Source organism: Lolium perenne, chromosome 2, assembly GCF_019359855.2.
Source record: "Lolium perenne isolate Kyuss_39 chromosome 2, Kyuss_2.0, whole genome shotgun sequence".
Classification (NCBI taxonomy): domain Eukaryota; kingdom Viridiplantae; phylum Streptophyta; class Magnoliopsida; order Poales; family Poaceae; genus Lolium; species Lolium perenne.
The window spans coordinates 329,616,159-329,688,247 of NC_067245.2; the positions used below are offsets into that span (position 1 = coordinate 329,616,159).

A 72,089-nucleotide genomic window follows, 5' to 3' on the forward strand; every position below is an offset into this window, starting at 1 on the left:
CAACAAAATCAACGGGGACAAGGTTATTGTTAACGGTAATGCGAACATTATCAACTTTCCCCAAAGGTTTCTTTGTAGAATGATCAGCAAGATTAACATCCAAATAACAATTTTTCAATGGTGGCAAGTCAAGCATATTATAAATTTTCTTAGGCATAACAGAAATACTTGCACCAAGATCACATAAAGCATTACAATCAAAGTCATTGACCTTCATCTTAATGATGGGCTCCCAACCATCTTCGAGCTTCCTAGGAATAGAAGCTTCGCGTTCTAATTTCTCTTCTCTAGCTTTTATGAGAGCATTTGTAATATGTTTCGTGAAAGCCAAATTTATAGCACTAGCATTAGGACTCTTAGCAAGTTTTTGTAAGAACTTTATAACTTCAGAGATATGGCAATCATCGAAATCTAAACCATTATAATCTAAAGCAATGGGATCATCATCCCCAATTTTGGAAAAAAATTCACCAGCTTTATCACAAGCAGTTTCAGCAGTTTTAGCAGTTTCAGGTAGTTTTTCGCGCTTTGCATTAGAAGTGGAAACATTGCCAACACCAATTATTTTACCATTAATAGTAGGAGGTGCAGCAACATGTGTAGCATTAGCATTACTAGTGGTGGTAATAGTCCAAACTTTAGCTATATTATCTTCTTTTTCATTTTCTTCTCTTTCCCACCTAGCACGCAATTCGGCCATCAATCTTATATTCTCATTAATTCTAACTTGGATGGCATTTGCTGTAGTAACAATTTTATTATCAATATCCTCAGGTTTAGCAGCCATTTTATTAATTAAAGAAGATTGTGACGCAGACATGTATGAGATTCGGTTTTCAGCATTTGCAAGTTTAGTTTGCAACCCAGAGATCTCCATTTTCAAATTTTCAAGTTGATTTCCTATATTCTTCAACAAGGTAGATTGTTCATTCATAGTTTTAGTAAACAATTTATTTTGCTCATATTGGGATTGCATAAAGCTCTTAGTGGATCTTTCAATTTCTAACATCTTTTCTTCACTAGGTGAAGCATATCTACCATAAGAGTTACCATTAGCAGGATATGGCATAGAGTTACTGTAATTGTTATTCTTAATGAAATTCACATCAACATATTCTTTTTGAGCAGCTAACGAAGCTAACGGAACATTATTAGGATCAACATTAGTCCTATCATTCACAAGCATAGACATAATAGCATCAATCTTATCACTCAAGGAAGAGGTTTCTTCGACAGAATTTACCTTCTTACCTTGTGGAGCTCTTTCCGTGTGCCATTCAGAGTAATTAATCATCATATTATCAAGAAGCTTTGTTGCTTCACCAAGAGTGATGGACATAAAGGTACCTCCAGCAGCTGAATCCAATAGGTTCCGCGAAGAAAAATTCAGTCCTGCATAAAAGGTTTGGATGATCATCCAAGTAGTCAGTCCATGGGTTGGGCAATTTTTAACCAAAGATTTCATTCTTTCCCATGCTTGTGCAACATGCTCATTATCCAATTGTTTAAAATTCATTATGCTACTCCTCAAAGATATAATTTTAGCAGGGGATAATATCTACCAATAAAAGCATCCTTGCATTTAGTCCATGAATCAATACTATTCTTAGGCAGAGATAGCAACCAATCTTTAGCTCTTCCTCTTAATGAGAAAGGAAACAATTTTAATTTTATAATGTCACCATCTACATCTTTATACTTTTGCATTTCACATAGTTCAACAAAATTATTAAGATGGGCAGCAGCATCATCAGAATTAACACCAGAAAATTGGTCTCGCATAACAAGATTCAGTAAAGCAGGTTTAATTTCAAAGAATTCTGCTGTAGTAGCAGGTGGAGCAATAGGTGTGCATAAGAAATCATTATTATTTGTGGTTGTGAAGTCACACAACTTAGTATTTTCAGGAGTACCCATTTTAGCAACAGTAAATAAAGCAAACTAGATAAAGTAAATGCAAGTAACTAATTTTTTTGTGTTTTTGATGTAGCAAACAAGATAACAAATAAAGTAAAACTAGCAACTAATTTTTTTGTATTTTGATTTAGTGCAGCAAACAAAGTAGTAAATAAAATAAAGCAAGACAAAAACAAAGTAAAGAGATTGGGATGTGGAGACTCCCCTTGCAGCGTGTCTTGATCTCCCCGGCAACGGCGCCAGAAAACAGTCTTGATACGCAGACAAAGACGCGTCCGTTGGGAACCCCAAGAGGAAGGTGTGATGCGTACAGCGGCAAGTTTTCCCTCAGTATGAAACCAAGGTTTAATCGAACCAGTAGGAGTCAAGAAGCACGTTGAAGGTTGATGGCGGCGAGATGTAGTGCGGTGCAACACTAGGGATTCCGGCGCCAACGTGGAACCTGCACAACACAAACCAAGTACTTTGCCCCAACGAAACAGTGAGGTTGTCAATCTCACCGGCTTGCTGTAACAAAGGATTAGATGTATAGTGTGGATGATGATTGTTTGCAGAGAACAGTAGAACAATTGCAGTAGATTGTATTTCAGATGTAAAGAATGGACCGGGGTCCACAGTTCACTAGTGGTGTCTCTCCCATAAGATAAATAGCATGTTGGGTGAACAAATTACAGTTGGGCAATTGACAAATAGAGAGGGCATGACCATGCACATACATGATATGATGAGTATTGTGAGATTTAATTGGGCATTACGACAAAGTACATAGACCGCTATCCAGCATGCATCTATGCCTAAAAAGTCCACCTTCAGGTTATCATCCGAACCCCTTCCAGTATTAAGTTGCAAACAACAGACAATTGCATTAAGTATGGTGCGTAATGTAATCAATAACTACATCCTCGGACATAGCATCAATGTTTTATCCCTAGTGGCAACAGCACATCCATAATCTTAGAGGTTTCTCTCACTCCCCCAGATTCACGGAGACAAGAACCCACTATCGAGCATAAATACTCCCTCTTGGAGTTACTAGCATCAACTTGGCCAGAGCCTCTACTAATAACGGAGAGCATGCAAGATCATAAACAACACATAGATATAAATTGATAATCAACATAACATAGTATTCTCTATTCATCGGATCCCAACATATAGCATTACAGATAGATGATCTTGATCATGTTCGGCAGCTCACAAGATCCAACAATGAAGCACATAAGGAGAAGACAACCATCTAGCTACTGCTATGGACCCATAGTCCAGGGGTGAACTACTCACTCATCACTCCGGAGGCGACCATGGCGGTGTAGAGTCCTCCGGGAGATGAATCCCCTCTCCGGCAGGGTGCCGGAGGCGATCTCCTGAATCCCCCGAGATGGGATTGGCGGCGGTGGCGTCTCTGGAAGGTTTTCCGTATCGTGGCTCTCGGTACTGGGGGTTTCGCGACGAAGGCTATTTGTAGGCGGAAGGGCAGGTCAGGGGGCCACACGAGGGGCCCAGGAGACAGGTCAGCGCGGCCAAGACCTGGGCCGCGCCGCCCTATCATCTGGCCGCCTCGTGGCCCCACTTCGTTGACTCTTCGGTCTTCTGGAAGCTTCGTGTGAAAATAGGCCCCTGGGCGTTGATTTCGTCCAATTCCGAGAATATTTCCTTACTAGGATTTCCGAAACCAAAAACTGCAGAAAACAACAACTGGCTCTTCGGCATCTCGTTAATAGGTTAGTTCCAGAAAATGCATAAATATGATGTAAAGTATGCATAAAACATGTAGATATCATCAATAATGTGGCATGGAACATAAGAAATTATCGATACGTCGGAGACGTATCAGACCACCAGGTTCGAGTCTCCGTAGATTTCTAGGCGCGTAGCGTCACACGCCTTCGCCATTTTCATTCCGTGTAGCAGCGCTTCGTATTCTGCTTCGTTGTTTGTCGGCAGGGAGAAATTCATGCGTAGTATATACTTCATCTTATCTCCCTGTGGTGATATCAGCACCACTCCTGCCCGTGCACCTGTACTCCGTTTTGACCCATCAAAGTACATTACCCATGACCCTGACATATCGGGTGTTGCTGGTGTCTGTGACTGGATCCAATCTGCCACAAAATCTGGGAGGATTTGGGATTTTACCGCCGTTCGGTTGACGTAAGTTATGTCGTGTGGTGCTAACTCGATGGCCCATTGAGACACTCGACCTGTGGCTTCCGGATTGGTCATTATGCTCTTCAGGGGTGCTTCGCTCACAACTTTGATCGGGTGCTCCGTGAAGTAGTGCCTCAGCTTGCGAGCCGACCTCCACACTGCATATGCCAACTTCTGGTGATGAGGATACCTCTGCCTTGCGGGGGTAAGTACTTCACTGAGGTAGTAAACGGGTCTCTGCACACCATGAACTCTCCCTGCTTCTTCTCGTTCGACAACCAAAACGCTGCTGAAGACTTGAGCTGTAGCGGCTATGTACATCAGCAGTGTCTCCTTTTCACGCGTAGTCACAAGCACCGAGGAGGTCGATAAGATTTTCTTCAAGTTGTCGAAAGAGTCTTGTGCTTCCTTTGTCCACTCGAACTTTTCTGACTTTTTCATCAGGTTGTAAAAGGGCAAAGCTTTCTCCCCCAGCTTTGCGATGAACCTGCTAAGCGCTGCTAATCGGCCTGCCAACTACTGCACTTGGTGCAGATTCTTTGGCGGCTCCATGTCGAGAATAGCTTTGATCTTCAAGGGGTTAGCCTCGATTCCTCTGGCTGATATGAAGTACCCGAGTACTTGTCCCCCTGGCACTCCGAAAAAAAAATTCTTCGGATTTAGCTTGATTTTGTATCTGTCCAGATTGTCGAAGGTTTCCCGCAAGTCATCGATGAGTGTGGCTGCGTGCTTTGTTTTCACCACGATATCGTCGATGTAGACTTCAATGTTCCTTCCAATCTGCTCCGCAAGGCAGGCTTGCATGCAACGTTGGTAGGTAGCTCCTGCATTTTTCAACCCGAAGGTCATGACGTTGTAACAGAAAACGCCGTGTGGAGTGATGAACGCGGTTAGCTCCTGGTCTTCCTTCTTCAGTTTGATCTGGTTGTACCCAGAGTACGCATCGAGGAAAGAGAGACGATCGCACCCGGCTGTAGAATTGACTATCTGATCTATTCAAGGCAGTGGGAAATGATCTTTTGGGCAGTGCTTGTTAAGGCTAGTGTAATCGATGCACATGCGGAGGGCGGTTGTGTCCTTCTTCGGCACCATGACTGGATTAGCCACCCATTCAGATGCCTTAAGCTCTCGGATAAATCCCGCCTTGTGGAGTCGATTGACTTCTTCACAGATTGCTCTTCTTTTAGGTTCGGAGAATCGCCGCATCGACTGCTGTACTGGTTTGGCCGTCGGGTCAACATTTAGGGCGTGCTCAGCGAGTTCCCTGGGGATACCTGGCATGTCGGATGGCTCCCATGCAAATATCTCCCAGCGCTCACGGAGGAACTCGATGAGCGCGCTTTCCTATGCGACAGCTAGGTCAGCCAAGGTGTTTACCGTTTTCTTCGGATCAGTAGGGTGCACCTGCAGCTTCTTGGTTTCCTTTGCAGTATCGAACTCATCGGATCTTGCGTTTCGATTGTCGGCTGGTGGCTGTGTGTGATCTGTAATGGCGTCGATCGCGTTGAGTTCTTCTTTGGCTCCAAACTTCGAGGCGATCTTCTGAAATTCCCTGTCGCAGTTGTCTGACCGAGCGAAGCTGCCGTGAACGGTTATTGGGGTCCCGTTGTTGCCTGGCATCTTTAGTTTCAGGTATGCATAATGAGGCACGGCCATGAATTTGGCAAATGCAGGTCTGCCGAGGATGGCGTGGTACTGAGATTCCCAGTCGACTACCTTGAACTCGACCCTTTCTTTCCTGAAATTACTGGGCGTGCCGAAGACTACATCCAATGATGTTTTGCCCAGCGAGTAGGCGGGTCGAGTCGGTATAATGCCGTGGAACCCTGTGTCGGATTATTTTAGCATGTCGATTGTTAAACCCATTGCCCTCATTGTGCTGGTGAATAACAGGTTCAAGCCGCTTCCACCGTCCATAAATACTTTGCACATATTGTATCCTCCAATATGTGCTTCCAAGACAAGGGCCGCGTGACCGGGCCTTGGGACGGCCTTCGGGTGGTCCGCCCTGCTGAAGGTGATGCTCTGATCTGACCAATCGATAAAATCCGGCGTATCAACCATGGCAACTTTCGCGTATTTTACTTCTCGGGAGAACTTTTTGATTTCTCTTTTCAAAAAGCTGGTTTTGTGGATCATGTTGATTTGTCCACGCAGTGCTGGGAATGCCTCGACTGGTACATATTCATCTTTTTCCATTGGCTCGTATGGTTTTGGTACATATGGTTCTGGCTGATGATCATAGGACCTTGCTTTCTCTTCCATCATGCGAACTCTTGATGTGGCTTCAGCTCTAAGGTCGTCGCAGAACTGCCGAATCTCTAGGAAGTGTCGGCAGTTCCTTAACAGATGGCCAGACTTTTCCCGACCATCCTTAGGATCGAAGTAAGAGTGGACGTAACATGGCGCCTCGAGTTGCTCTGTAGCTGAGAGGTGTGGAGAACGGGTGCGGCCTCTGATTGACGACATGTCATAGCATCGAGAGTGGACTGCTGTTCTGCCTTCCTCTTCGCGGTGTGAGCTCCTTCGTCTCTTTCTTTGTCCAGCTGCGGCATCGAGATTTTCTCGGTTGCTCTCTCGTATGCTTCTGGGAGAAATTTTTAGGGCTGTTGCCGAAGGGATACCCTCCTGAGGCACGGCCTTTGAGTCGGACACGCTGGCCCCGGGGAGGCGAAGAAAACCTCCAGAGTCGATGACGAAGTGGACGCCACTGAAAACAGCTTCCGTGTTGTGAGACGATGCCATAGAATTCCGGTGAAGTTCTTCGCGGCGCGGCACGAACTCGAAGGATCCGCAGCGGATCGGATCTCTTGGCTTTGCTGGTGTCGGCGACTCGAGTAAGAACGCCGCGGACGTAACTGGTGCTGCCGATGACCTGCCTTGTGCCGACAGATTTCCCACAGACGGCGCCAATTGTCGAGGGTACTCCTCGCCAATGCCCTCCGATAGGGGCTTAGGGTTGATGGAATCCTGTAGGCTGACACGAGACATCGGTTCACAGACAAGCGGGGAGAGCGATTTACCCAGGTTCGGGGCCCTCGATGAGGTAAAACCCTTACGTCCTGCCTGTCTGTTCTTTGATTATGAAGACAATGGGTTACAATGGGGTGCCGAATAGTTCGGTTGAGATCTAGTCGAGATTCCTATTGCTAGGGTTACCTAGCTCTAAACTTTTCCTGGCTAAGATTTCTAAGATTGATTGTGTCCCTCGGCAGCCCCTCTCCTGGCCTTTATATAGGAGGCCAGGTCTCAAGGGTCCTAACCGAGTACGACTAGGTTTACAGTACTTTTAGATCTAATCTTTCCTTGTTGACCGCTTCCTTGTCTTGCCCGCCAAGGTTTCTTCCGGTGCACTGTCCAGGTGGCCCATCTAGCCTTCGGGTGTCTTCATGGGCCTCCAATTAGTCAATACAGGATAGGGCAACGTGGAGGGTAGTGCCCACGTCATCATCATTCCAAGGTTTTCACCATTATTTCACCAACACATGTTCCCATCTAGAGTAGTCATTTTTAATTTAGCACTAGCATCTAAATATGAGGGGTCCTAAGTAATTTGCTTTGCTTCTAGGCTAACTTTGATACTCTTGTACTAATCCAAAGCTAACCAAGTGAATCAAAAATCAAAAAGTACTTTGATAAAACAAAAGTAATAAAGCTTGTAAAGTAAAAACTTGGAATAGGATCATTAAGCATAAAGTTAAAGGGGTGATGCCTTGCTCATGGTGAGCTTTGCACTTTGCAAGAGTATTATCTTGCCTTGGTTGGGGAATTGGTCAAAGTGATCTTCTTCTCCTTGGAAGTAGACCTCCTCCTCCTCTTGATACTCCTCGGTACTAGCGTCTAAAATACGAATACGAGGTATACAATCATCATACCAAACTTAGGTACTAGACTAAGCACACACATGAGTCACACAACTTAGGCTAGCATCACACACTACTTATTAAGTTGGTGGACTTGTTTTCTTATTTAAGAAAAATAATTTCCTCTCATACTAATTAAGGTGTTTCTTTTCCTTCTTTAGAGAAATAATTTCCTCTCATTATATTATTACAATTTAATTTCCTTCATGAAGAATATATGACCTAGGTTGACCAAAGTCAACCTCTTCATACTCATCATTTAAGAAAATGATTTAAATGAGGTGAAGCACCTCATACAATTTAATCCTAACATAGAAATGATTTAATATCATCAAACAATTCCATATGAGAACCTATAGACCAGGGTCTCTATCTCATTTTGAAATGTTTGTGACAAGATTTAAATGAGAGAAAAGCTCCCATATGATTTATAAATAGTTTTGGACAATATCATTGACTAGAAATAGCCATATAGTCCTGTAATTAAACTAGATCATGATCACACAAAGTAACCCTGCCATATTTTTGCATAAAAAATTAGTCTAAGTAAAAAGTGAGCTATAGGAGTTGGAATCAACTAAATAGCATTTTTTGTTGATTTTTAATATTTATTTGAAGTCACAAAAGTCCCTGCCTTGTTATTTTTGTCACTTTAATTCTACAAACAATCTAAGGCTCAGACCAGTGGGGTTGGATGGAGCTTTTCATAAGCTTTCCAAATATATAAAAATTGTCAAATTTGGCCAAGTAGATTTGTCCCTATTTAATTTTGAAGTTGACCTCACATTGCAAATTGAATTAAAACGAGAATTCGAAATTTAAATGACTTGGGCTGGCGGGAAACTAAACGGGCTGCGCAGAGGGGAAAAATATCTGGGACGGCCCAGCAGCACGTCTCGCGTGAGTGGGCCGCCTGACGGCGTGGGGTCCACGCGTCAGTGCCACTTAACGGCGAAGCGGTACGCGCTGGCGTGGGACGCACGATCAGAAGCTGATCCAACGGCTGTGGTTCATCCTCATCGGCGACGAGCTCCGGTGAGATGCGGACTTACTGGCGGTGAGGGTGGGGGGTCGGTGAGCTCTCTGGCGGTCCGGCGAGGGTTGGCGAGGTGCAGGAGGAGGTTGTCGAGGATGAGGAAGCATCTGGTGCAGGCGGCGGCTCCGATGGTGGCCGAAATCGGCGGCGCTCTTCTCAGCACTGCCACGGGCTCCGGCGAACGATTGGCGAGCTACGGTGAGCAATCGGAGAGGGGAAATGATCGAGGAGGACTAGAAGTGAGAGGGAAGTCGATTGGTGTGAGAATTTCTTCCAGGGGCGGCCTGCTTTTATAGGGGCCAGGGGTGCTGCGGGGAGCGGGGAAGGTCGACGGTGGAGTCGTCGTTCCAGGGCAATGAAGGGGAAAGTGATGGGCACATCGTGTAGGCGACGTCGAGGCGGTGCTGACGCGCGTCGTGGCGCTGCCAGAGGAGGGACGGGAGCTTCTTCATCGTCCTCGCGTCCTTGCAGTACGGTGGCGGACAGTCGTCGATGGCGTCGTCGTCTACAGGGCACCTGCGGACCAATGATGGTGTCTGGGAGGTAGGTGGTGTCGTGGTGGTGGTGTAGGAGAGAGGAGAGGGTTGGGGGTGGTCGGAGTCAACGGCGCGCACGCGTGTACTGGCGTGCCTATGGCGTCGCCGTGCGCGCTCTGGCGCGTCACTGGGCGTCACTGGGCGCGTATGGGGCGGCCAGTGTGGTGCTTGTCTCGTGCGTGGGCGTGTACCAGTTGGTTCAGGAGAGTGAGGAGAAGAGAGATGACACGGTGGTGCAGGGTGGAGGTGACCAGAGAGGGAGATGGCAAGGTGTGGTCATGGTGAGCACGGGCATGGTAGGTTTTGGTCAAGGTGAGCGATGTCCAGTGCTTGCAGGTGATGGAGTTGATGCTGAGGGGTGAGGTGATGCTCCAGGGCAGCAGAGGTGGTCAGGTTGGACTTGGTCCACCTCCAAAATCCAGCATGGGCATATATCTAGGGTGTGCATACAAGGTGTTTGATGATATGGCCGAAAGAAATCAACTTTCAAAATTTTCAAAGAATTTTGGTGGAGTGTTATCATATAATAATTGAAGTAGATTGGTGGTGGTGGTGGTCAAATTTGAAGTGTTTTGCAGAAATCCAAAAATGAGGTGATCTTCTCTTTGATTCAATGTCTCCACTTGGCATGTTTATTCTGGTCAACCTAGGCAGAGTCAACGCTGGTGGTCAACATCAAACTTGTTCATCTTGACATGGTCTTGGATGAGGTGGCAAGAATTGACCAAGTTTAGTTTAGGAATAATCCAAACCAGGGGTGCAAAGTGGGTAAGATATTATAAAGTGGCCAAATGACCATGATCACATGTATGTTGGATTTGAATTTTTCTTTGATTTGAATTGGGTTTCTTTGATTCAAAAGGGTGTGTTATTGATATATAAGTGTTTTACAAACAATGGCACAAGCAAAGATGGCCTTGGTTAAAGATTTGAAAAGTGGGCCAAAGTGTATGTGAGTGAAAATGGAATTTTCTCACTATTTCATTTCTCTCCATTTGAATTGATTTTTCTTGACTTAAAAGTGATTCTTATTTATTTAGGAACATTTCCAAACCATTGAAACCATTCCAAAAGGTCTGGCTCAAAGATTTGTAAAAAATGGCCATAACACATAAGAGGTGATATTCCAATTTTTCATATTTTCCCCTTTTGTTCATCTTGCTTTACTTGGGCAAGGTCTAGGGTCAATTTAGGGTAAGATTAAGTTTAGAGATGGTTTCACACCATTTGGGTAAGGTATAATGGCATAGGTCAAGGTTTGGGTAAAGTGGCTATGTGCCACATATGCCTCTATGCCTATGTTGCATTTGATTTTTAATTTGACCTTTCTTGACCCAATTGATGTTGTTGAGTGTTGAAATGGTATAGAGGAGTGATCCAACCATTCACAACAAGTCTTAGGGTCAAGATTCTCAAATTCACAAATTTGCTATTTGCTCTCATATGCCTCTACGACATTTTTAGTTTCTTTTTATTTTCTTTGGTTTCACTTCGGATTTGATTTGATAAGTACTAGGTAAGGTTTATGAACGTTTTCCAATCCTCTAAACAAAGTAGAAAGGCTTAGGGTAAAGTTTTACAATGATAGCCATAGGCACATATGCCTCTTTCTTATTTAAATTCTTTTTATTTTATTTTAACTTGGATGGTAAAAAGGGGTGTGAGGTTTAGGGTTTAAGAGTATTTCACATACTAATTAAACAATCATGGCAAAAGCACAAGAATTAAGCAAGATCACTATGTATAAAACTTAATTTAATAAAAGTTTTTGTTGGTTCCAAAATTTGGAAAAAGGGAAATTCATTTTGTTTGTTTTGAAATTTTTGGGATGTTACAATACATATAATAAGTTCATGTTTGCAACAAGCAAACAAGTGCATGCGCCAAGCATCAATAACATCTAAGAGCATCTCCAGTCGCATCCCTCAAAAAACGCCCGGCACAATGATTTAGTACGCGTTTGGAGACCGCGCTGGACAGAAAGAGACTAAAAATCTCTAAAAAAGACCCTTCCCAACCGCGTCCCTCAAACAGCATCCGGATACATGCATTTTAATAGAGGGGATCACTCCATATGGGAAAGTAGTGAGAGAAAGTGTGGGAAAAGAGAATGGCATGTGGGGACTAGGGGCTGCATGCATGCATCCAGACGTTGTTTTTCTGTCCGGCGTCCCCGAGTCTCTACCGGGGACGCCGGGCACAAAATGAGATGCTATTTAGCTTTGAGGGACGCAACTAGAAAGCGATTTTCTCCACTTCTTATCCGCGGTCCCGGATGCGACTGGAGATGCTCTAAGATCCCCTTTTGAAAATCACCAACTGAATTAAGATGAACTCCTATTTAAGAAATGTGCACTTGATCTTCTACTGCATTTTTTAATGTCTGAAGGCAATGCAGTTCTGCCCTCGATAACAATTATTTCAATGCATTTTTATCCTCATTCAGATTCACCATTTTCTCCACCTTAGCTATCCCATCAATAATTCCATCCTTGCAATTTCTCTACACATCTCCTTCACATAATTCATCCCATTATTCCACAACCCCCTCTCTCAATTAGAGCTAGCAGATTCAGGTAGGTGATGTCATACAACCCTAATGGCCTTTGTAAATTGTTAGGGCCTTGGAAATGAAATCTAACATCCCATACTTCATCGTCCAAGATACATATCAACACCAACACCAACACATTTCAATTTGGTATTTCTACTATATTCCCAAACCCTGAAACCTAAACGTATGCTACAAATGCAATAGATAATGGTGGGAAGGAAATTTTACTCGCTAACACCGAGAGAAGATGTCTAGAGGGGGGTACTCGTTGCCGGCTTGCGCTTCACAATGCCAGCCAAGGCAGCCACAACCGCCGAGAACAGGACAAAGCTTTGTTGCCACGTCAGCCATGCAGTTGGGTCCCAGCATCAGAACAACAGTTAAGACGGCTAACCAAACAAATCAATGTTATTTGCAATGGGCTACCCGGTGGCGATTTGCAAAATATCCGTATAGTAGTGGTCTTTTGTAGTAGTTGCCCCAGATGTGGTGGCTTTGCAATTTTCTCCTAGGGAATACTTATTGGCGTGTTATAAATTGGTGTTTGGACCTTAAACATTGAAGCGAGCCCAATAATTTTTCGCAGCACTCAGGCAGGCCTGTTCAGAGGTGGTGACCACAATGTTACATGGAGCTTAATCGCACGGCATTGCAACAAAAATATGACTTCTACCACTTCTCAACGGGGTTTGTGAAAATTCAGTTGAATACAACCCTCGTGAGATGAATTGTGTAGCTCGTGAATTAGATAGGTTACCAAAAGGTTCAATCCAAAATGTTTGGATAGCTGAACCTCCTGATGTGATTATACCTCTTTTGATTTCAGATGTAAGTTAAGTTATAAAAAGATGGCACTTCGAGAGCAGAAAGAAAATTGAAGAGTCAATTCGGTGCATGTATAGTCGTCACGGTTCTTGCCGCACTCACTTGGGCAGGCTTCCAAGGCTGTACGGCACGCGGTTTCACCTCACGGACTGCACAATTCTAGGCCAACTTATGGACTAGCTGAAGTTTGCTCGTACTTGTACTAGTCAAAGAGTTGTACACGGTTGGTTATTTTTCCACCTCTGCATATGGTCGTAACTGGTTACTTTTCCAAGTCGACGAATAGTATGTACACGCAAAACATTCGATCTTTGTATGCCGATCATTTTGCTCCGCTCGCCTATATATACCGAGTAGTCACACAATAACCAAACACCAACAACTAGTACGTGCAGGCAAGATACAAGAACACAACATTTTGTGCAAAGTTTCAGCTGATCGACACCAGGGATGGGCGGCGCAGGAGGAGGAGGAGACGATGTGAAGCTGCTGGGGACGTGGGCGAGCCCGCACACCCTGCGAGTGCGACTCGCGCTCCGCCTCAAGGGCGTCAGCTACCACTACGTGGAGCAAGACCCTAACAAGGAGAACACCACCGGCGAGCTGCTCCTCCCTGGTAAGCAGCCGGTGATGATGATCCACGGCGACAAGCCTGTTTGTGAGTCCTCCAACATATTGCAGTACATCGACGACGTCTTCACTGGGGTCGGCCCTGACCTCCTCCCCACCGACAGCTACGAGCGTGCGGCCGCTCAATATTGGGCGGACTTCATCGACGACACGGTATATACTCCCTCTCTCACAGTTTATAAGACGTGCACGTACATCTGGGTCACAAATTTGACCAAGTTAGCATTAGTTATATGTTATAAAAATTATATCATTACAAAGTTTAGATGTTCTATTTTCTAATGATATAATTTTTACATTATATAATTTAAATTATATAGATCAAATTGACGACCTAGAAATACGGGGAGGACTAGTAAACTGAGAAGGAGAGAGTATTGTGTTTCCTTTCTTTCCGGGTGTCCTTCGTACTGCGGAATTCGATTAAACTTAGTTTAGCAGAAGGCACACGAGAAAATTTATCCCTTCAAGTTTTTGTTGGGGGGAGGGGAAATTGAAGCAAGCCTCAAGTTACATGGTTATCGGACCACTAAGTTATAGAAATTTCAGGAGGGGGGAGTTTTCTTTAGACTATTCATCCGGAACTTGTGATTTTTACCTAGACTACATACTTTCGAATTTGGGTATAAAACTTGACACGCATATACATACGTGCATCCTTTACATGCGAAATTTTCTTTTTGATTTTTTAGAGGTCCGAAAATACGTATTTTGGGGCGCTACAGTATTCAGACTAGGTGCCACGAGGTAATTCTATCATATTGGAGGCATTTTTCCATGGTTCTACTTTCTAATCTGTGGCGTCTGTGTGTCTGTGCACACAGCTTATCGAGGCGATGCACAAGGCGGCATGGGGCAAAACGGAGATTGAGAAGGCAGAGGGGAAGAATCAAGGGGCCGCCGCGGTGAGGGCCCTAGAGGGAGCCCTGAGAGAGTATTCCACGCCATTCTTTGGGGGCAAAGCTGCCGGATATGTGGACGTCGTGCTCGCCAGCCTTCTTCCGTGGGTGCAAGTCACGGACGCCATGCAGGGTATCAAGACACTCGACCCCGCCAGGACACCGCTCCTGGCCGCATGGACCGACCGCTTCTGCGAGCTGAAGGCGGCCCAATCGGTTATGCCGGACGTGACCAAGGTGGTTGACTTTGCCATGGCCATGTCCCTTCGCCGCTCTGGCCAACAGAAAATGGTTGATGGTACCATTCTTTGGTTCATAACGATCCTTTCTATAACTATGATATTCTACATGAGTTGGATGGTACTATAGAGCCAAGGTTTGAAACCAAATGGAGGAAACAGCCTCTCTAAAAATAGATACAGAAATAATCCGCAAAACAAGAATATATAGAGAAATAGTACTCATAAATTGTAAGCCGATGTGCATGTGTGCAGTCGTGCACTCGTATACTGATATATGTATGTATATTTTTTGTTTGTTTGTCTATGTATCTAAAATGAAAAAGGTATCTCTATTAGTTAAAAGCGAGTGCTTCCATAGGCCCACAAGCCAACAATTGCATAACTGTACCATTATGCACGTGCTCCTTCCGCCGACGATAGCGGGTCGGGTTAGGTTAGCCCCAGAAGATCCATATGGATTGTACCCTTGTACTCATTGAAAGGGTATACGGTGTATGTATGTATTGGTTTTGTTTGGGCTCACGTCGGATGGATCGATTTGGGGTTGTCGTAGGTTGTCAATTTCCATTCTCACGTATCGTGATCAGCTCGTTGCAGCCACCAGCCCGGCCATCTCCGATCTTGTTGAAGCCAATCCACCCCTCAGCACCGCCATTTCCACGTACCACGGTCGATCGTAGCAGGTGTGGCCGGTTACCTCGGCGATCTCCTATCCTTCCCGCATACGGTGGATCGTTGGCCTTCCCCTCACGACAGCGATACGACGACAATCGTCTGAGTCATCCACCCTCCGTCTGCCCACGGTCGACATACAGGTCGGTCCATTGCAAGGCAGAGCAAGAGGTCATGCGCCACCGATCCCAATTTCCCATGGCTGCCCAGATTGCCACCGACACCCATAAGGTTAGCCCTCCGTGACACACTGTTATTCCATTCTTATTCCATGTACTTTCTAGGATGTACTGTTGCATGTGTGCTTAGGGTTTAATTTTTGTTCAAATTTTTATCAATTTTTGGGACATTTTTTGTTGATCTGCATTACACAATGAATTTCAAGCCAAGTTTTTATGTTGGTGCATGTACACATGGTTCTATTACACAGCTCCGTTAATTAGGCCAGTGATATTAGTTTTATTTGGACAGATGGATGGTTCTATGGTTTCTGAAATTGACAATTAAAAAGTAACTATGGACGTTGATGACTCCATATCGGAGGATTTTGATACGTCATCTTCAGAAGATGAAGTATCATCTGATGGTGATAGTAGCATTTTTGGTGATCCTGTAGCTAAGTCTTATAATGTGAGTCACTCACATTTTCATATTTTATTCCTACATTATGTGAATATCTTGTGCCTGAATTTTGGCTCCTTGTTGTAAATTTTTTAGATGGACATCGATGTTGATGATGAACCCACCTCGGAAAGTACGAGTGATGCATGTTTTATTTTTTCTTACCTGCCTTGTTCCAGTTGATGTTGAATATACATGTAATTTACTGAAAGTGGGGGCGACAACACAGGTAAAGTGCAGAGTCCTACCTTTCAGGGTGAAAACCCAAGGTCTGGCCTTAATTGGTTGTGCCTGGCAATGACCTTGGTGGAGGCATTGTTTTGAGAGCGGGGACTATCTTCAGGGTGAAAACCTAAGATCTTTGATCGGGCGACGACGGTGTTTGAGCACTGTTCCCTTCTTGGAGGCGTCGTTTTTGGAGAGTCTGTAATTCAGGTGTTGTCTTGGCGGTGGATGTATTGCTGTTGTTAGGCCCGAGATACTGTAGCGGGACTTTTGTTTCTTAGTTTTCATTTCTTGTTTTTGGTTGTGTGCATTAGTGCCATTAGGGTGGTGCGTTGTTGCAGAGGCTGGGTGTAATTGGTATCTTCTCGATATTAATATATTCCCTTTATCGAAAAACATGTAATTTACTACGACGCGCCGCTATGGATGCACTCATCCTCGCCTTTCTCTCACCGCCACGATTGCCATGTTTTGGGTGAACTGGAAAAGAAGGCATATACAACAGCTCTGATACGCCGTGAGCATGATAAGCTGTTTTGGCACGCGGCAAATGATTTCTCTGGCTTGAAATGCCACAGGCAAAACTATATATACGTGCTGATGTCCAGTTCATTAGATCTACAGAGGTGTAGGTTAGCCCACAAAAACTTGTGCGTGGCAAACTGGCAATGGACAGATCGACGAAGCGTCAAGCGTCTGCGAGGAAACCGACACCGACCCACACACGTACCGCTCGCCACAGTCCATATTATAAAACCAAGTCGTTACGGCCTTGCCTCGATACCGCGTGCTCCACATGATGCGGTCATCGTCATCACCGCCTCCGCCGGCGAGTCGACGGGGGCGAGCCAGGAAAGCCCCGGCGTTTCACGTCTCCGTGTTCAAGCACATGGAGCTGCCGTGTGGGAGGGACTGGGCCGAGCTGCCCGCGGACGCGATCTCGTGCATCCTCCACAGGCTGGACCAGACGGAGCTCCTCATCGGCGGCGTGGCCGCGGTGTGCCGCTCCTGGCGCCGCGCCGCGCGAGAGGAGCCAGAGCTGTGGCGACGCATTGACCTGCGTGATTTTCATCATATTCCACCCTTCAACTGGCCAGTCGGCCTCAGGAGTATCATGCGGGCTGCCCTGCGGCTCAGCGCGGGGCAGTGCCATACCTTCTTCGGCGAGCACCTCCACGATGACCACTTCGTCCTCCTCGCTGAGCAGTACGGTTTTCTACTTCTTCTTCTTCACCCCTAAACCCACCTCTGGTTTGATGCCACGTATCCAAATGTTTGGTTGTTCATGCTAAATTGCAACAAATATTTAGTTGCCGAATAAAATATTTGTTCCAGCTCCCCAGTAAAAACTAAATTTGTTTGGATACTACTGCCACAGTTCGTTATAGTATGATATATTTTGGCAGTTTATATTTTGGAACGGGGAGAGTACTAGAAAAATGTATTTCCTCTGCTTCATCTGAATTACAAAGTGAAATCAGCCTTATGCATATGACGTTTTGGAGCTGCTTCACACTGAACTACTCTTTTACATTCGACCGTTGTTAATTTCATGTCTTCATTTCTGCTCAACAAAGAGAAAGAGTTTTTTACTAAAGAGCTAATTATATCATGCAGGGCCCCCTTACTGAAGAGCCTTCATCTCATTAACTGCTACTGTATCTCCGACGAAGGGTTTGCAAACACAATCAAAAAGCTTTCTCTGCTTGAGGAGCTTGAGCTTTCATGGTGCTTAAATCGCACACAAGTTCTCGAACTTGTGGCGGGAGCGTGCCCAGGCCTGAAGCACTTTAGACTTGTCAACCACTGGAATTTTGAACCTAAGGATGACCGGAAAGCTCGTGCAATTGCTAGAATGTGTGGGTTGCGTTCCTTGCATATTGTCAATGATAAACTCGACAACGAAGGCTTGGCAACCATCCTCGACAGCTGCCATCATCTAGAGTATCTTAACATGCGCGATTACTGGAATATCAAGATGGATGAAAACCTAGGTGCGAAGTTAGCCAGGATCAACGTGGATGACTATGAGTACCTTCTGCCATCCGATCCTGATAGCTGTTGCAGTTCTCCGTTTTCTTCGTACGATGATTATGGCGATCTATCTCTTTCTTACTACCTTGGTGATGATATCGATGACATGGATGAAGAGCACGGAAGAACTATTGACATCAAGAGCATGTGTAGGTACTTGAGCTAATGTGATGGGGTAGATTGGGATGTTTTTATGGGAGTGTGTCTGATTGAGTGATGCCTTCTATTCTCAAACGCATGCACATGTTTTGTCGCTTCATTCGGCCGCGATTTCCCCCAAGAGGATATAGCTTTCTTCATGGTGTTTAATGTCTCGCTTGGGTTCCTGTGTTGTGTGCAAGATACAATCCTCCGGAGAAATATGATTAATTAAAGGACGTCGGGGTGACATTCTCCTTCATTTTGCAAGAACAAGCAGAGCAAACAAAGCGAGCTGCCCTAGGGATGGTCTTTTGCTTGCAGAGAAGGGGATCCAGAGGCTGGTCTTGGAGATGGATTGTCAAGCTATAGTAAAGCAATAACATTCAGGACAAGGGAAGAAGTTGGCCTGTGGCAAGTGTTTAAAGAGATGGGAGAAATCAGTTCAACTCTTCAGATAATTTGCTTTTGTTCATATAGAGGCTAATAAGGCAACACGTGTGTCTGTGCAAAACATTCTTTATCTTTAGTTTCGGAAGTAGCTTCCTTTGAACTAATCCCTGATTGGGCTTGTCCAATCGGATATGTTATCATCTTTTGAGTAAAGGTGACGACGTTTAACTAAAAAAAAGAATAGATCAGAAACTAGAAACAGGACATCAACTGTTTCTGATAGATATGAAAGCAAGGGACCACTTTCATCCATACATTTCCGAAAATCTAACTCTACATATACGTGGGTGTCCCGGTCTTATCTGGGGCCGTCCACCGTGCTTCCAGATTCGTGCATGTTTTACACAAAACACCTCAGAGTTATAATCATCTATCATTTGTACATCCTTCCCCATTTCTAACAAAGCTCTTCTATTTTCATGAATTCACGGATTTGTCCACGATTCGTTTAGGAAGCCATACACACGAAGAAAAGATGGAAGCAAATAAAACTCCGACCAGAAATTTGGGCAAATGATAACCACAGGGAAAATTCGGCCAGAACTTTTCGGAGAAACTGTATGTAACAGATTTCGGATCTGTGGTATTTTTCATGCTTAGATTCCTTGAACCAAATTCGTACAGTATTAATGCAGAATTTTTTTCCAGTACCTTAGCTGGATCTGGACCTATTCTAACACACATACGAGCTGGACCATGAAATAGAAAAGAATGGAAGAGCAAATGACCAGATTGTGTTACGAGGAAAATAGGAAAGAATGGAAGGGACATTTAATTCTACTAGTACAAATGCCCGTGCGTTGCCACGGACCCTAAAATTTCATTTCTCAATGCACATATATAATTCACAACTCATTAAGAAAATTCAAAAAAAAAATAGGAATATTATAATATACTACAGCATGATAATATCGAACACAATATCAATATTAGCATTGTTGTGCATCTGTGTAGCTCCAATTTTACGTCTTCTTATTACTCTTCCGTCTTCTTATTACTCTTCCGCGTTATAAGTTCCACACCTGTGTTCTGGGTGTGTTAAATGTGCATGCGCAGAACTTTTTCTCAACCGACGTATGTAAAATAATGCACAGAAAGTTTTTAGTGGTATATGAAGGAACATACTACTAATCAGCGTTTCAATCGTCAACATAACTTCTTTCAAAGGTTACTTCTGATATGTTTCATAATTTTTCATGTTAATTATATTTTATACCTATTCATAAATGGAGTTACAAATCCATATGGGTATCATGACATCGAGAGTTGTGGCAAACCCTCCATGTTTAATTGTCGATCAACCAGATTACACTCTGTGTATTACACTTTTTCCTAACACAAAGAGACTTTTCACAACTCTCCCTCCATCACTCACTCTCTCACATAAAACACAGTGCTCCAAAGTACCAAGGCATGGAAAGGTTGCATCTGTCACCCTTCTCCTTTCCCGCCAGCAGCTTAGCTTCACCTCTGTCACTGTTTTGCTACCACACCACTGTGCAACATTGTCGCCCTCTCTGCAAGTATAGAAAATCATCAGCACTTATTGCGCGTGGAGAATAAGTGTGATGTGCATTCATTTCAATAAACTACATCACAACATAGCCACAATGTAGCATCAAAATCAAAAGTTACTCATGTTCATGTGTAGATCTGTACCAGCCTAGCATTTTCTCTCTGTTGGTATTATCTTGTCAAGATCTAACGCAACAATGTGCTGTAACACAAATATTTAACTACTTGTAGAAAGGAACAAAGCAACTAATCTAGAGATACAAATGGTACCCACCTCTTTATTACAATCAGAGCAAAACAAATATATTTTAGCAACTAAGGCGAGATAAAATATTGGGAACTTAGACTGTAGGCAGTCAATTTTTTCAGTAGTGCAGTAAGAAATTAAATGGACATACCGCACCTTCTAACCACTATTTGTAGGAGTACCTCACTATAGCCTGTTGTGGAGTGCAAAGTTAGATTGTAATTGTCAAATGAGTGACCTATATCAAGTCATACAATAGGTAAATATAAGGTAAGACACAGATTGTGCAGCAGAATTGAAATAATATTTTTTTATCAATTTTACAAATAATACATGATTTCAAAAACTTCTAAATGTAGAGGTTGCCTGAATGTTAACCGACCAGATATGAGTCTCGGGCAGCCAACACAAAAGGCACGGGCATGTGCACGGATGTGACCACATGGCCTGCCTAGTCGGCAGCCAATGAGCCGATCGACAGCTATCCGACCAACCGAGTAACGTATTCGTAAATTTTTGAAATCGCATATTAGTTATATAGTTAAAATGCCCGTGCGTTGCCATGGGAAAAAATATAGAGAAGGAAGATATCATGATATTTTTTAACTTAGTTTTTGAATAACCCATCCTATACACGGCATTTTTATCTTTTTCATCCCTTCGAGGACCAACATGTATTTTTTGAGGAAATTGCACATTCCACCAGGTCCCGCTCATAGCATTGCACATACCACCAGGTTCATGGAAATTTTGCACATTCCAGGTCTTGCTCTAATGAGTTGCAAGCAAGTCTAATTCCCTATTAATAGCTAGCCTAACAACAAAAATACAACGCGACGTTGTTTTAGCCAAGTGCATGCAAATAGTTTTTACATGGTGCCGCCATATAAGAAGACAATAAACATTACACTTCAATAAACATTACACTTCAATATATTAACATCATGATCTTAGCCAGTAGCCCCGACCTAACCCTCCCTCCCCTGGGTGGCGGCACCGCGCCACGCGGGGGAGCCCCCCCCCCCCCCCCCCCCTCACCGGCCTCCTGCCCCTCTCTCCCCTCGCCGCCGCCGGAGGTGTCGCCGGGCAAAGCCCGCGCCTCCTCCTCCGCGTGAAGGGATGCTTCGCCCGCATCACATGGAAGCCGGGGCGGTGGCCCCGGGCATGGTGGCGGCGACCTCCTCCCTGGAGGTGGACGGCCTCGTTTGGGATCTGGGGTGGGGGATCTTGGGATCCCACACAGATCTCCGGCAGTGAAGATCCAGTCGACGACGAGTTTAGGGTGACGAGGCAGCCAGTGAAAACCGTGCTCTGCTGCTAATGGAGGTGGATGCGGTGGTGTGCGTCGAGTGGTGGTGGAAGTGCAGGCATGCGGGCAGTCTAGGTGGTCGTGGCGTGCAACGGTGGCCAGATTTGCTGGCTTGTGCGGCGATCGGTGAAGCCTTCATTTAAAGAAGTTTTGATTTCAAAGTATTAAAAATTTCCAGAAAAAATATCCAGACGTTAGAAAATATTGAATTCTATCATTGCGTAAACTTTCAGAACGAAATATAGTGTATTTGACCCTCAGAAAAAATGACAAAATTCCCACAAAATAACAAACTCGAGATATCTGTGTATTGCTCAATATTGTTCACGAGTGACAAAATCTAGATTTGTTATTTTTGTGAGCCTAAAATATAGTATATTTCATTCTGAAAATTTACACAAGGGTAAATTATTATATTGCCTATACATTGGTATTCTTCGATTCTTGTGAAATGTTTTAACTTAAATTTTGCAAGGTTCAAATAAATAGCCTCCATATAGCCTGAGCTAAAAAAAATTTAATTCTCAAACAAACATAACAATTTGTTTGAAGGCTAAAGTTGGGAGTTTGCTGGACTTGATGATAGTTAGTTAAATGTGTCCACTTTGATCTTATTGCCAATGAAGTTAAACTCAAGAATTAGTCTTTCTGCAACTCATTATAGCAAGACTTGGTGGAATATGCAAAAATTCCGTGGATGTGGTGGTTTGCGCAACACAGTGTACAGGATGTGGTGGAATGTGCAATTTCCTCTGTATTTTTTCTATCCTTTTTACCTATTTCAACCCATTATGTCTCTTATCTAATCCTATCTAGCGATCTTCCACCATATGTTAGCCATCTTTGCATAACACAATTAGTGACACTTTTATTGTGTAAGTGTGTCAATAACAAGAACAACTTTCCTAATCCCAACGAATGCAAATAGAAGAATAAAATATAGTGCCTCAGTTTTTTTATACAACGACATCTAACTGTAAATGGAGAGACCTAATGTTGATCTAATTACTATCAGGAAATGCAAGTATAAAGTAGTATCAGGAAATGCAAGGAAAATCATGAGTAGTTTGTCCAGTAGCAGTAAGCAAACACCTAAATGACAGTAGCACAGGGCACCTGAACTTGACAACTTGCTGCACATGAAATCCACTGATATTTTCCTTTGCCGTACCTTTTTCTTTTCCAATAATACAATTCGAGTGAAAATTCATTTAAAAGCATGTCTCCATTCTCTAGTTTTACATTTTTTATTTTCATGAGATTGCTACAGCCAATTAAATAATGTTGAGGAATTTCATTTCTAGGAACGTTTGTGAAAATTAAATAATCTAGGAACGTTTGTGACAATTTCATTTCTCAATCCTGCAATTTGGAATTCAGACAATGTATGCATGTAATGGAGAGAAACTAAGTTGTGAACAGAATTCTATACCAGTAATGGAGAGGCAAAATCGTTGAACTGGCATGCAACTTCTAAAGGCTTCAGTTTTTCAATGTACAGTATTTTCAAGCTACAGAGGGGTCTGCATCTGCAGAGCACCAAACAAAGATACTCCATCATTTGTTTTGAATGCATGCTCTAATTGGGACACACAAAATAGCAATTAAGATGCAACGTAATGACAAAATTACTAACCTACTTGAGGTAGCAACAGAGCGGTTCACTCACCTGCTTCAGGTCAGCGCGCGAGAGAACGAATATGGCAAAGAACTTGGTGGCGTCCACGCTTTGGACGCGGTCGTCTCCATCAGCAGCAGGAAAACAGAGGGAATCAACCATCGGAGAAGCAGTGAAGGGCCTCCTGCCGCACTCATCCAGAGCCGGGATCCAAATAGCAAGTCATGCCGATATGTGACCTGAAAATAAAAAAGAACGTTATCAATATTTAAGTTGTGAAAAGATTGTGCGAAAAGTATGGCGAATTCTACTAAGTAACTTCTGAAACATTTTCGGGTATACTCATTTACTCACCTTGGTGGCATGCCAAAGAATAGTCAGCACGCATGATTTAACATAGGTCATCAAACCAACAGCTCACTGATTACCATACAGATGGAAATACAAAAAAAAAAAAAACAAGATAAGAAGGACCTAAACAAATCCCTGAAACAGAAGATGACAAACTTGAAATTCAATAGATAGTCCATATAACAACAAAGCAAAGTTCCTAACTAACTAATCGATTGAATGATCAATAACTGGATCATAATCCGACGGCCGTATGAACAAGTTCACGGTGTATTTAATGGCTACAGTTTGCAATGAGAGAAACATGTACACAATTTGATTTATGGAAAGGAGTACTTATCCTATTGTTGGTGTGACCGATGCACTAAGAATATTGAGAGCAAAAATGTCATATGAGAGGTAGTGCTTAGAAATTACCGTGTGACAGCACTGCCTGATATACTTGATAATTTATGAATCTTCAATGAGGCCAATATTGTTGATGGGGCCACTCCTGTACAGCAATGAAGCGATGTCACTTTTGCTGATTCTTTTGCACCCTCCCAAGCACAGGAACCTTCCATTATCCAGTGCTGATAAACCTGCATCGGTAACTTCACCTCATAAAACTACAATCAAGGAGGCAAACCTGATGGTACTGATGGCTCAAATAAAAGGAGAGACTATGGAGATATGTACATAGTCTAGAGGAAACAGGGACTAAATGCAGCTTTCGCTCATCATTACCAATGCAGCTGATCCATTCCAATGGAACCATTTCAGGAAATGATAGCATCAGCCTTATTGAAGTTTTAACCTTGCAAGGGCACAAAACTCAGCATTAGAAATCTTAAGTTCCCTGAAGAATCTAAACAGTGCCTTTGATATGTTTGTAACTGCAGCCGAAAACTAAATAGCCACATGATTGTGTGAGCAGAGCAAGAGCAACAGAAAAGAAATAATAGCCTATAATATCCCAAAATTTGGAATTAATGCACTCTAGTGAGTATGTTAACACAAAGAAGTAGTATCAATGATCAGCCAAACTTATACCGGACTGGGACGAATCTAGATTTTAATAAATTGCCAACAAACAAGGATTCTGAAAACAAGTGAGTTAACAACTTGGAGACATGTTGAGTGACCAATCCATGCAGAACTGAACTTGAAAAGGTCACTTAACCAAGAGTATATAGTAAGTGTCCGACTGACTCAATAGAGCACATCTGATTAGCTGCTATGCAATTAGCATGGCCACAAACATGGGCAACCTGCAAAAATGCTTAGATTTAGGGTTCTGAATGTTAGATTGGAAAATTTCAGTTTTTCCAATTGTGTCTTGGTGGTGAGGGGGGTCCGTATCTAGAGAAGAATTAGCAAATCAACCGATATCTGATTTCAACATATGAACAACAAATTTTTTTAGTACACATAGCCTCACTCAAGTCGGTACATTTGCCAGAACTTAAAGCAGATTTAAGACAATCGCGTGGCTAAAAGAAGACGGTCGAAGCCCTAGACACATGGATAGTCAAGTTCACGTGGTCATCAGCCTGGTGCTCATCAGCCTGGGGCCATGGCAGTAGCAGAAGGAGCCAATGTCCTTTATTCAGCTAGAGCACTGGTAAAAAGCATATGACCAAAATTTACATACGCACAACCACTGCAATGCACCAACCTTATTCCATTTCCTAACCTTTCTGTACCAATCTATAATACTACAGCAATAGAATTAAAGGCAGGAATAAGCACCTAGTGACCAAAAAGTCTAATGAACTTAGAATTAGTTATGTACGTTCCTCATAAGAATTACTTCTGTAAGCCAAAAATGTGATGATTGGGCATGCACCAACCGGTGAGATCGGGCATGAAACAGAATGCCAGTGTGTTCTGGGATGTTGTTGGCGGACCGGCTGTCTTCTGTAGTCCTGCATTCATCAATTCTACAAGAAAAACACGAAAACGTTCAGAATTCCATATTGAACCAAGAGAATTACAGTTTGATGCATATAACTGCACAACGTACCTACCACATCCAAGATTTTGAAAGAAGAGAGCCTAGCGCCACGAACTGCCGCCAGCGTCTTGTCCATCAGATTCAGACCTGTCATCAGCAAGTCGTTCTGCTTAACCCCATCTCCAATATACTTAGGATAACAACTTTTAGGATTGGATCGGCGAGGCGATCCGCGAGGGCTCAGTCGCTAGTCGGGCGGTGGTCGATTCGCATCCAGCAACTTGCCCAAGATTCGCCCGCATCATCGCTCTTATCTCCGGCGACTCAAGAGAAGGCTCTAGCAATTCGCCCGTAACCCTCCCCTGTCATCAAGATGGGAAATAGACAACGACGGCGGCAGTGGAGGGAGGTGGAGGCGGGCACGAGATGGGGATCGCGCGGGTGGAGGAGGACCAGATCGCGTGGGGGAGGCAGAGGCGGCTAGGGTCGTCAAGGAAGGAGCGCGACGTCTCCGCGAGAGGTGGGCCTAGCGCCCTAGCCCATGTAGTTTCACGCGGGCGAGCGGAAGGTCTAAGACGACGAAAGTTTGACGTATGGCAGAATAAGGAACCAGTTTAGTCTTTTTAAATAGTAGAGATAAAGAGTCACCGAAATACATCCCGAACTAGACCATGAACATACCAAGAACTAACAAGAATTGGAAAAGGAAGCAAGCCAGGTTGAAAGAAATTGAAGAGAATATCGGCCTACAGGCCGCCGCCTCCTCACTTCTGGCCGCCAGTTGCCGCTCCTCTTCCAGTCGACGGCTACAGCTTGCAAGGGCGCACGCCACCGGCGAAGAGGTGCGGCGGCGTCACGAGGGCGGCGAGCTTCCCGAGTGTTCACCATCTCATCCTGATCGACATTGGCGACGGAGCATGGCGGTGGTGGGCAAGAGCAGGGCCGCCGATCTCTTCCAAATCAGGGACTGGATGTGTCTCTAGCAAGAAGCTCATCCAGCGGCGGCCGGATCTGGTCGGCTCGAGCTTGGGGACGGCCATGGTGGAGGAGGATGGTGGCAGCAGGAGAAGATAAGGCAGGTGGAGAGGTTGAGAGAGAATCGGGAGAGGCAGACAAGTTGGACATGTCCACCTTCGTGTCCATAAGGGAGTGATTGTGTACTATGTACAGGCTCAAATTGCAAAAACAACTGCACGAATCTTGACGTACTGGTCACCGTTGGATAAGGCTGGGACGCCCACGCCTATGTAGAATCACTGCGTTGATACATTTCCCAAATTCTAGTAACCAGGCTATATATAATGTAGCACTTGCATACGCGTGCACATGCACACATGGTACATCTTTATTGAAAGATAACAATACACTGTCACGAAGAACTGAACACTGCATGATTAAAACAAGCTAGAGGATAGATGACCAAACCACGTGATTAGGCTGCCGGGAACGAACCATTCTGGGATTGACTTATTAGAAGTTCTTAGGCTATCGAGAAGTAGCAGTTCGACAGCTGAACGGAGAAGGATATGTTGTCTTAATGTCTTTAGCCATCAAGACATGGCTAGCCGCCTGTTGCCTGGACGAGAGAAAACAACCTGCACGCAATACGCAATAAATTTTGTTTAAAACTTTGACCATTCATATCTTATAAAATGTTTTGATTTGATATTTGAAAATCACATGTTTAGGTCTTTCTCAAGAAATCACTTTCGGTCAAGTTTTATGATTTGCTACAGTGGAAATTGATGACTACTATATTTGAGCAGGAGACCATGCCGATTTCCATAATGTCATCTTTTTAAGACAAGAGGGAGTAAATTATCTCCATCTGTCTGGAAATAACGTATGTACATGTACACATATATACATATCTACCTGGTAATCTCCAACTGCTCGTGACTTGAAACCAGCCGCAGAGTATATGAGGTAAAACTCCCAAATACGGAGGAACCTTTCATCAAAGCCCAAGGCCAAAACTTGACTGCAGCAAGAAAAAGAAAGCGATAAGAAATTAATACTACTAACTGAGTAATCAACCATAACAGTATAATCGTCACAACTGTAACAAGAGCATTCAATTGAATGTACTATATACTTACTCTTTGTTGGCAATGAAGTTGTCCCTCCAGTGTATCAGAGTTGTGTAGTAATGGGGCCCAATATTCTCCACATGCTCTATGCTACAACATTAGGGATAGTGTAATTAATAAGCCGGCCTAGATCCATCCATGACCATGCATGAAGTAACCAATTAATCAAACATCGATCGATTGATGTGAAACGTACCAGAACCTTGATGCCGAGGTCATGGCAGCCATTACACGGGCCAAAGAAGGAAGGCAGCCGCCAGGGAATATGTATTCTTTTATGAAATCTGGCCTTTTTCTGTATTGCTCGTACCGTTCCTCTGCAATTGAGATGAACTGGACGCACAAGTATGTATTTGCAGATAAAGGTTAGTTTGTGATCGTGTAAACCTAACTAAGGACTTGTGTGGATTAGGTGTTGACAATGATATTTATCCTGCAGTACTAACCTGGAGGACCAATATGCCATCTTCAGCCAAGTGAGACTCACAGATGGCAAAAAAGTCGTCCATGTATTCATGGCCAACATGTTCGATCATACCGCTGATTTAATTTACAGAATAGGAATATGTAAACACGGGTATTGTCCAAGTCACAGTGCGCATCCATAATAGTGTTAGTAATGCTTACCAGCTTATGATTGCGTCATACTTGCAAGGTGGCATTTTACGGTAGTCACACAGCAGAAAAGTTATGTGCTCCTAAAAAATAAAAACAATTGACAGTAGAATTTTTAGCTACACTTTCACCCTACCCAAGTAAAGGGTGGAGGTCTGGAGGATAAAAAAGCTAAAATACTCGCACTAAACTTTATCAATGAACACATATGGTGGAATGGTGATTAATTACTGCTAAACTAGTAAACTGGACAGGTCTTGCGTAAAGGAGGGAGTAACAGAGAACTAACCTCTAAGCCAGCTTCTTTTACTTTTTTCTCAGCGTATTTAAGCTGCTCCTCTGACAAAGTCACTCCAGTGTATTTGCAGCCAGTTTGCTTAACCACTTGTATAGCTAAACTGCCCCAGCCGCTACCGATATCAAGAACATGATGCCCCGCCTCGACTTTAGCCTTTGGTTAAACATGAATTTTGCAAGAATGAAGTACCATCAGATCATGTTCACAACATTTTCTAACTAGTAACCAATATGATGACACAATTTCTAGAGATATGGCAGTATTACCTTTGAGATTAGAAGGTTAAGTTTACGTTGCTGGGCTGCTTCTAAGCTTTCATCCTCCATCTACCAGTTTAAGTTTAGTCCATGAATTAATAAAATTACGCTACAACATTTACAAGCTGCAGAACAAATCACAAGATTTACAAACCTTGAAAATTGCACAAGAGTAAGTCATCGATTTATCCAGAAAAAGCTTGAAAAAATCGTTACTCTGCACACATATATAAAAAGACAGAACTATCAGTACTATTTGGTTTGTTATTATAAAAGCGTGGAAAGTAATGAATAATAACAAATCTTTTTGATATGTTCGGAAAACAAAAATCTCAACTCAATAAGATCGGCAATAATTATGGTATTACAATTGACCTAATCAACTAGGTATCTTAATCCAGATGGAATGTAATAATAAAAGAAGAGAGATAGGTACTGACAAGATCATAGTGCTGAGAGATATTTCGACGAGTTTGTGTTGCAGTGTTCTTCCTCGAGACATGGCGCAGAAAGTTTTTAGCATATTTCAAATTAGCTATTGCATGCAAGGGTGTCCAAGCCCTGCACACCCAAAAAAATCATATACATGATTAGTCAGAAACGCATAGATTCTCAGGTACCACGTCATTTTTATCAAAGAATTCATAGGAATTTAATTGAGAAATGAAGTTTTCAGAACCCTTTTCTGGCAATGCCGCGGTTCCTACGCGCATCTCTGTTAGCGATGAGAATCTGCAAAGAAATGGATCGTGGATTTGATCTGAAATGAAGAAGAAATAGCTCTAGCGATAAGCTCGTGGACTTTGGTATAGTTTTACCAGGATAAGATTCAGAAGGCCTTCTCTCTTGTCAACAAGAGAGTAACATCCATTAATATAGGCTTCTGCCAAGCCAATGCTCCCTTCTGTTGTAACCTGAGAGCCATGATAAACACATGTAGTTCAAATGAGAAGGTTGGATGAAGCAATTGCAGTGTAGTATGAAAAAGTGTAGGCAGAACAAGAGAAGAGAAGATTACCTTCCAATAGAACAAGGGGTCATGAACTCGTATGACAGATTTCACATGGCATTTGTCGCAAGCCTTACCAAAGCTGAACACACTACCTCCTTCTTCGACCAATCTGCACAAAACTATCATGGTTAAAAATATTCATAATTAGATGCGACGTAGTACATTGACTCATACAAGGACTCACATCAAGTTGCCGATGGTTATGTATTGGTTAAAAAATCTTGCAACAGCAAGGCGTGACCCAGCCTCGGTCCATGATGGAACCATCTGCTTTGGGTTCAGCATAAGCTCACATTTCTTTCCAAGCAAACCTTGAGCTGCTGCTCTCCCAGACTGCATCGATTCAATATGGCCAACATAAAAATACCTCACATAACTATTTCATCAAATAGTAAATCTAAATTATGCCACTGAAACTAAAATCATATATGTCAGGGTGGTGCCCCCATAGATGAGTAAAGGAGAAGCTTGGAAATCTAGTAGCTAGCTTGGGCCATAAGCCTACTAGAGGTAAGCAAGAATATGGTTAGTTATGGTTATGATAGGATTAGGTATGTTTAGCATTGTTAGAGATTAGTTGTTTACAGTCTAATAGAACATCATGTCTCTAAACAGGGATCAAACTCTTTGATCACTAAGCAATGGGAATAATAAACTAGTAATGCTCTAATCATAGTTTCTGACTTGTGTCCTTGTCATCTTTGGCAAGAATCAAGATGGCTTGTCAGCTCATGACTTGTAAGTTGTGCCCAGGTTAGCTCTCAACTCACAACAATGGTGTTCGATGGGGGCACTCTATCTCTGCTGTCTAGGAATAAACAATGAGATGTTTTCGTGCAGCAAATGCCTTATCCAGTTTGCCGCTCTCTTTGTGGAGATTGGGCCGACAATGCGTGAGCATGGCCATCATCTCTTTCCATCTTTGTTGACCACCTTTCCGGCATGGGAAAGCGGTGACAAGATTCGCCGAGAGGAAATGCAAGACAGGTCTAAATGACAAAATGCACAGCTTGTGCATGCAGATACCTTCAATCCATCTTCATGGAATCCATGACCTGCGATCCAAGGTAGATGAGACATTTGAGACCTAATGTTCTTTAGCTCATTTCACACCTAAGTTCAGTAATGTAGTAAAAGTATATCATACATCTAAATGCAATTTGTAACAAACATCTAATCCACAAACTGGAATTCATGAAACAGATTACCTTGATACGCCCCACAGAACCATATTCCTCTCTTTCCCTGGATCTGATCAAACTGAAGATAAGCCTTCGCCGCAGCCACAGACGGAACAGGAAGGCTTGTAGACCATTTAAGCAGTACGTGATTCGGAACACAAGGGGGGTTGAGTGTCACGAGGAAAGGCCTGATGGATTCAATTTTCTAGAAGTGCAAAAAAAAAAAGAACAAATATACCATAGTTAATAATTAAGTAATCCATTCATACAGCTGAAGGGGCTAGGCTTAAGCTTCTATTTTGCTGCTATTCTGTGCTACAGCCTGCTCTACAGCGTGTTATATCGTGATGAAAATCTTGCTGTAGGGAAGTTACCTGAATATGGTTTAGCCAGTAAGTAACAGAAAACCCGGTACTAGTTACCCCTAGGAAATTCCAGGCGCTCCATGCCGACAGATTTCGGGGCATCAAATTTTGATCACAGTGGAGGTATATGTCCCTGTGTGTCAGACAATTAGTAGATGAGATCAAACTCTATTGATGCGTTCATTTGAAAATACTAGGCAGGTTTCACCTTTGGACATACTGACAGGCACCTAGAATTTTCAGTTCATAATGTGTAGCTTCAGTTCCTAGTACTTTGAGAGAACTAGGTGCACGGACCCCAAGGATGACACTGTCGTATGTTTCCTCTGAACCATCATTCTCCAAGACCCTGTAGCCAGCTGTCAAGATAGAGTATTGTTTTAGTTAGTGGATCAATAATATATATAATGACACCCACAATGTTTGTACAGGCAACAATAAACAAACAATAACGCATGTACCTCCATCAAAACTTGAAACAGATTTTACCAGACAGCTGGTTTTAATTCGACAGCCCATGCTTTCCAATTCTCCTTTTACCTTGTTTACATACGACTGCGAACAAGCCTTGACAGTGGGCAACTGGGCGTGACGAAACAGCTGAGAGTGCAGCGACATAGTCATCAGCTTTCAAAGACAAATTAACTATTAAGCATTCAAATGCAAGAGGAAAGGAACATGTATACAAAGTTTTGCTAGGCACCTGAAGAAGATCATGGTTACGGAAAAATGACAGCACGAAGAAAGCCGAGAGGCTCAAAACACCTTGTGATGAACATGACCAACTGCCTGCGCAGACCGGAATCTGCACCAAGTATATATTTTTCAAAACTGCATAAACGAGACACAGTGTGTTTGCACACTCAAAAACTTCGACAAGCTAACATAACCAGCTGGCCTTACCACCCCCTATACCCATCCATGTTTGCCCTGATTTTACTTATAATAATTTGAATTTTCTATCAAAAAGTTTCATACTATAGGAAATTGTAGTTTCCCTTCACAGTTTTTACATAACTGCCCAAAAACACATGAAAAATCATAAATTGAGTAGAGAAATTATGATGTTAGATTTTGCAAAAATAAAGGGTTGTTCGATACGCTAGAAAAAAGGCATAAGCAAGTAGATTAGAAGCAGTACAAGGTAAGCCTCTTGGAATGAGAGGGAATATCCATGCGACTGAATGAACTGCCCCAATGTCTCGCTACGGTCCAGATCAGGGTTATTCTCATGGTACTCCAGGTACCTTCGTTCCAAAGATCAGACAAGCAGATTAATTGTTATCATATATGAACACAAGGCATAGATATATGTAATGGAAGTATTATGTATGCACATGTGAACTGATGGACTGGACTGCTTACGTCAGAGCCTCTTTCTTGAACCTGAGTATCTCACAGACCATGCGCCAAAAACTGGTTTTCAGTATGTTGGCTTTCTGCGCCAAGAGGCTCGAGATACCGTTGCCATTGCCCCACTCACATCCTCGTCCGCCACAATGATTTGTACTCACTGAGAACGACATGTCTGATCTCTCCATCTCCACCCCGAGCCCTTCTAACCATTCCATCATGTGGGGATATGTTACCTGCATTATTTTGATGCATATGGCACAACAAATCTTAATGAGCAACAAAAAAAAGTACTCAATCATATAATTTAGAGTTGCAAGGATCCTTCCAAGTTTAGTCAAAATTACAACCAAACATGCACATTAATAAGATTGAACGCTCAGCTAGTGCCTAGGAATAGCTTCATGTGCAGGTAGGATTCAACAATCCAAGATGCTCACCGGGTTGTCCCAAACAATCACTGATTGTATCAGACAAAGTAGAAAACAATGTTTAGATATTTACCAAACGGAGTAAACTGACTGGAATAGGGATAACTGAAGTTCAGAACTAAAACAATGACTGCAACTCTACAAGACTAATCCAAATGGGCAAACGTATATGTAAAGCTCAGATCTTAATCTGGAATCGCATCACCAATATCAACTACTCCTACACTACATCAGTTTGCAGAGAACAGAGATTCAACCAACCGAATCCAATTGGCGCGGACACGCATTGGGTCGAGGAGAATCATCGGTGCCGAAAGTGACCGCCGTGGTTTCTTGGGGCCACCAGGGTCGGCCTCCTGGGCGTCCATGCAGGCTGGTGGAGTGACGCGGCGGCGTCGGGCGGCGGCAAGGAGAGGTGGTAGAGACCTGGGGCAAGGAAAGAGAGTGACAGGCGCTTGAGGCGAGGCAGCGACGTTCAAGGCAGCTCGACGCATCGCGGCGACGGCCGCCGTTGGTGGTGACGACGGTGTGTGAGCGTGTGCTGGAGGCGAGAAAATGACGGCGACGACGGAAGCGGCGGCCACTGCCCACTGGAGCACAGGGCGGTGGCCGAAGGCGGGGAAGACGGCGGTCACTGCCCACTGGAGCACAGGGCGACGGCCGCCGTTAGTGAGCGTGTGCTGGAGGCGAGGACGACGGCGACGACGGAAGCGGCGGCCACTGGAGCACAGGGCGGTGGCCGAAGCAGAACGGGCGGGGAAGACAGGCGGTAGAGCCAGGCCCGACCAAGCTGGAGGCCCATACCCAGGAATGCGGTACCAGGTGATGGAGGGCAGGGCAAAAATCAAGCCATAAGCCCCGGCTATCCAACGAGCAGCTGAAAGCAACTGGCAAAACAAAGCCGGCCCATCTATCCAATCTGCACCCATAAGCAGGGAACTCCAATCCGCAACTAGTTGGGTTCACAGCTCTAGGTCCAAGTTTGCGGCAAGTAACTGTTCCTTCTTCCGTCTCGAGGCACGAAGCGCCTACGTGTGATAACTATCTTTTTTTTTAAATAAGATGTGCTAACTATCTCAAACCAACCAAAACGATTGCATCACGCACGGAGGCACAGAGCGCCTGCTAGGGACTAGGGGAAGGAAGTGGGAGAAGATCAATCTTCTTCTACTCCCTCTGTTTTTATATGTAAGGTCACAACGTCTTTCAAAGTAGAACTTTGACTAATAATAATAAGAATTATATGTCACCAAAAGTATACCATTAGATTGATATTTGAAAGATGTTTCCAACAATATGCTTTTGGTGCTATATAACTTATTTTTTATGATCAAATTGTTAGTCAAAGTTTGGGCACGGAGTACTTAGTGATATTATATATAAAAACGGAGGGAGTACATCTAACTTTGAATTAATTTCTATTAGCACCGGCTCTATCCTCTACCTTCTTGCATTCTCAACCCCAACCTGGCGAATGATTTTTTTAAAAATACTTGCAGCTGTTGCATTAGCGGTTCACTCGGTCTTAGATGCACGGATGGTTCGATTTGTGCTAATTTACTGCACCATTGGTGTCATCTCTCTTTTTCTTCTATCAAATATTATTTGCTTACATAGCTTATCATGTGGTCTTGGATGCTTGGAGAACTAGATTTGTGCTAATTTCCTACAACGTTCAGGTGTCATCTCTCATTTTCTTCTATCAGGTATTATTTGCCAATCACAATTTATTGGATTTTATGCCTTCACAACTTTTTTAAATATATGTATGAAAACGATTTTTTTCTCCAAACTTTTGGACCCATTCATGGAGTCCGACATGGGGTCTCTGAAAACCCCGAGCTGGACCTGAATAGACCTCTCATGAGGGGTCAGGGGAGGAAGGAGGGGTACAGTTTGGGCTGCACAGGGGATCGTTGGTGACGAGGGAACACCTCGGCAATGCCTACGTATTGTAGACTAGGGTTTCGGGAGAGAGCGACGATGGAGATTCCGGGAGCGAGATTAGGCACACGACGTACCCAGCTTCGGGTCCCCACGGTGGAGGATCCCTACGTGCTGCTAGCAATCCACTATATGATCACAATATGTTTACATGGTGTCGCCGTAGGCGGAGCTATGTTGTCTATCTTCTGTCTATCTCTTGACCTCCTTATTTCGGGTGCCCTGGCTAGCTTTATATATGCAACCAGCCTAGGGTTTTACAAGAGTTCTAGTCGACTACTTCTTCGGGTTGCCTTGTTGGGCCTTCTCTATATTGGGTTTTCTCCATATTGGGCCGAGCCAGGTATACTAATAATGGGTACCCGAAGGGTATGCCCATGTCAGTAGCCCCCGAGTTTATAGGGAAGTCGAAGACTTGCGTAGAAACTCCAAGCATAACCATCTCCGAAGTCGAAGAAAATACAAGGCGAGGTTCATGTCGTAGATCATGTGTAGCGTAGATGATGTCGACGATTCTTGAAATTATTTTTCTATCGGGTGCGCGACAGCGAGTAGCCCCCGAGTCTATGGGTAAGTGCTTGCACTTAGGCATAGACTCAAGTTGTACTACTCGATGAAGAACTTAACTATATTTCTGAAAGACTTGATGAAATCCATGTGCTCCCGATGGGAGTAGGCTCCACTCGAGTCGTAGAATCGAGTTGAGTCTACAAACCTTGATTGTCATAGATGCTATCGAAGTTATTTTTCTATCGGGTGCGTGACCAGCGCTCCCGATGGGAGTAGCCCCCGAGGCTACAGTCAAGTGTTTGCACTTGGGTGTAGGCTCAACTTGCTTGTAATTGACTCCACAATTTTTCCTCTTTCTTATCGGGAGGGTGAACAACACTCTCGATAAGAGTAGCCCCCGAGCCTATGAGCAGGTGCTTGCACCTAGGCATAGGCTCAAGTTGTACTACTCGATAAAGAACTTAGCGCAGCCCCTCTTTTTATCGACTCCAGGCTGTTGCTATTTTTATTTGACATCCATATCTATATTGTACAGGGATAATGGTAATTGGGGCTAGTTCATCTGACGGATCAGGTACTAGTTAACTGCTCTAGTGGCAATCCGCAAAAACCTACTTCAAGATCACGTCCCCGGACATGATCTCGGGATACTGGTGCTAACTCGACAGGTGCCGCTTAAGGTCTTACCATTCTGTCGAGTCCCAGTCATATTTTATCGGGTACCTAACGCGTCCGTTAGGATTTTTCTTCGTATCTGTTGATACGGATAAAAGTAGCAGAGCGCAGTCTTTGGCGATGCCACGCCACACAGAACGGATCTGGGGTCTTACCTTCGCAGAGTTTTGCGGCATTCAGAGATTGTTCGCTACTTTGGCGCTCTGAGAATATTTTGTCAAGTGCCTTGTTCGGCTGATGCAATGACCCATTTTGCGGGCTTTTCTATTTTTCTCTCGGGCTTGATGAGACAGCCGAATATACTGGTTCTTCTATATTGTCGGGTACATCACCGATGCTCTTGCTCGGAACAATATGACGAGTCAATGGACCCGAAGATTTGTCCACCCTCCTTTTTTTTTTGGGTTCCTCCTTGATGAAATTTTCGTCAAGTTCCTCCTTCTGGAAAATTTCTTCGAGTCCTCTTTGAGGAAAATTCTTCGGGTCCTCCCTGAGGACAATTCTTCGGGTCCTCCCTGAGGATAATTCTTCGGGTCCTTCTTGAGGGTAATTCTTCGGGTCCTCCCTGAGGATAATTCTTCGGGTCCTCCCTGAGGATAATTCTTCGGGTCCTCCCTGAGGATAATTCTTCGGGACCTCCTTGAAGATAATTCTTCGGGTTCTCCTTAAATAAAATTTCGTCGGGTTCTCTTTGGAAAAAAATTTCGTCGGGTTCTCTCACGATTTTATCGGGTTCCTCCCTGAAGAAGATTTCGTCGGGTGCTCTTTTGATTTCGTCGGGTGCGCTTTTGATTTCGTCGGGTTCCTCCATGAAGAAGATTTTGTCGGGTTTTCTCTTGATTTCGTCGGGTTCCTCCCTGAAGAAGATTTTGTCGGGTTCTCTCTTGATTTCGTCGGGTTCCTCCCTGAAGAAGATTTTGTCGGGTTCTCTCTTGATTTCGTCGGGTTCCTCCCTGAAAAAGATTTTGTCGGGTTCTCTCTTATATACTTTGAAATTTGCTATCTCCTGCACAAATAAACAAACTTTTTCTATCTTTTCCTTGACTCTCTTTTTCGCATGCGGTGTCAGATGCTCGGATTCGATGATATGTAAAATGAATATATGCCGCGCAGCCCCCGAGTGTCGGGAGCGGCGAAATTAAATGATAATCAACTTTATGTGAAATAAAGGAACACTTAGCTTATTGGGCACGACGGAGTCGATGCGCGATGAGGTCTTTGAGTGTAGCGAAAAAGTTGAGCCGAATTAGAAACCACCAAATTAGCGAAAGTGGATGCCACAAAATTGTTGATGAAGAGATAGCCGAAACCCCGAGCACTGCTGGGGTGATGTCATGATTGTTGCTTAGACGTCGTGTCACCGTTGTTACTCGGGGCGAAGTTGTTGTCGAGCCCCCTAGTATTATATGTGTCGCCGAAAGAAGGCCATTAAGGATGAAATACTGAAGATGAAGTCCGAGATGAAATACTTGAGATGAATCCGCGTTGAAGATTACGCCATTAACCATGAAGCATATATTGAAGATGAATCCGCTGATATCATAAAGGATGAATCCATTGACCCGAAGAAAGTAAATCCAGTCATAACCGTAGAAGATGAATCCAAGATAACCATATAAGATGAATCTATTGACCCGAAGAAAATATTTCCAATAATAAACCATAGAAGATGAATCCAAGATGACCATATAAGATGAATCCATTGACCCGAAGAAAATAAACCCAGTAATATTCATAAATTCACTGACCCGGAACTGCGTCGGGTATTATTGTTTTAGAGAAAACCAATTATAACCTTATAAGATGAATCCGACGAAGACAAGATCCAATAAGCCGAAGAAAATGAATCCACTGAGCCGAAGAAGATAAATCCACTGAATATATCGGGTTCGCGATGTCGGTCCATGGCCGGCGAACCCCCGAGTAAGACGAGTGCGCCATGGCGTGCACGATCGATCGAGCAGAGCAGTCGAAGCTTTGTTTCAATCTGCAGGTATATTGCGGCGCAAAAACCTACGTACAAATAATAGTACGGGCCGAAAATATCTGGCCAAATAAACTTTGCAAGTAATAATTAATTGAAAATATAGCACCTGATATTTTTGTATCGGATGGTCGGATCCATGTAGTAGTAGTCGATGAAGTGATGAGTCCGCGACGGGTGAACTCTCGAATATATTGAGTATGGCAATTGTGCACGGCGAAGCAGTTGAAACTTGTTCCGATCTGCAGTTATATTACGGCGCAAAAAAGCGGGTCTTCCAGTGTAGCGGATACGTGGCTGGTGAATCTGGTATTTTTTGACTCGTAAAAATTTGGCTTTGTTTCCTGTACTTTTCCTCTTCTTTTTTTTTCCGTAAATCTCATGGGCAAGCTGAGTCGCCCGATGAACTGGACATGCTTCCTCTCCTTGAGTACGATTCATAGTAGCAGGTTGATACGTCTCCAACGTATCTATAATTTCCGATGTTCCATGCTTGTTTTATGACAATACCAACATGTTTTGTTCACACTTTATATCATTTTTATGCGTTTTCCGGAACTAACCTATTGACGAGATGCCGAGAGGCCAGTTGCTGTTTTCTGCTGTTTTTGGTTCCAGAAAGGCTGTTCGGGCAATATTCTCGGAATTGGACGAAATCAACGCCAAACCTCCTATTTTTCCCGGAAGGCTCCAGAACACCGAAGGAGAGTCGGAGGAGTGCCAGGGGGGCCCCACACCCTAGGGTGGCGCGGCCCAAGGGGGGGCGCGCCCCCCTATGGTGTGGCCAGCCCAGGCCCCCTCCGACTCCGATTCTTCGCCTATTTAAGCCGTCGTGACCTAAAACCTCGACACCAATTGACGAAACTCCAGAAAGACTCCAGGGGCGCCGCCGCCATCGCGAAACTCCAATTCGGGGGACAGAACTCTCTGTTCCGGCACCCTGCCGGACGGGGAATTGCCCCCGGAGCCATCTCCACCGCCGTCTTCACCGCCATCTTCACCGCCATCGCTGCCCCCATGATGAGGAGGGAGTAATTCACCCCTGAGGCTGAGGGCTTCGCTGTAGCTATGTGGTTCATCTCTCTCCCATGTACCTCAATACAATAATCTCATGAGCTGCTTTACATGATTGAGATTCATATGAGTTTTGTATCACAATTTATCTATGTGCTACTCTAGTGATGTTATTAAAGTAGTTCTATTCCTCCTGCACGTGTGTAAAGGTGACTAGTGTGTGCACCGTGTGGTTCTTGTCGTAGGCTATGATCATGATCTCTTGTAGATTGTGGAGTTAATTATTACTATGATGGTATTGATGTGATCTATTCCTCCTACATATGCATGAAGGCGATAGTGTGCATGCTATGTTAGTACTTGGTTTAGTCTTTTGATCTATCTTACACTATAAGGTTACTAAATATGAACAAATTGTGGAGCTTGTTAACTCCGGCATTGAGGGTTCGTGTAATCCTACGCAATGCGTTCATCATCCAACAAAAGTGTAGAGTATGCATTTATCTATTCTGTTATGTGATCAATGTTGAGAGTGTCCACTAGTGAAAGTGTAATCCCTAGGCCTTGTTCCTAAATACCGCTGCGTTACTACTTGCTTGTTTCTTGTTTCTTGTGTTACTACTGTTGCAATACCACCACCATCAACTACACGCCCGCAAGCTATTTTACGGCACCGTTGCTACTGCTCATACTTATTTATACCACCCGTATTTCACTATCTCTTCGCCGAACTAGTGCACCTACTAGGTGTGTTGGGGACACAAGAGACTTCTTGCTTTGTGGTTGCGGGGTTGCATGAGAGGGATATCTTTGACCTCTTCCTCCACGAGTTCGATAAACCTTGGGTATCCACTTAAGGGAAAACTTGCTTTCGTTCTACAAACCTCTGCTCTTGGAGGCCCAACACCGTTTCAGGAAAGGAGGGGGAACGTAGACATCAAGCACTTTTCTGGCGCCGTTGTCGGGAGGAAAGGTAAAAGGCACTCATACTCCGGTTCCGGGTAAAGTACTTTTCTCGGCGCCATTGTGTTTGTGCTCGAAGCTATTTCCTTTAGATCCTGCAATTGCAACTTTTTGTTTCTTGTTTACACTAGTTAGGCATAATGGAAAACAACAAAAAAATTAGTGAGCTTTTTAATCTTTTTCCTGATTTAGAATTGTTTGATGCGAAAATTAAAAAACCTATGGAACCTTATTTGCATGCTAGTAGCGATGTTATTAGTATGAATGCAATTATCGCTAATGCTATGAAGAAGTCTAAGCTTGGGGAAGCTAGTTTTTGTGGTCTTTTTAGCTTCCCATCTTTTGGGGAGAAAATTTGTTACGATAATGCTTTATCTCCCATATGCGATAACTCTAATAATGCTTCTGATATTTTAAATCCACCTGCTGAAAGTATTCCGTATAAAATACCCATGAAAATTATTGAACGTGTTATGGACAACCACTATAAAGGGGATGGAACTGTCCATCCTAGAGATCATTCTTGTTTTTGCACGAATTATGTGGGTTATTCAAGTGTGCAGGTATCTCTATGGATGAAGTGAGGAAGAAGCTATTCTCTGTTTCTCTGTCTGGTAAAGCAGCGCATTGGTATAAATTGTTGGAGAATAGGCATTCTCTTGGTTGGGAGGAAATTGCATCTCTCTTTTATTCTAAATTTTATCCTCCGCATGAAGTGCATATTGATAGGAATTATATTTATAACTTTTATCCTCGTGATGGAGAGAGTATTTCTCAAGCGTGGGGGAGATTGAAATCACTAATGCTCAAATGTCCCATTCATGAGCTCCCCCGTAATGTTATTGTTAACAATTTTTATGCGAGACTTTCAGGACAACACAAGGACTATCTGGACGCGTGTTCGGAAGGATCTTTCACAAGCAAGGAGGTTGAAGCTAGGTGGGACCTCCTCGATCGGATTGAGGACAACGCTGAAGGATGGGAGAACAATGAAGGTAAAGAGTCAGGTATAAATTATGATTATGAATGCATTGAAGCTTTTATGGATACCGATAAATTTCGAAATATGAGTGCTACTTATGGTCTTGACTCTCAAGTTGCTGCGAATCTTTATAAAGCCTTTGCTTCTCATTTTGAATTACCTAAAAATAATTTTGATAAGTATCATGAACCTTTTAAAGAGGCTTGCATGAAGAATGAAATTGTTGTTAATTATTGCCATAAGCATGCTCAAACTCCTAAGAGTGCTATTTCCTATAAGCATGTTAATTTTTGTGGAATACATAGACCATGTGGAATTAATCAAATCAAAGATGAATATGGTATCCATCATGCTAATGAAAAAACTAGAAAGTGGTTTAGGGCTCTAGATGATCTTGGTAAAAAAGTTTGTGCCCTCTATCCTTTTATTTGTGAAGTTTGCCATGAAGTGGGTCATTTTAATTTTCAATGCTCCTCCAGTGATATATTGAACCCAGTGAGTGCTGCAAATTTGTATTGTGATGATGAAATTACTCCTAATCAGCATGATGAACTTACTTTATTTTTGGGGTGTGAAGAATTGTCGAGAAAAATCTCTTTGTTACATATGAGTGATCTTGATATTGATGATGTCCTGCATGGGTGTTTTTCTTATTGCATTGATAATAGCCATACAAATACTTACATACAAAATATTTTAGAAGATGACACCTTGCCAAAATATGATAGGACTGCTGTGTGTTTTCAACTAATTAATGAAAAGGAGGGATTCCCCCAAGTTTCTTCTATTGTTTCTGAAAGTAAATCAGGTTATGCGGACAAGCCACCCTTCAAGCCTCTTCCACCTAAAGGAGGGAACGAGGAGAAGGAAGAGAAGAAGAAGAAGGGAACGAAGAAGAAGAAGAAGAAGAAGAAGGGGAATAAAAAGAAAGAGGTAACATCATATCCCCGCGTATATGAGATAACAATAGGTAACCGTAAGTATGTTGCTCCTAATGATTATTGTGATAATGAATCTGAATATGATGATCTTCCTATGCCCTTTACATACATTAGCAATCATGATTTGAATGAGCACACCACTTTTGATATTACAAATCTCTGGGAAATTGATTCTATTTCTTATGATGACACTATGCCTCCGATCTCTAATGATTATTATAAAGAATGCTATGATGTAGGTTCTAATTATCCTTATGAAACTTGTCATAGTCATGATTGGATTACCAAAAACAATTCCCTTAATAGGCAACTTGTTTACCATGTTCAAATTCTTGATAATAATCTTGCTCCAATTACTATTAATGAGAATAACTCTTCTTATGCCAAATTTAATGATACTTCTATGCATATGAACCATGATAAGAATGTTTTAAGTGATGGGTATATTGTGGATTTCATCAATGATGCTACTGAAAGTTATTATGAGAGAGGGAAATATGGTTATATGCATCTTAATAATATTAAGTTTCCCCTCTTTATGTTGAGAATCTTGAAGTTACTCGTGTTTTATCCTCTTATGCTTGTCACTTTGTTCTTCATGAATTCATTTGTGTACAAGGTTCCTCTTCATAGGAAGCATGTTAGACTTAAATTTGTTTTGAATTTGCCTCTTGAAGCTCTCTCTTGCTTCAAATACTATTTCCCGCGAATGGATTATTAAAACTGCTAAGCCCATCTTAATGGCTATAAAGAAAGAACTTCTTGGGAGATAACCCATGTGTTATTTTGCTACAGTACTTTGTTTTATATTTGTGTCTTGGAAGTTGTTTACTACTGTAGCAACCTCTCCTTATCTTAGTTTTGTGTTTTGTTGTGCCAAGTGAAGCCTCTAATCGAAGGTTGATACTAGATTTGGATTTCTGCACAGAAACAGATTTCTATCTGTCACGAATCTGGGATTTTCTCTCTGTAGAAAAATCAGAAAAATATGCCAATTTACGTGCGTGTTCCTCAGATATGTACGCAACTTTCATTAGTTTTGAGTTTTCTGATCTGAGCAACGGAAGTATTTATTAGAAATTCGTCTTTACGGACTGTTCTGTTTTGACAGATTCTGCCTTTTATTTCGCATTGCCTCTTTTGCTATGTGGGATGGATTTCTTTGTTCCATTAAACTCCAGTAGCTTTGAGCAATGTTCAGAAGTGTTAAGAATGATTGTGTCACCTCTGAACATGTGAGTTTTTGATTATGTACTAACCCCTCTAATGAAGTTTATGAGAAGTTTGGTGTGAAGGAAGTTTTCAAGGGTCAAGAGAGGAGGATGATATACTATGATCAAGAAGAGTGAAAGCTCTAAGCTTGGGGATGCCCCGGTGGTTCACCCCTGCATATATCAAGAAGACTCAAGCGTCTAAGCTTGGGGATGCCCATGGCATCCCCTTCTTCATCGACAAATTATCAGGTTCCTTCTCTTGAAACTATATTTTTATTCGGTCACATCTTATGTGCTTTACTTGGAGCGTCTGTGTGCTTTTGTTTTTGTTTTTGTTTGAATAAATTGGATTACATCATGCTTGTGTGGGAGAGAGACACGCTCCGCTGTTGCATATGAACACATGTGTTCTTAGCTCATGATATGCATGGCGAAGTTTCCTCTTCGTTAAATTGTTATATGGTTGGAATTGGAAAATGCTACATGGAGTAATTGCTATAATGTCTTGGGTAATGTGATACTTGGCAATTGTTGTGCTCATGTTTAAGCTCTTGCATCATATACCTTACACTTATTAGTGAAGAAATACATAGAGCTTGTTAAAATTTGGTTTGCATGAGTGGTTTCTCTAGAGTCTAGATATTTTCTAGTAAGATGTTTGAACAACAAGGAAGACGATGTATAGTTTTATAATGCTTGTAATATGTCTTTTATGTGAGTTTTGCTGTACTAGTTCGTGCTTGTGTTTGCTTCAAACAACCTTGCTAGCCTAAACCTTGTATCGAGAGGGAATACTTCTCATGCATCCAAATCCTGAGCCAAACAACACTATGCCATTTGTGTCCACCATACCTACCTACTATGTGGTATTTCCTGCCATTCCAAAGTAAATTGCTTGAGTGCTACCTTTAAACAATTCAAAATTTATCACCTCTGATTTGTGTCAATGTTTTATAGCTCATGAGGAAGTATGTGGTGTTTAGCTTTCAACCTTGTCATTTACTTTTGACGGACTCTCATATGGACTAGTGGCACATCCGCTTATCCAATAATTTTGCAAAAAGAGCTGGCAATGGGATTCCCAGTCCCAAATTAATTAACAAAAATAGACACTCCTCCATGGTATGTGATTGTTGGACGGCACCCGAAGGATTCGGTTAGCCATGGCTTGTGTAAGCAAAGGTTGGGAGGAGTGTCATCATAATAAAACTAAAATAAAAAGGCACTCCTTCATGGTATGAGATTGTTGGCGAGGCACCCGAGGATTCGGTTAGCCATGGTTTGTGAAAGAAAGGTTGGAAGGAGTGCCACCCAAAAATAAAATAATTCATGGGAGCCGCTCTTGGAAGTCCGGTTGGCGAGGTAGTTAGTGTACCCATTACCATTCGTTGACAACAACAAACACCTCTCAAAACTTTACTTTTTATGCTCTCTATATGTTTTCAAAACCAAAGCTCTAGCACAAATATAGCAATCGATGCTTTCCTCTTTGAAGGACCATTCTTTTACTTTTATTGTTGAGTCAGTTCACCTATTTCTCTCCACCTCAAGAAGCAAACATTTGTGTGAACTGTGCATTGATTCTTACATACTTGCTTATTGCATTTGTTATATTGCTCTGCATTGACAACTATCTATGAGATATACATGTTACAAGTTGAAAGCAACCGCTGAAACTTAATCTTCCATTGTGTTGCTTCAATACCTTTACTAAGAATTTATTGCTTTATGAGTAATTCTTATGCAAGACTTGTTGATGCTTGTCTCGAAAGTACTATTCATGAAAAGTCTTTGCTATATGATTCAATTGTTTACTCATTGCATTTACATTGTTTCGAATCGCTGCATTCATCTCATATGCTTTACAATGGTATGATTAAGATTATGTTGGTAGCATGTCACCTCAGAAATTATCTTTTATCGTTTACCTACTCGAGGGCAGTAGGAACTAAGCTTGGGGATGCTGATACGTCTCCAACGTATCTATAATTTCCGATGTTCCATGCTTGTTTTATGACAATACCAACATGTTTTGTTCACACTTTATATCATTTTTATGCGTTTTCCGGAACTAACCTATTGACGAGATGCCGAGAGGCCGATTCTTTGTTTCTGTTTTTGGTTCCGAGAAAGGCTGTTCGGGCAATATTCTCGGAATTGGACGAAATCAACGCCAAACCTCCTATTTTTCCCGGAAGGCTCGAACACCGAAGGAGAGTCGGAGGAGTGCCGGGGGCCCCACACCCTAGGGTGGCGCGGCCCAAGGGGGGGCGCGCCCCCTATGGTGTGGCCAGCCCAGCCCCCTCCGACTCCGATTCTTCGCCTATTTAAGCCGTCGTGACCTAAAACCTCGACACCAATTGACGAAACTCCGAGAAAGACTCCGGGCGCCGCCGCCATCGCGAAACTCCAATTCGGGGGACAGAACTCTCTGTTCCGGCACCCTGCGGACGGGGAATTGCCCCGGAGCCATCTCCACCGCCGTCTTCACCGCCATCTTCACCGCCATCGCTGCCCCCATGATGAGGAGGGAGTAATTCACCCCTGAGGCTGAGGGCTTCGCTGTAGCTATGTGGTTCATCTCTCTCCCATGTACCTCAATACAATAATCTCATGAGCTGCTTTACATGATTGAGATTCATATGAGTTTTGTATCACAATTTATCTATGTGCTACTCTAGTGATGTTATTAAAGTAGTTCTATTCCTCCTGCACGTGTGTAAAGGTGACTAGTGTGTGCACCGTGTGGTTCTTGTCGTAGGCTATGATCATGATCTCTTGTAGATTGTGGAGTTAATTATTACTATGATGGTATTGATGTGATCTATTCCTCCTACATATGCATGAAGGCGATAGTGTGCATGCTATGTTAGTACTTGGTTTAGTCTTTTGATCTATCTTACACTATAAGGTTACTAAATATGAACAAATTGTGGAGCTTGTTAACTCCGGCATTGAGGGTTCGTGTAATCCTACGCAATGCGTTCATCATCCAACAAAAGTGTAGAGTATGCATTTATCTATTCTGTTATGTGATCAATGTTGAGAGTGTCCACTAGTGAAAGTGTAATCCCTAGGCCTTGTTCCTAAATACTGCTGCGTTACTACTGCTTGTTTCCTGTTTCTTTGTGTTACTACTCCTGCAATACCACCACCATCAACTACACGCCCGCAAGCTATTTTCTGGCACCGTTGCTACTGCTCATACTTATTTATACCACCTGTATTTCACTATCTCTTCGCCGAACTAGTGCACCTACTAGGTGTGTTGGGGACACAAGAGACTTCTTGCTTTGTGGTTGCAGGGTTGCATGAGAGGGATATCTTTGACCTCTTCCTCCCTGAGTTCGATAAACCTTGGGTATCCACTTAAGGGAAAACTTGCTGCTGTTCTACAAACCTCTGCTCTTGGAGGCCCAACACTGTCTACAGGAAAGGAGGGGGAACGTAGACATCACAGGTTCTCCTGGCAAAGCCTCTCTCTTTTCCTCGGGAACTGCATCTTTTCTTTCTTTTTCTTTTGGCTAGCGAACTTGGCTGCAACGAAGTGGACGGATCGTGCCCAGCTTTTGCCTGCTTGCTATTTCACTCTTAGGATTTGATGACCGGGTAGCAGACGGGACGGGCAGACACAGTACGCGGAATTCCTTAGCACTGCGAACGAACCCGACGGAACCAGACTTCTCGGATGGAATCGAATCGCCACAATTTTGTTCGCATGCGGCCTTCTTCTACTAGACCCTTGTCGACGAAATCGCCCCCTTTGTCAATGATCATGGAATTGAGCGCGCGTGAACTGACCAGATGTGATCTGAGATTTTCTCGTTTTCTATCTTGTAGACACTGTTGATAACGAACTCGGCGGATCCCGCCCGGATGACAAAATCCAGTCGTCGCGATTTCCCCACGGTCGGCGCCAATTGACGAGGGAACACCTCGGCAATGCCTACGTATTGTAGACTAGGGTTTCGGGAGAGAGCGACGATGGAGATTCCGGGAGCGAATCGCATCAAAGATCTGCATCGGTTCATAGGGAGAAGTGTCTTATCAAGTGAAAAATATTTCTTCAAAATTTTGAAAGAATTTACTGAAATAACGATTTTCGCTAAAAGACAAGAAAACTTAATACCGATCAAATTTTTCGACCATATTTGAAAAAGTCCCGTACATTGAAGTTTTAAGAAACAAAATTCAAGCATAAAGACATCTACTTTGCATTAGTCTAGTGGTAGTGGAGGGCACATGTGGTTATATGCAATGTCCTGATTTTGACTTCACGTCTTGTAAACTACTTTTGCTAAATTAATTTAATCGCTAAACTTTTGGTTTGACGAAAAAAATTGACTTCTTCAAAATTTTGTTAATACTGCAAAATTTTCTATATCCAGCAGAGCTGAGATGCAATACACCAAGGAGGTGGGGCAGCCGCATCTTTAGGCCAGCCACAAGTCCACAACGTATGCGCCAAATGCGAAATTTTCTATATCCAGCACAGCTGAGATGCAATACACCAAGGAGTATGTTTTTTTTAAGCTTTTGGAACTATAGTTCCCTATATTATAACAATAGTACTATCTTCTTTCTAAAATATAAGACTTTTTAGAAAATTAAACTAGCTTTCTATATTTCGGAACAGACATAATACTAAGTTAATTATAATGAAAAGAGGGAACCGACGCATCCACTAGATCTGAAGCAAGTTCTACTAAGAAATAAATAAATACTATTAATTCAACTACCCATGGCAAAAAATACATTCACATGTCTAAGTAGAGGAGACAAAACACAATGCATAGTATATGAGATAAAAGTATGGTTTACTCGGGTGGTACCCGCAGTACAGGTATTTGAAACCGACTAAGACTAGTCACAATGCATAGTATGAGATAAAAGTATCATGTGTATGATACTACTACATGTTACTATGTCCACGATGCATTGTATCATGTACTAGTATCGTAATCTTCTTATATTAATTAATTTGTAGAATCTCAATGCAGATCTATGTACAAGATGTATTTGACATTAAAAAAATTAGTACTACGTCATGCTATGGTACGGTATCTACCTATGATACTACAATCATCTCTCTCATTTTTAATTGCACTGCCACATCAGCTTTTTTGCATGTATGAGATGCATGATACTACCTATGATACTTCTATTGTGGGTATTCTAAGACTAATCACAATGGGAAGTATCATACACTAGTATCATGTACATGATACTAGTTTATGATACAACCCCCATAATGCATAGTATCATAAGGTAATATCGTAGTATCATCATATTTAATATTTTGTAGAATCTCAATGCAAATTTATGTACATGATGTGTTTTGTCATTAAGTTTTCCAGTTTTACGTGCTATGATACGGTATCATATTAGAGCAAGTACAATAAGGTCTAATCAGCTGACTACAATAATTAAAATAATATATTTATGCCTAGTTGGAGGAGAGAGAAGAGGAGAGAGAATGTAAGTGGGCTCTTATGAAAGAGCTAGCTCTAGCACGTGCTCCTAGGCAAGATGTGTGAATGAAAGGTGGGCCATCCATTGAAAAAGTAGTATAATCTTATAGTCAACTATTGTACTTGTTGGCTATATGTTAACTATAGATGACATGGCATCTTGCTTATAGCCAACAACCGGCTATACTATTGGAATTGCTCTTATGATACCACTCTCATCTCTCACCTCATTAATTGATGCGCCACATCAGATTTTTGCATGCATAATACTATTTATGATACTTTCATTGTGACTAGTCTAAGTTGTAGAGCCTTCGCCATGTTTCACACCGATGCGACGTAGTACTTTTAGGGCAAATTAGGAAATGGCGACCATGTGGCAGCCCATATAGTATGAGATCAGATAAACAACACATGTCCACAAACGTTAAAGTAAACATATCACAGTCTTACATTAGCACAGAATTATTAGAAGCATACAATAACTTTTGGTTGCTTAGATCAAGGTAGAATTTATATCCAGAGATCTAGGCTTGTCATGTGCAAGGTTTTTTCTCTCTCAAGCAAGTTGTGTACGTAGGCACTAGAATGAATGGTTACCGCAAATCTCGGAGATTTTGGTATTTTAGCATTCGAGTTATTTGAATTCAAACTTTTAACACTATAAATAAATATAATTGCTACCCTTACTTCCCCATACTGCTTACATGGCGGAGTGGTCAGCGCTTTGCGCCTACAACCAGCCGTGGGGGTTCAAACCCCACTCGCTGATATTTTCCATTTTTATGTTGTGAAGCATCACCTACATAGAGAGTGAACCTTCCAATAAATAATGGTGTCGGGAGAAGAAACCAAACCCACAACCCCGAGTTTCTTGCCACTACACCCACCTATCGTATTCCTTACTATTTTACCTTCTTTTAAAGTTAAAGTTAAACTCATTCAAATTTATTTGAATGGTAGCAATGTTTTTCGGAGGGAAACAAGAACTTCTATTTTCCTGCCGGTTACTGAAAGTACCGCTCAAGAAAAAATAGCCATTGGACCGATGTTGAGGGTTGCAAGGAAGGCCTCCCACCATTGATTAATGCTCTGCGTGGGAGGCAAAGGCGGTAGAAACTGGGTACCGATGTAAAATTCTCTACCTTTAAACTACGAGTAAAACACAACTACACAAACACAACTACACATCACAACTCCTACTGAAAACTAACTATTACATAGGAACAATTTTTTGGTATTAATGCATTGCAAACTTTTTAGCATTCCTCCGGAAGCCATAGTGCTTTCTACGCTATGAACCATAGAGCAATTTTCACAAGCCTTGTAAACAGCCTCGTCGTGAATATAATTGTCTAGTCCTCCTCTAACAGATCGATATTTTGGTTGAACTAGCTAGTGCATGCAATTTTATATGGTATCAGACCTACAAGATCTTGGGTTAAAATCCTAGCCAACGCTGTATTTAAAATAAATATTTACGGCCTTCCTAAAAAATCCAAAAATACATGTCTAAAGCTTGTCCGAGATCTAAGAAAAAAAGACCCACCGGCCTAGACGTGACGGAAGGTGTTGAATATAATTGCTAGTCCTCCTCCAACACTAGCGCATGCAATTTCACAAGCTGAACATTTAGGTGTACTTTTTCCGAAAATTCCATCTTTTTTTCATGAAAAGCCATGATGTTATTTTCTTCCCTCTGAATAACGGGGCAATTTTCACAAGACTGGTGTCGCGGCATATGATCTTTTTTTTTTCGATAAAGGGAATATATTAATATCGAGAGATACCAATTACACCCAGCCTCTGCAACAACGCACCACCCTAATGGCACTACGGATGCACACAGCCAAAAAAAAGAAAAGAAAACTAAGAAACAAAAGTCCCGCTACAGTATCTCGGACCTAACAATAGCAATACATCCACCACCATGACAACACCTGAATTGCAGACTCTCCAAAAAATGACGCCTCTAAGAAGGGAACAATGCTCAAACACCGTCGTCGCCCGATCAAAGATCTTAGGTTTTCACCCTGAAGATAGTCCCACTCTCAAAACAATGCCTCCACCAAGGTCACTGCCAGGCACAACCAGTTAAGGCCAGACCTTGGGTTTTCACCCTGAAAGGTAGGACTCTGCGCATCACATGTGTTGTCGCCCCCACTTTCATACCGCTGTTGTGAAACCCGGACACCAAGCAAGCCCCTCAACAGCGCGGAGACTTGAACCTCCCTTAGCTAGTCCTCCCCTCCGGCTTTCATGAAATTCTCTTCTTCCGACTTTCATCATGGATCCATAGTCACTTGATGTCAACACAGAAAAAGAGCTTCGCGCCGCTCCCTCCAGAACCAAACGGTCGGAATAAAAGCATGGGTGCGCACGACCGAATACCTCACATCCAGCAAACTGCAGGCATCATTGCACTGGTACATTCGCCGTTGGAGCATTCCGGAACTCAACATTCCGGCCAAATCGAGAGAAACTAGCCTCAGAAAGATCTTCATCTTCGCACAAGAAGAACCCTAGGACAGCCACCTTTATTCAAAGAAGCAGATGAACAGGCCCCCACGCCATCAATCGCCGTCCAACGCCGACAAACGAGGTTGAAGCAACCTCGACCGCAGAGACCTGGCGGGATCGAGCAGCAGGCCACAGCCCACGCTACCCTGATCGGGCCCGCGCAGCCCAGATCAGCCCAGATCGGGCCAGATCAGCCCGCACGGTCGGCCGCCGGCAAAGCCGCGCCGCCTCGCGCCGGCAGGCCTGGCCGCCGCCCGCCGGATCCCCGCGTCCGCCGCCGGACGTACCACCGCCGCGCAGCCCTCGAAGAATCGCCCCGGCGCGGAAGGGCTCCGCCTCGCTGCGCCTCCTCGCCCTCCGCCGTTTGGCAGCTGGGCGCCGCCACCACTGCCCGGACCGGCGGTGGCAGCGGCCAGGGAGGCTCGGGAGGGCGCGCTCTAGTTCGCCGGTCTTGGGGCCCTCCGGAGCCGCCGCCGCGCGAGCGGCCCGGGAGGGGTTACGGGAGGGGAGCCGCGGCATATGATCTGTATGTATATGAGGTATAGACACATTTGAAAAACGTAACAATTAGTGGTGACCATTGAGTCTTCTCATAATCTCATGCACTCGCTAGGAAAATGATTTTGTATACATGGACATAAGTTGAGAATCTAACAAAGCCAAGGGATGATCGATTGAGAAACATGAATTAAGCGACCTGGTTGAAGCTCATGAAGCCGAGGTCGAGTTGGACCTTGCCTCTCCAGCGCCGTCACTGACGGCCACCGTTCTTGCATGCCCGCCGAGGCGGTCGTCTTCCTCGTACAGGGTCACACGCACGCCGCCTCCGCTCGTGGCGAGCAGCTCCTGCGCCGCCGCTAGCCCGCTTACCCCGCCACCCACCACCACCACCCTCATTCTGTTATGCTCAATCGGCTGGCTCTTTCGCTCTGCTAGCTCTGCTGTGTGCTCTTAATTTGTCTACGCCCTCCCCTTCTATTTAAGCTGGTCTAGTGTGCGATCGCAACTTGCACAATGTCGGCGTACGACGGCACATCACGTGCATGTCTGTAAGGATCCGCAGCTTGGTTCTCCCTCTATGTCACTGGCGAGAGGGGCTTGGTCGCTGACAATGTCTGCATGACAATGTCTGCATGACACCGGTGTTGCTTGATTGCTTCCATGCCGCGTGGTTTGCGCAAGGATGCATGCTGCAGGAGGATTGGAGGAAACAGTAGGAACTGCACCGCTACAGTGTTTTTTCAGTACTTGCTGCAGCGTCTGTAATTGTTCTTGCATCGGCTGCTACTCCGTACAATTAATAAAGCTAGTACGGCGTATTTGTGTTGATTTGCCGCGTGATTTGCTCTGCCACCTCTCTGTGTACAATCTTTGATCATTATACTAACATGCTGATAGTAAATGTCTTATTGAACACACAATAAATAGTCTTGAATGCAATATTATGCCATCATGCATGCTTCATCATCAACGTAATATAACATCTAAATCTAAATTTTTGAAATGATTTATACACATCGTCCATCCGATTTCGCAATTCATCTTCACCCGTGAGTTTGTCTCGCCGAGGGCTTTAAAACAAGATTTCATGTTGTTATGTTTCGACGGTTTTTTCATCACACCGGTTACCAAACTAAAATATATTGATTTTCATGCTAGGAACCACAATAATAAGGTATGGTTATGCTTTTAGGAAATCCAATGCTAGGAACCACAATATATTGATTTTTTCATGCTAGGAACCACAGCGGGACTGGTGACGTGTTTTCTGCAGCCTCTCACTCCCACTTACTTCAGCTAACAGCACTTGCCACCTGGGATTTCAAATAATGCTCCCGTACATGGCGGAAGGGCCGCCATCGGTCGGCTCTCCATCTCCGGCGGCGGGATCCAGGTTCTCCTGCCTGCTGGAGGACGACGACTCCGTGGAAGATGCGAGGGTGACAGCGGAGGAGGCGGCTTGGTCTGCTCTAGGTTTTGAACCTGAGGTTAGGCAGATCGAGCGGTCGCCGGCGATGACCCAAGAAGAGGTGGAGGCGGATTTCTGGGCCAAGATCGGCTACCCGACCAGAGCGTCCAGAGTTTGGCCGAGGTCAACGTCGTCGGAGGTAAGTTCTACGTTTTGCAGGTCGGCGGAGCGGTCTAGGTCCATGTCGCCTTCTTCGCGGGTGAAGATCAAGGGGGCGACGACAAGGGCGGCGTCGTCTTCGCCTGTGGGGCTGAGGTTATCGCGCATGCCGCGGATCAAACCCTGGCGTGGACCGCTGCCACGCCGTCGCGTGACGCCGGCGCCCGTCTTCGGCGACTTCCTCGCGGCGGCTTCGTCGAGTCGGCCGGTGGGGAGGGAGATGATGGCTCCTTCGTCTAGGAGCGGCCCTTCGTTCGGCCATGGACTGACGTCGTCGCTGCGAGGCGCGCTGACGACGGAGAGTTCGGAGACGGCCGCGCAGTCTTCGGGATTTGGTGCGGTGATCGTGCCGCCGATTCTGCCGCGGGTCAAGTCGGTTTCGGTTGCGTCCGATGCCTACCGTGCTGGGCCTCATGCTGGGTTGGCCCGCTTTGGATGGGCTGTGATGGAGGTGCAGCGTAGAGGCCTGGAGGATTACATGCGTTCACGTACCGTGATCGGCTCCTCTCGATACTCTGATCGCGCCGCCGTCTGTCGCCTCCAGACGCACGTCGCAACCACCACATCCCCATCGTCGTCGCTCGCTTCCTCGCCTTCGTCCTCCGCAGCGCCCGTCCCATCTTCGCCGCCGTTGCCCTGCACTTCTCCGTGCCGCGCAGTTGCCGTCTCGTCTGCGTCGTCTTCGTGCACCTCGTCATCGTCGACCTCGTCCCCGAGCTCCGCGGCTGCTGCCTGGACTTCGTCGCCCGCGTGCTCGGAGCAGCGGCGGTCGTTCGCGCAGATCGTCGCCGGTTCCCCCTCGGCTGCGGGGATGGCCGGGGCTGCGAGGCCTCCGGTGCCTCCCGGGACGTCTGCCGCTTTGGCTACGTCCGCGCCCGCGACCACGACGCTTGGGGCGGCTCCTACGGGGGCGCCGTCTATGGCCGCTCCGGCTACCTACTTGGGACCCCCTGGCTTCCAGGGATGGCCAGCTGGTGCGCCAATGCCGCAGCCCGCATCTGCGCCGAGGCAGCCTGCTCCGTACATGGGACCTTCCGCGGGTTTTCGCCCGCCTTTTCGCCCGCCGGTGCCTCAGCCGCCGGTGCCGTTCACGCCGCCTCAGCAGTACCAGCATTTCCAAGGTCCGTTTCAGTATCCTGTGCCTAACCAGCAGGGTATGGTACAGCCTCCCATGCAGCCTTTGTACACCAGCAGCCAGCGCCGCAACCTGGGCAGGTGAAGAAGAGGCGGAAGAAGAAGACTGCAGTGCCTCAGGGGCAGCCGGCGCCTCCTGGAGGGCAGTAGCCGCCACCCATGGGGCAGGTTGCTCCGACCCTTGGACAGTTGGTGCCAGGCACAGTTGGCCAGCAAGCTCCGATGGTGAGAATTCTGTTGCTACTCTGGTCCCCGTGCAGCCTATGGTCCCTGATACTGTTGCACCAGTGGCAAAGCAGAAGAAGGCCGGAAAATGTTGGAAATGTGATGTTAAGACGCATGCAACTAAAGATTGTAAGGTTATCCACTATTGTCTGATTTGTGATTCAGGTGCACATCCCACTATTAGGTGCCCTATTCTGAAGATGCCTAGACCTACGAGCTTCTTTGTTGGTTGCGGTAATGATGCTACACTTGATCTTCAGATTCCAGACTCAGTGCACAAGCCACAGTTGATCTCTTCTGGTGCGCCCACAGCTTTAGTGCAGGTGTCAGGGGAAGGGGCTGTTTCTGCAGCTGATGTTCAGAGTCTGATGGCCCGTATGTGTCCAGGGAATCCAGCGTGGAGATGGGAGGCGGTGCCCCATGGGGCCAATGCTTTTCTTATTGGTATTCCTACAGCTGATGATTTGTCCCGGATTGATGGTATGCAGATGAGTGTGCCCAAGGTTAATGCGCAGGTTCTGGTCTCTTCATGGGTGCATCAGGATGTTCAGCCTCTTTTCGTTATGGAGCCGGTTTGGGTGCACGTCAGTGGAGTTCCGGACTCTGTTCGACACTTCCTAGGTATCTGGGCAGTTGGTTCTCTTATTGGCACCACTCTTGATGTTGACTTGTTCTCTCTTCGGAGTCAGGGGATTATTCGTGTACTTGTGGCTATGCGGGACCCTTCAGTTCTGGAGAAGAATAATGGTTGCCTGGAAGTGGTTGCACTTCTACAGCTTAGTGGTTATCGTTTTCGTTTCGCTCGTGAGGCAGTGGGGTTCCAGCCAGATCCTCGGTTTCGACCTTATTTCTGGAAGGAGGGAGGGGATGATGATGGTGCGCATGGCTCAGAGGATGACAGGCAGGATGAGGCCCCTGCGGATGCGGCGCCGGAGGTTGCTGGTATGGATGTTGATGGACATCCTCTGACGCATGCTGGCACATCGGCGGTGCAGTCTACGCAGGTGGCGTTGACTCCTTTCAACCACTCGCCGATGACGGATAGAGGACGGCAGATTGTGGCTCGTGCTAGAGTCGAGTCGCCACATCTGGTCGCCTCTACCCCTGTGGCTCCACGGGAGCCCTCACCCTCCAGAGTTCGGATCTTTATGCAGGGTCGCACTCGTCCGGTCTCCGTTCCGCTGCGGGTGCAGCAGCCACTGACTCCGTCTTCTACATCGCCTCAGACGGTTTCAGTGGTGCCGCCGACGTCGGTGGTGCAGCAGCCCGCTGCGTCTTCGCTGCATGCGCAGCGGACCGTGGGGTCTCCTCGCGCGCCGGGGTCGACCGAGGAGCGGTCGGCGCCGCTGACCCACCGGGCCGAGCCGCGGCCGACCACGGCTCCGCCGCTGCAGCCTGTTGGGGGGCCCACGCTGCCGGTGCAGCAGGGCGCCACGATGTTGTCTTCGCCGAGACAGGCGGTCTCGGAGGCCGCCACGCAGGGGGGCCGGGTGGAGGGGCTGCCCAAATCTTCTTCGCCTCTGCCGCGTCCGAGTGCCGCAGTGGTGGAGGAGATGCGGGACCTTGAGCAGCGGACTCCGAGGACCACGCATTCTATGGCGGTTAGGTCTTCCGAGTCTGCGGCTCCGCCGGCTTCCTCGTCGCCACCGTCTGCTCCGCTGTCTACCTCCACGCCGCCGGCCAAGGCGGGAGAGATACAGGGGGTTTCTTCACCCGCTACCCCTGTATCGGTGGCTCCTTCTTCACCTGCTGGTTCTCCGCCGCGCTCGCCCTCTTCTTCGCCAGCCTCCTTGCAGCAGCCTTCACCCATGGTCCCTCCTCCAGTCGTTCAGCCGACGGTGAGGAGAAGTGGGAGGTTTGCTCTTTCGGAGGATGGGGCGGGGGCGACGGATGAGGACGTCATGCAGAGAGCCATGCGACGCAAGGCGGAGATGAACCTCGACACGGCAGGTATTAAACAACCGTCTAAGTCTTTTGTTTCTTTTTCAGATACTCGTATTTCTTCTAATTTGAGTAGCCTAGGGGTTTCCTTGGGTTCTCGGTCTGATGAGATTTCTGTTTCGGCTAATGTGTTGAGACAAACGGAGCTTGACCGTTTAACGGTTGTTCCGAATGTCTCCACTGGGCCTGAAACGGCAATTATAGACGATGATGATGATGATGACATCCTAGATGGTCAAATTCTCTCGGCTATAATTGGCAACATTTCAGAAGTTGATTTAGAACACGCGGAGCTTAGTTCTGATTTACAAGCATCCGAACGTGGTTCTCGATCATCGGCTGGAAAGAAATCTCGTAGGTATGGCAAGAACTATAAATCTAAAATAGTTTCTCGATGATTGGCATGTTCCGGAATAGCAGAGGTCTTCGTGACTTGGCTAAGCATTCCCACATTGCTGATGGTTGTAGAGATTATGATTTAGATTTTCTTGCTATATCGGAGACGGGTAGGCGAAATTTCTCTCAAAGTTTTCTCGACCGTTTGTCAGGCGGGATTAACTTTCAGTGGTTTTCTCGCCCGCCCCGTGGTAGGTCAGGGGGCATTTTACTTGGCGTCCGCATAGACACCATGACCGTTTTGGCTAGTTCTGATGGAGAGTACCACATTAAGCTCGACATTCAGAACAAAGCGAATGGTTTCATGTGGAGTCCGGTCATTTGTGTATGGTGCCGCCCAGGAAGAGTTTAAGGCTGACTTTTTACGTGAGTTGGTAAACCTTACAAAAGATAATCCTTACCCGATTTTAATCGGAGGTGATTTTAATTTGTTGAGGTTTCCTCATGAGAAAAGTAAAGGCCGCTTTGATGGTCATTGGCCTTTCTTGTTCAACACTGTCATTGATAGCCTTGATTTAAGAGAGGTGTTTATGACTGGTCGACAGTTTACTTGGGCAAACAGCTTGCCGGAGCCCACTTACGAGAAACTAGATCGCGTGTTGATGGATACCGAATGGGAAAATAAATACCCTCTGGTGTCAGTCCGCGCACTAGAACATATTGAAAAACTATCTGACCACGCTCCCATCCTTTTAACCACCGGGAATCCCACACCCGTTTGTAAACGGCCGTTCAAATTTGAACTTGGCTGGTTATATCGAGAGGGATTTCATGATATGGTTAAAAGGGTTTGGGATAGACCGGTCGGGGGGAGTACGCCCATTTTGAGATGGAATAATAAAATGCGTTCTATGCGCAAACATCTCTCTGGTTGGGCTGCCCATACGGCTGGTATTCTTAAAAAAGAAAATTCTCGCTTATCAAATATGATTGATGAGCTTGAGGCTGTTGCGGAGATTAGACCCCTGTCTACACATGAGATTGAGCTTAAAAATCAATCGAATGAACAGATGGCGGGTCTTCTTCGCGAAGAGGAGCTCAAATGGTATCAACGATCCAAAGCTCAATTCATCTTGGAAGGAGATTCGAATACGCGGTACTTCCATGGCTTAGCTAATGGGAGACACCGGAAAAAACGTATTCACTCTCTTATTCAAGATGAAGGGTTGATTGAAGGCCATGAGCAACTCAAGTCTTACATCACTAATTATTATAAGGGTCTGTTTGGTCCTCCGGAGGAAAGTACTTTTTCTCTTAACGAGGACTTAACGGATGATATACCCCAAGTTTCTTTGGAAGAAAACGGCTTGCTAACCGCACCTTATACTGAGGAAGAGGTTAAGAAGGCAGTTTTCCAAATGGAATGCAACAAAGCACCGGGTCCAGATGGGTTTCCAGCAGAGTTTTATCAAACCTTCTGGGATACTATTAAATCGGACCTTCTAGATTTGTTCAGTGATTTACACATTGGACAACTAGAATTATTTCGTCTAAATTTTGGTGAAGTTATCTTGTTACCGAAAATTAATGAGGCAGAAAGGATCCAACAATATAGACCCATTTGTCTATTAAATGTAAGTTTCAAGATTTTCACGAAAGTGGCCACCATTAGACTTAATACGGTTGCGGATCATGTTGTTTTACCATCGCAGACAGCCTTTATGCAAGGACGTAATATCCTTGATGGAGTAGCGGTTTTGCATGAGACGGTACATGAGATGCATTCTAAGAAATTAAATGGGGTTATTTTAAAGCTTGATTTTGAGAAGGCGTATGATAAAGTTAAATGGTCTTTCCTTCAACAGACACTCAGGATGAAATGCTTTTCGCCTGAGTGGCGAGCTCTAATTCATGATTTCGTGTATGGAGGTAGTGTTGCAATCCGGGTTAATGATGACACCGGACACTACTTCCAAACACGAAAAGGGTTACGCCAAGGAGATCCGCTATCTCCGATGTTATTTAACATCGTAGCGGATATGCTGGCGGTACTCATAGAGAGAGCCAAGTCTGATGGTCAGATTGAAGGTGTGATTCCACATCTGGTTGATGGTGGCTTATCTATCCTTCAGTACGCTGATGACACGATTCTTTTTATGGATCATGATCTTGACAAAGCTCGAAACCTGAAATTAATTTTAGCAGTTTTTGAGCAATTATCAGGATTTAAAATTAACTTCCATAAAAGTGAATTGTTCTGCTTCGGTGATGCCCAAGACGATGTAGCTCTGTATACAGAGTTATTTGGTTGTGGGCAAGGCCAATTTCCGATTCGCTATTTGGGTATTCCGATTCATTATCGGAGACTGACAATTGCGGAATGGAAATTAGTGGAAGAAAGATTACAAAAACGCCTTAGTAGTTGGAAAGGTAAACTGTTGTCCCTGGGTGGAAGATTGGTACTCATTAATTCAGTACTAACTAATATGGTACTGTATATGTTATCATTCTTCATCTTACCCAAAGGAATTCTGCACAAACTCGATTATTATCGATCCAGATTCTTTTCGCAAGGGGACAACGAGAAAAAGAAATATCGACTGGTTAAATGGAGTATAGTTTTTAGTCCCAAAGATCAAGGAGGGCTCGGAGTTCATGACCTGGAGGTCAAGAACTCAGCGCTACTGGGTAAATGGCTATTTAAGCTACTTACTGAGGATGGGATTTGGCAAACTATACTTCGGAGAAAGTACATCGGCTCGAAGACATTATCTCAAATGGTTTGGAAACCTGGGGATTCACACTTCTGGGCCGGTCTTATGGCGACAAAAAATGTCTTTTTTCGACATGGGACTTTCTCCATTAAGAATGGTGCACAGATACGGTTCTGGGAAGATGCTTGGCTCGACAATGCACCCCTATGTGAACAGTATCCCGCTTTGTATAGAATTGCGCGTCGCCAAGGTGATACCATTGCAACTGTAATGGCTACCTCACCCCCGAATGTGACGTTCGACGGGTTTTACTAGGACAAAGGCTCGTGGCATGGAACAACCTAATTCTGCGGCTTGGAGATATTCAATTATCGCCGAGCCGGATGAATTTCGATGGAACCTCCACGTAGATGGTTCCTTTTCTGTAAAATCTTTCTACAATGCGATCTTGCTCTACGATTTACCAGTTGATAATAATAAGAAAATTTGGAAGATGAAGATACCATTAAAAATTAAAATTTTTGGATGGTATCTTCGTCGTGGGGTTATTCTCACCAAAGATAATCTTGTTAAGCGGAATTGGCACGGAAGTACACGATGTGTCTTTTGTCATCATGACGAAACCATCAATCATTTATTCTTCCGGTGCCAGTTTGCGAGATCTATATGGTCAGTCATCCAAGTAGCGTCTACCTTGTATCCCCCGACTAGTGTCGCTAATGTCTTTGGCAATTGGCTGCATGGTATCAATTCAAGGTTTAAAATGCTTCTTAGGATGGGGGCGCTAGCAGTTATCTGGGCGCTCTGGCTATGTAGAAATGACAAGATCTTTAATGACAAAAATTGCTCTTTGTTGCAGGTTATCTACAGATGCACAGGTATTCTCCGTTCGTGGTTACCTCTTCAGCGGGAGGAGAACCGAGACCTGTTTACGGAGGTCTGTACACGGTTGGAGGATACGGCGAGGGATACTTTTTCCCTACATGGGTGGCAGCATAGTCTACGGATAGAAGCTCCACCTAGCTCTTAGGCGTTATATAATTCATCGTTCCGATATGTATTTCGCCTCTTTTTGTTTTATGTAACTTTGGTCACTTGAGACAAACAAACGGCTGTGTGCATCATGGTTATGCAGAGGCTGGATGTAATTGCTTCTTGAAGTAATAAAGCATCCTTTATCGAAAAAAATGCTAGGAACCACAATATATTGATTTTCATGCTAGGAACCACAATAATAGGTAGGTTAGAGAGTAAGTATTCAAGTGTTACCAATAAGTAAGACACGGGTAAGAAAAAAACCGTGAAGTCCCATCATGCATGCGAACCATATGTGGATAATGATGTTCGGTAACTTTGGTTACCAAGTTACTATAACTTGGAACTTGTAATCTGGTTATAACCTGGAAAGTAAGAAGATTAATCTTGCAAATACCGCCAATTTTGTTTTTGCCAAAATATATTGGCATGTGATCTAGTTTTAAAAATCTCGTAGCAAGAAAATCTGATGATCCTGGAGTTAAATGACCGCAAAAAGAATGCGCTCATGCAACGGTGACAACCCTTTCGATCCCATGATCCGTGGTACGGCGAATGTAGGAGATTGACGATCCAATCTACCTTCACAGCCTGTGATGACCGGTGACCAGGGATTTGGTTACCGCCCGGGAAATCTGGTTCCCGGCCGGGAACCGGATATCCCGACCACCCCCGGGAATTGGTCTAACCGGGTAAAAAATCCCGATATTTTTGTTATTTTGCGAAAAATTTAAATTTTAGCGAATATTCTATATAATTTTAGCGAATATTCTCTTTGAATTTAAATTTTTGATTTTGAATTCGTCCGGTAACCGGCCAGGATTTCCCGGTTACCGCGGTAACCGGGAATCCCGAGCACCACCGGGATTTTTTTCCTGTCGGGAGCCAAATCCTTGCTGGTGACAACCCTTTCGATCCCATGATCCGTGGTATGGCGAATGTAGGAGATTGATGATCCAATTAATCTACCTTCACAGCTTCCTGTGATGACCCATGGTGCAATTGGCAAAAAGAATTCAGACACAAGAACGTACGGGCCACCACTTATATTGCAACTCCAGTATTAAACTGTTCACAATACACTTTCGAGGTTGGTGAACTCTTTTCTAAACATTGTCTCTGGTGCCATTTTGTAAATGGGAGCAAAAGATTTACCCCAATCTAGTAAGAAGGAGAGAATTTCCCAGTTAATTCACGTGATGTCCATAATACTTTAAAAACCATGATACAGCGTATTTAATCTTCAGCAGAAAATTGTTTGCTCAAATCCTTATACGTATGTGTGGCATACGTCTCAGTATAAGTTTGTTATTCCTTAACTGAATTACACCCCATGTTTAAATGATATGTATCATATCTGAATTCTGAAACAAAATTTTCATTAGTTCTCTATCTCCTGAGACACAAAATGTAAATTCTGAAATTCCAGAGACCATATCTACAAGTTAATATTTGAGCCTGTCTTCTCAAGTATTAACTACAGCGCGTTGCATATTCCTTGCTTATTCCTTGATAGCAGTATAATGTACTGAACAATACAGGTTCCACACAAGCAAAGGCCGATTCCACGATCCATTCTGTACAAATTCAGTAATCGTGACCAAACCAAAAATAGTACTAGGGATCTGAGTTGCAGGACACAATTATTCCTTACAGTGAAGTGAGTACCGTACTGCAGATCGTGGTACAGTGAGCAACAGCATGTGCTTCTTATTGCTATATTTAGATATTACGAGGACGGTCGATCTGTCGCATCAGGTCTTCTGCTTGCAGAGGAGAAGGGGATCCAGAGGCTGGTCCTGGAGACGGATTGTCAGGCTATAGTAAAGCAATAGCATTCAGAACAGGGACAAATCATTTCAACTCTTCAGGGATTTAAATTTGTCTTTGTTCGTAGAGGCTAATAAGGCAGCACATGTGTGTTGCAAAACATTATGTTTAGCTTCGCAAGTAGTAGCTTCCTTTTTTGAACTAATCCCTGAATTCCTGATTGGGACTGTCCAATCGGATATCTACGAATAAAGCTGAAAGCGTTTAACTCAAAAAAACCAACAGGGCATCAACTCTTTCTGATAGATATGAAAGCAACATACCACTTCTTTCCATACAATTCTCAAATTCTAGTAACCAGGCTATATATAATGTAGCACTTGCATACGCACATCCATGCATCGTACAAGTTTATTGATAGATAACAACACACTTCCACGAAAAACTAAACATTGCATGATTAAAACTAGGTTTCAAAAGAAAGGGCATGGAAACAGATAAAAACTCTTGAATGAAAATGAAAAAGAAGTGTGGCCCCAGTTCCTTCAAAAATGGTAAGATCTTTGGCGGAAGAAGAAGGGACGACCCATAGCATCTTAACTTGGTTCTGATTCCCCTCTTTTATTAAGAATACTGACTCGGGTTCTTCTCCTGCCCGAGTCTTCTCCTGCCAGTATTGAATAGAACATGTTGAACAAGATCTTCCTCATGGAAACCTGCTTGATTTAGATCGGGAAAATCGTACAGATTTTATAAAACCATGTGCGCTGGCTTGAATCCATTGTTAGTCCTATTTTCGATAGGATCGGTTGAAAATTGAATCCATTTTTTCCGATTATTTGACTATCCATATATTAGCCACAAATCATGGCAGCACATCGAGTCCACGATGTAAGAAGCTCCATCTTGCAGCTTCATTCCCCACCGATCTCTAGATCTGCAGGTCTCCACGACATCACGCTCTCCTTCCCCTAGTCACCATAGCTAGCCAGAAGAAGCATCATCGCGACAAGACTCCAAAATAGTGAGATGGCAATGCTTATTGTGGGAGTCCACGTCAAAGCATTCTCCAATGCGTCCAACCTCGAAAGCAATCTCATTAACTCCAATATGTATTTTAATAGTGGGTTCAATTGTATCATCAAGTTTAGCTGTGAGTTTTTCAGCTAATTTCTAATATTGTTCTTCTAGCTCACGTACTTTGCATGCTACTTGAAGAATAAATTACCGGTATATAGTGGGAGCGGTGATTTGGCTCCCGGGAGCATTTGCTCCCGGTTTTTTCAAAAAATCAGAACAAATCGAAAACTTATCGAAAAAATCCGCAAAAAATCACGCACGTACCTGACCATGGCACGCACCACCGTGTAAAATTTCGTTGCAAAATGTCATCGTATGCACCCTGGACAAAAATGACAAATTTCTGACATGAAATGAGATCCAAAAATTTGAATCTCAGATCTGGAAATTTGTCATTTTTTCCCAGGACGCATACGATGACATTTCGCAGCGAAAATTCACAATGTGGTGCGTGCCATGGTCAGGTACGTGCATGATTTTTTTCGGAATTTTTTGAAAAGTTTTGAAAATGAAAATTTGCTCCCCAGAAATCCGGGAGCAAATGCTCCCGGGAGCCAAGACAAATTTCCGTATATAGTATCATTACCTCTTTCAATGTCGGGATTCTTGATGGTTATCATCTTCACGAGATATTCCATGTTATAGTCCGGCGATAGAGCATTGTTATAGTCTAGCTCTTCAGGCACTCCATATTCTTGCGCAACTCTCATCATCTTGAGGTCTTCAACGGGATTTGGTTCGGGCTTTCCTGCAAATCTTGCAAGTATAGTAGTTTGGCTCTCAGCTATTTTGCCCAATTGAACCTGAACGGACTTTGTTCTTTCCTGTAGAGCTTGAACATAATTTTTAAGAGCAACAGTTTGGTTAGACAAATTCCCTAACATAGTGCTATGGCTCTCTGTGATTCTTGTAAGGGTATGATTTTATTCAGTTTGAGCATGCATAAAGTTCTTGAAAGTACTTTCAGTTGAAATATTACCAGTGCTTGCTCCACTACTATTATTATAGTTATTGTTTGGAGCTCCTGCATAATTATGATACATCTCAAATGTATCTACTTTTCCAAGCACTTTGCTCAATGATTTGCTCCGAAATCTCACCATACTTGGATGAAAACTGAATCTGATGTTTTTTTTAGCAAAGTCTCCTTTTTGTCAAGTTTTCGCAGGAAATAAAATTGGGAAAATACTAGGGAAGTTTTTCACGAAAATGAAGGATCTGGAGCTTTGGATCACGAGAGGGGGGCCACGAGGCCAGGTGGCGCGCCACCCAGGCCCATTTGACCCTCGGTCACCGTCTCACCTCCCCCTTTGCATGGTGCCTTATATACCCTAAAAACCTACCCCCTTGGAAGGACACGATGTTTTGCGAAACAGAGCGCCTCCGAGACCACGATCTTCGTTTCGGGGACCAGATTGATCCTGCTCTCCACCCCAGGGAGAGGGATTTCGAGGGCTTCTTCATCATCACCGCCACCGACATCATCACCAACCATCATGGACTCACTCTCCATCATCATGAGTGAGTATTTCTCTATAGGCTTAAGAGGTGGATGTTTTTTGGATGAGATTGATCATGTACTCCTCCATATGTATCGAGATTTGAGGTGTTCGTCTTGAAGATATTTATGTATGATTGTTGGTACAGCTTTGCTATGTTTAATGCTTCTTACTAGGGCCCGAGTGATATGATTTCAGTACTGAACCTATATTGCTTTATCATATATATGAGGTTGGTACTGCAAGGTGTATTACTTGTTATTTTGTTGACCCTGTGAATCACTAAGGTGACATATAGGAAAAACAAGGAGAATATGTGATAGTTCGAGGATTATGTGTGTTCATGAATCTTAATGCTTTGTTCCGGTCCATTCGAAATAATAGACCTTAATTGTTTGTAGTTCCAAGTTGGCCCCGGTAAAATGGGCAAGCCGGAAAAATATGTTATGCAAATTCTCTTAGTTAGTACTCATAAATATATTTGGATCACACACCTACGCACAACTGAATTAGAGATGAATGTTATGTTAGTGGATTACATTATATGATCAATATCATCCATATATTACCCCATTTCTGCCTCATGCCTACGCTTTTAGCCACTAAAATTTACATACTACTTTTTCCGATAAAAACTAAAAATCTGCTGCTTTTATTTACTGTTTGTTTCTACTGCTTTGAATCAACTAATATAAAATCACCACTCCTTTGTGAGTTTATTGATATAGAGGTGTGGTTGAGAGTGACGTCTCAATTGCTAAAGTCTTATTGATATTATTGTGTTCCCCTTGATTCGAACTATAAATTTGGGTAATACTTCTCATCGAAGATTTCAGCGATCCCCTATACTTGTGGGCATCAGATTAGTATACTGCTTTTAAAATTTTGAGCCAAAATTTTGACACTTCCATGCAGGGTTATAAGGATTTCTAGCTATGAAATCTACTTCCTCAATATTGGATTTGGTGATGGCATTAACTTGGGTATTTTCCTTACCCTTTAGGATATTTAAAATTTCATCTACCTTCGAAGTAAGCTCTTCATCTCTTCCTTCGGCGACTGAGTTTACCTTTCTTGAAGAGGATATTTCAACATGCCATTGGGCATGGTTGCTTTGCATGTCATCTAAAAGTCTTTTAGTGACATCTACTTGTTTGCTCATGAATGTGTCTCCGGCTGCAGTATCAACCATAGACTTTGACATTGGGTTAAGGGCATCATAAAATACATGGAGAATTAACCATTCCTCCATGCCATGGCTTGGACAGCTCATAACGGCTTCCTTCATCCTTTTCCAAGCAAGCGCTAATGGCTCACGGTCTTCTTGTCTAAAACCTGTAATATTAGATCGTAGTTGCATAGTCTTAACTAGAGGAAAAAACTTAGTCATGAAAATATTAGTACATTCCTCCCATGAAGTGATAGTGCCCTTAGGAAAATCTAGGAACCAATCCATGGACTTCCCTCTTAATGAAAAATGAAATAAGCGAAGTTTTACCGCATTGGGGTCAATATCTTTAATGCGCATCATGTCGGATATGTTAGTAAATGTATTCAAGTGCAACCCTGAGGCCTCACTGGCTGAGCCTCCAAAATTGATTTTGTTGAACCAAGCTTAAAAGGTTAGGCTTAATTTCATAGTTCTCCGTTGTGACAGCGGGCTGAGTAATAAGCGTCTTTTGTGCCATGGTTCCTATCTCTTTGGTATTTTTTATTAAGATAAACAAAAGAATAAGTTTTTTTTTTGGGTTTTCAAATAGATAACAGAAAGTAAACTAATGAAAATATGTAAAACTAAAGAAAAAAATAAAACTAACTAACAAGGTCTCTATTAACCTCACTGGAATAGCGAAATTGCTTCCCCGACAACGGCGCCAAAAAAAGGGTTGATACCTTCGATCCGGATTATGGATTGTAGTATTGTAAGCTTTTTTCCTAGAAGATATAGTTTTAATCGAACCTTGGGAAGCACTGCTAAATGGTATGAAGAAAACGTCTACAAGACTTGCTAATTAGTTTTATCTTACGTTTACCGGATCTTTCCAGTTTATTTTGCTTGGTGTTGTATTCAATGATGGAAAATAGGTCAGGGTTAAGGATTCTCCTGCAGCTATGCATACATATATAAATTAAGCATAATATTGTATAGAAAATAAAATAGTGATAAGAGATTTATGAGCAGCACATCTGTAAATACCGTTGCCCCTAAAACCAGAGGTGACAATAGCCTCTTGATCCAATCGTTGTCCCCTGATGTCTACGTTCCCCCTCCTTTCCTGTAGACAGTGTTGGGCCTCCAAGAGCAGAGGTTTGTAGAACAGCAGCAAGTTTTCCCTTAAGTGGATCACCCAAGGTTTATCGAACTCAGGGAGGAAGAGGTCAAAGATATCCCTCTCATGCAACCCTGCAACCACAAAGCAAGAAGTCTCTTGTGTCCCCAACACACCTAATAGGTGCACTAGTTCGGCGAAGAGATAGTGAAATACAGGTGGTATGAATATATATGAGCAGTAGCAACGGTGCCAGAAAATAGCTTGCTGGCGTGTAGTTGATGGTGGTAGTATTGCAGCAGTAGTAACGCAGTAAAACAGTAAACAAGCAGTAGTAACGCAGCAGTATTTAGGAACAAGGCCTAGGGATTACACTTTCACTAGTGGACACTCTCAACATTGATCACATAACAGAACAGATAAATGCATACTCTACACTCTTGTTGGATGATGAACGCATTGCGTAGGATTACACGAACCCTCAATGCCGGAGTTAACAAGCTCCACAATTTGTTCATATTTAAGTAACCTTATAGTGTAAGATAGATCAAAAGACTAAACCAAGTACTAACATAGCATGCACACTGTCACCTTCATGCATATGTAGGAGGAATAGATCACATCAATATTATCATAGCAATAGTTAACTTCGCAATCTACAAGAGATCATGATCATAGCATAAACCAAGTACTAACACGGTGCACACACTGTCACCTTTACACACGTGCAGGAGGAATAAAACTACTTTAATAACATTGCTAGAGTAGCACATAGATAAATTGTGATACAAATACATTGCAATCATAAAGAGATATAAATAAGCACCTCACTATGCCATTCAACAGTGAATAAGTATTCTGTGAAATATAGCCTAAGAGACCCACACGGTGCACACACTGTCACCTTTACACACGTGGGACAAGGAGTCTCCGGAGATCACATAAGTAAAACTCACTTGACTAGCATAATGACATCTAGATTACAAGCATCATCATATGAATCTCAATCATGTAAAGCAGCTCATGAGATTATTGTATTGAAGCACATATGAGAGAGAGGAACCACATAGCTACCGGTACAGCCCCGAGCCTCGATGGAGAACTACTCCCTCCTCATGGGAGCAGCAGCGGTGATGAAGATGGCGGTGGAGATGGCAGCGGTGTCGATGGAGAAGCCTTCCGGGGGCACTTCCCCGTTCCGGCGGCGTGCCGGAACGAGAGACTCTGTCCCCGGATCTTGGCCTCACGATGGCGGCGGCTCTGGAAGGTTTCTGTGGGTTTCGTCGAACGCATCAGGGTTTTCGCGACGGAGGCTTTAAATAGGCGAAGAGGCGGCGCAGGAGGGCTAAAGGGGTGGCCACACCATATGGCGGCGCGGCCAGGGCCAGGGCCGCGCCGGCCTATGGTCTGGGGGCCCAGTGCCCCCCTCTGGTCCTTCTCGTGTGTTCTGGATGCTTCCGGTGAAAATAGGAACCTGGGCGTTGATTTCGTCCAATTCCGAGAATATTTCGTTACTAGGATTTCTGAAACCAAAAACAGCAGAAAACAGGAACTGGCACTTCGGCATCTTGTTAATAGGTTAGTTCCAGAAAATGCACGAATATGACATAAAGTGTGCATAAAACATGTAGATAACATCAATAATGTGGCATGGAACATAAAAAATTATCGATACGTTGGAGACGTATCAGCATCCCCAAGCTTAGTTCTGCTCGTCCCGAGCAGGTAAAACGATAACAAAGATAATTTCTGGAGTGACATGCCATCATAATCTTGATCATACTATTTGTAAAGCATATGTAATGAATGCGGCGATCAAAACAATGTATATGACATGAGTAAACAAGTGAATCATATAGCAAAGACTTTTCATAAATAGTACTTCAAGACAAGCATCAATAAGTCTTGCATAAGAGTTAACTCATAAAGCAATAATTCAAAGTAGAGGCATTGAAGCAACACAAAGGAAGATGAAGTTTCAGCGGTTGCTTTCAACTTATAACATGTATATCTCATGGATAGTTGTCAATGCAAAGCAATATAACAAATGCAATAAGCAAGTATGTAAGAATCAATGCACAGTTCACACAAGTGTTTGCTTCTTGAGGTGGAGAGAAATAGGTGAACTGACTCAACAATAAAGTAAAAGAATGGTCCTCCATAGAGGAAAAGCATCGATTGCTATATTTGTGCTAGAGCTTTGATTTTGAAAACATGAAACAATTTTGTCAACTGTAGTAATAAAGCATATGTATCATGTAAATTATATCTTACAAGTTGCAAGCCTCATGCATAGTATACTAATAGTGCCCGCACCTTGTCCTAATTAGCTTGGACTACCGGATCATCACAATGCACATGTTTTAACCAAGTGTCACAAAGGGGTACCTCTATGCCGCCTGTACAAAGGTCTAAGGAGAAAAGCTCGCATTGGATTTCTCGCTATTGATTATTCTCAACTTAGACATCCATATCGGGACAACATAGACAACAGATAATGGACTCCTCTTTTATGCATAAGCATGTAACAACAATTAATAATTTTCTCATTTGAGATTGAGGATATATGTCCAAAACTGAAACTTCCACCATGGATCATGGCTTTAGTTAGCGGCCCAATGTTCTTCTCTAACAATATGCATGCTTAACCATAAGGTGGTAGATCGCTCTTACTTCAGACAAGACGAACATGCATAGCAACTCACATGAAATTCAACAAAGAGTAATTGATGGCGTCCCCAGTAAACATGGTTATCGCACAACAAGCAACTTAATAAGAGATAAAGTGCATAATTACATATTCAATACCACAATAGTTTTTGAAGCTATTTGTCCCATGAGCTATATATTGTAAGGTGAATGATGGAATTTAAAGGTAGCACTCAAGCAATTTACTTTGGAATGGCGGAGAAATACCATGTAGTAGGTAGGTATGGTGGACACAAATGGCATAGTGGTTGGCTCAAGTATTTTGGATGCATGAGAAGTATTCCCTCTCGATACAAGGTTTAGGCTAGCAAGGTTATTTGAAACAAACACAAGGATGAACCGGTGCAGCAAAACTCACATAAAAGACATATTGTAAACATTATAAGACTCTACACCGTCTTCCTTGTTGTTCAAACTCAATACTAGAAATTATCTAGACCTTAGAGAGACCAAATATGCAAACCAAATTTTAGCATGCTCTATGTATTTCTTCATTAATGGGTGCAAAGCATATGATGCAAGAGCTTAAACATGAGCACAACAATTGCCAAGTATCACATTACCCAAGACATTATAGCAATTACTACATGTATCATTTTTCAATTCCAACCATATAACAATTTAACGAAGGAGAAACTTCGCCATGAATACTATGAGTAGAAACTAAGGACATACTTGTCCATATGCTACAGCGGAGCGTGTCTCTCTCCCACACAAGCATGATGTAATCCAATTTATTCAAACACAAACAAAAACAAAAGCACACAGACGCTCCAAGTAAAGTACATAAGATGTGACCGAATAAAAATATAGTTTCAAGAGAAGAAACCTGATAAGTTGTCGATGGAGAAGGGGATGCCTTGGGCATCCCCAAGCTTAGATGCTTGAGTCTTCTTGAAATATGCAGGGATGAACCATGGGGCATCCCCAAGCTTAGACTCTTCACTCTTCTTGATCATAGTATATCATCCTCCTCTCTTGACCCTTGAAAACTTCCTCCACACCAAACTCGAAACAAACTCATTAGAGGGTTAGTGCATAATCAAAAACTCACATGTTCAGAGGTGACACAATCATTCTTAACACTTCTGGACATTGCCCAAAGCTACTGGAAGGTAATGGAACAAAGAAATCCACCCAACACAGCGAAAGAAGCAATGCGAAATAAAAGGCAGAATCTGTCAAAACAGAACAGTTCGTAAAGACGAATTTTAAAATAGCACCAGACTTGCTCAGATGAAAATGCTCAAATTGAATGAAAGTTGCGTACATATCTGAGGATCACTCACGTAAATTGGCATAATTTTCTGAGTTACCTACAGAGAATTAGGCCCAGATTCGTGACAGCAAGAAAACAGTTTCTGCGCAGTAATCCAAATCTAGTATTGACTTTACTATCAAAGACTTTACTTGGCACAACAAAACACAAAACTAAGATAAGGAGAGGTTGCTACAGTAGTAAACAACTTCCAAGACACAAATATAAAACAAATTACTGTAGCAAAATAACACATGGGTTATCTCCCAAGAAGTTCTTTCTTTATAGCCATTAAGATGGGCTCAGCAGTTTTAATGATGCACTCATAAGAAATAGTAGTTGAAGCGAAAGAGAGCATCCAGAGGCAAATTCAAAACACATTTAAGTCTAACATGCTTCCT

The 72,089-nt window shown here is 43.6% G+C and overlaps 3 protein-coding genes across 25 annotated transcripts; 2 read left to right on the forward strand and 1 right to left on the reverse strand.

Moving 5' to 3' along the window:
- Positions 1-13,243: 13,243 nt before the first annotated feature.
- LOC127337238 (probable glutathione S-transferase GSTU6) lies at positions 13,244-15,726 on the forward strand. The gene is made up of 2 exons (XM_051364203.2): positions 13,244-13,662; positions 14,334-15,726. Exons 1-2 carry the CDS (start codon positions 13,330-13,332, stop codon positions 14,775-14,777), a joined length of 777 nt encoding a protein of 258 aa, XP_051220163.1. The 5' UTR covers positions 13,244-13,329; the 3' UTR covers positions 14,778-15,726.
- Positions 15,727-16,966: 1,240 nt separating this feature from the next.
- On the forward strand, positions 16,967-18,394 carry LOC127330883 (putative F-box/LRR-repeat protein 22). Its single transcript, XM_051356952.2, has 2 exons — positions 16,967-17,374; positions 17,786-18,394. The coding sequence occupies exons 1-2, from the start codon at positions 16,968-16,970 to the stop codon at positions 18,366-18,368; spliced, it is 990 nt and encodes a 329-aa protein (XP_051212912.2). The 5' UTR covers position 16,967; the 3' UTR covers positions 18,369-18,394.
- Positions 18,395-19,973: 1,579 nt separating this feature from the next.
- On the reverse strand, positions 19,974-33,741 carry LOC127337239 (uncharacterized). Of its 23 annotated transcripts, none has more exons than XM_071826866.1 (30): positions 33,633-33,741; positions 32,953-33,176; positions 32,729-32,834; positions 32,291-32,392; positions 32,049-32,187; positions 31,796-31,946; positions 31,597-31,720; positions 31,250-31,427; positions 31,068-31,096; positions 30,226-30,374; positions 30,048-30,150; positions 29,848-29,943; positions 29,709-29,761; positions 29,470-29,590; positions 29,184-29,246; positions 29,039-29,098; positions 28,764-28,925; positions 28,487-28,557; positions 28,306-28,399; positions 28,056-28,192; positions 27,869-27,949; positions 27,645-27,750; positions 26,451-27,364; positions 25,843-25,916; positions 24,560-25,755; positions 24,251-24,414; positions 23,534-23,721; positions 23,297-23,393; positions 20,712-20,748; positions 19,974-20,310 (listed from the first exon to the last, which is right to left on the reverse strand). In XM_071826866.1, the coding sequence occupies exons 2-23, from the start codon at positions 33,159-33,161 to the stop codon at positions 27,320-27,322; spliced, it is 2,379 nt and encodes a 792-aa protein (XP_071682967.1). In that variant the 5' UTR covers positions 33,162-33,176; positions 33,633-33,741; the 3' UTR covers positions 19,974-20,310; positions 20,712-20,748; positions 23,297-23,393; positions 23,534-23,721; positions 24,251-24,414; positions 24,560-25,755; positions 25,843-25,916; positions 26,451-27,319. The 23 variants fall into 23 exon arrangements, with proteins under 23 accessions (XP_071682967.1, XP_071682966.1, XP_071682961.1 ...); XM_071826865.1 differs by having other exon boundaries at positions 25,839-25,916; XM_071826860.1 differs by having other exon boundaries at positions 25,839-26,339.
- Between the last annotated feature and the right edge of the window lie 38,348 nt (positions 33,742-72,089).

Bases quoted from the DNA above. Each gene is read 5' to 3' on its own strand.
- LOC127337239 (XM_071826866.1), bottom strand. From the start codon at position 33,161: ATGATGGAATGGTTAGAAGGGCTCGGGGTGGAGATGGAGAGATCAGAC. The intron at 30,375-31,067 runs GTATCTGCATGC...GAATCGATGCAG, and splicing joins TCCATGAAGATGGATTGAAG to TCTGGGAGAGCAGCAGCTCA. The intron at 27,950-28,055 runs GTACGTTTCACA...CTAATGTTGTAG, and splicing joins ACCTCGGCATCAAGGTTCTG to CATAGAGCATGTGGAGAATA.
- LOC127337238 (XM_051364203.2), top strand. From the start codon at position 13,330: ATGGGCGGCGCAGGAGGAGGAGGAGACGATGTGAAGCTGCTGGGGACG. The intron at 13,663-14,333 runs GTATATACTCCC...CTGTGCACACAG, and splicing joins CGGACTTCATCGACGACACG to CTTATCGAGGCGATGCACAA.
- LOC127330883 (XM_051356952.2), top strand. From the start codon at position 16,968: ATGCGGTCATCGTCATCACCGCCTCCGCCGGCGAGTCGACGGGGGCGA. The intron at 17,375-17,785 runs GTACGGTTTTCT...TATATCATGCAG, and splicing joins TTCGTCCTCCTCGCTGAGCA to GGCCCCCTTACTGAAGAGCC.